The 71,405-nt window shown below is 39.4% G+C and overlaps 4 protein-coding genes and 1 pseudogene across 5 annotated transcripts; 4 read left to right on the forward strand and 1 right to left on the reverse strand.

Moving 5' to 3' along the window:
• The first annotated feature begins 20,175 nt into the window (after positions 1-20,175).
• LOC121982298 (WAT1-related protein At3g30340-like) lies at positions 20,176-22,325 on the forward strand. Its single transcript, XM_042535293.1, has 6 exons — positions 20,176-20,454; positions 20,590-20,652; positions 21,138-21,254; positions 21,345-21,738; positions 21,816-21,967; positions 22,048-22,325. The coding sequence occupies exons 1-6, from the start codon at positions 20,243-20,245 to the stop codon at positions 22,193-22,195; spliced, it is 1,086 nt and encodes a 361-aa protein (XP_042391227.1). The 5' UTR covers positions 20,176-20,242; the 3' UTR covers positions 22,196-22,325.
• Positions 22,326-22,414: 89 nt separating this feature from the next.
• Positions 22,415-24,834, forward strand: LOC121982299 (WAT1-related protein At5g64700-like). The gene is made up of 7 exons (XM_042535294.1): positions 22,415-22,794; positions 23,174-23,236; positions 23,336-23,452; positions 23,533-23,770; positions 23,884-24,042; positions 24,162-24,313; positions 24,423-24,834. The coding sequence occupies exons 1-7, from the start codon at positions 22,598-22,600 to the stop codon at positions 24,550-24,552; spliced, it is 1,056 nt and encodes a 351-aa protein (XP_042391228.1). The 5' UTR covers positions 22,415-22,597; the 3' UTR covers positions 24,553-24,834.
• Positions 24,835-48,127: 23,293 nt separating this feature from the next.
• LOC121983687 lies at positions 48,128-48,271 on the reverse strand (annotated as a pseudogene).
• Positions 48,272-49,112: 841 nt separating this feature from the next.
• Positions 49,113-57,678, forward strand: LOC121982300 (pumilio homolog 1-like). Of its 2 annotated transcripts, none has more exons than XM_042535295.1 (11): positions 49,113-49,429; positions 49,514-50,225; positions 53,293-53,794; positions 54,222-54,777; positions 54,856-54,997; positions 55,071-55,178; positions 56,214-56,426; positions 56,517-56,627; positions 56,781-56,975; positions 57,077-57,251; positions 57,319-57,678. In XM_042535295.1, the coding sequence occupies exons 2-11, from the start codon at positions 49,551-49,553 to the stop codon at positions 57,360-57,362; spliced, it is 2,721 nt and encodes a 906-aa protein (XP_042391229.1). In that variant the 5' UTR covers positions 49,113-49,429; positions 49,514-49,550; the 3' UTR covers positions 57,363-57,678. The 2 variants fall into 2 exon arrangements, with proteins under 2 accessions (XP_042391229.1, XP_042391231.1); XM_042535297.1 differs by lacking the exon at positions 49,113-49,429 and adding an exon at positions 52,420-52,504 and having other exon boundaries at positions 50,093-50,225.
• Positions 57,679-60,920: 3,242 nt separating this feature from the next.
• Positions 60,921-63,560, forward strand: LOC121982301 (protein DETOXIFICATION 34-like). Its single transcript, XM_042535298.1, has 7 exons — positions 60,921-61,274; positions 61,799-62,424; positions 62,490-62,546; positions 62,637-62,875; positions 62,975-63,093; positions 63,164-63,250; positions 63,339-63,560. The coding sequence occupies exons 1-7, from the start codon at positions 60,987-60,989 to the stop codon at positions 63,390-63,392; spliced, it is 1,470 nt and encodes a 489-aa protein (XP_042391232.1). The 5' UTR covers positions 60,921-60,986; the 3' UTR covers positions 63,393-63,560.
• Positions 63,561-71,405: the final 7,845 nt, after the last annotated feature.

A 71,405-nucleotide genomic window follows, 5' to 3' on the forward strand; every position in this document is an offset into this window, starting at 1 on the left:
CAAGATGGATCATGTATGTGGGCTGTGGTGTTTGGGCTTTTGGGCTTCTATTATACATGATAAAGCCCATGGCCTGATGGACAAGGGCCGCCGAGTTTAGCCTCTTCTTCTCCAGCGAGATCGTCTCAACCTCCCCGAGCGGCGGCGCAACTTTCAAGGTGGAGGAGACCCTCTGCTCGGCAATCAACATGGTGACCAGCTCCCTTTTGGCGTAAGCAACCTATCGAGGGGTTCTTTGGCGGCTGGGCATGGAAGAGGAGGAGGTTTGGGGCTGCTGCTAGTTGGAGTTAGAAACGGGATGGATCAAGAAGCCGGCCAACTCAGATCTGATCGCCACTGTCACTGAGTCGTCCACCACTTGCTGCCGGAGAATGTGGTGGTTTAAAGGAGCTACTGGATGATCGGAGCTTCGGCGACCTATCGGAATTCTGTTGATTTTCACCGTAAGGTTGAGAGGGCTGAGGATGGGGGCTGAATGGATATCCTTGATCGATATTGGGATGATGTCGGGATGCCATGCCAAAATGGTGGAGAAGTTGTGGGTAGATGGAATCGACAATAACGAATGTGTCAGTGGAGATTTATTGTGACAAAAGGTGGGGTCTGTCATCCCAGCGGTCAGATTCCACGACCATATGTGAGGAATCGGTGGAGATTGATACATGCTATGATTGTGTGTGTGTTTGCGTTTGCGATTGAGTTCTACGGTGATGTAGGTCGGTGGCCTGCATACATCGACCCATAGACGGTGCCATGAGTATCCTCTACATATGTTCGGACATGAGTAGTAGGAACTAGTTGTCTCATTGGTTCTTATATGTTTTTGATAATATATATTTATTCTTTCATACAAAAAAAATACACTAAGTACTGGTGCAATCGATCTCAGGTCAACGTTAACCAAGTTAACTAAGTTAAGATTAAGTTAAGTTTGAGTTTCGATATTTGATCAATATATTAGTAAGATGTCAAGTAGGTCAAAGTTTATTCGGATACTTGACGATGTCAGAAGTTACCCCGTGAGCACCTAATTTTTTTTGTACTTAATATTATAACTCAACTCATAAATCATAAAGGCAAAACTCTAAATGTCTTAATCGCAAACAAAAAAACAAAAAAAAAAAATTGTGCATTGCTCAAATATAAATCATATATATATAGTCAATAGTTATCCCATCCAGCGATTGACTAGACATCTAAAATTTGAATCATAGGTGCATTGTAGGATATTTCTTCAAGAGGATGACAAACATAAGAATATTGGCCGTTTTAGATGAATAATAAGATTTGGATACCTACTATAAAAAAAATATAGAGCCAACAACTTTATGTTGGCATTTCAAGATTACAAATACAGTCTCACATTAAAAATATATGAGAAAGATCATAGGTTTATAAGCAAAAAATATCTTCATTAGTTGTGTCAACCATATTACATGTCACGTGGTGCATCAAATTAATTAATATTGGAACATTTCAAAACTAAAAATAAGAGATGTAGTATGAAGTCCCAAGTCGTATTTTTCCAAGGTTAACTAGTAAATGTGTGCTAATTTTAAAATTGATTCCAATCAAGTTATTACATCAACAAGGTCTACTATGCTTTTCCACTTGATTCACAAAACAAATTAAATTCTTCTATAATCAAAGATAAAATCAAAGAAGATTCATTCTCATCAAACTAATATCAGTGAAGTATCATTAAACACAATCACACTAAATCCAATCAATTGAACCAAAGAATTTGTAACTCTTTGAATTGAACCTAAGCACTAACTTATAAAAATCAAAGTATCATTCAATTCACATTTACAATCAAATGCAACATTTAAATTCAAAAACTCAATCACAATAACATCGAACAGAGGTACACAACTAATAATCTCCAATTAACCATTCACCAATTAAACTCAATCACAACTACAATTAATCTTAAGAGCTCAAATTAAACATCCAGCATTCAAGCAAGATTACAATCACAAGATCAATTCAATTGAGCAAGAAATTGCTGATTAAATAACCATCTACTAGTTAGCAGTTAACTCAACTACGAAATCAGAATTTCAATGAAGAAAACAGAAGCAGGATTGTAACAAAACTGAAACAACAATGAAATTGCAAGGGAAAGGAAATCAGATCTAAAGATCTGAGCAAGTTTGAGACAATTCAAAGACAACTAATGAAGAAAACCTAATCTATGGCATTCCACAAACCAAAATCTCGCCGCAAGCCTTCTTCATCTTGCTGTCAACAGAATTGCCTCAGAGAACGCCCATGTGGCAATCAGCAACAGATCTCGAACTTCCAACTAATTTAACCGATCGTTCATAGCCTCAGAGAACGCCCATACAGCTCACAATCAGCTGGAGTTTACAATGCACAAGGAAACAACGCTGTGTTCTGGAATTTGCGACACCAATCGATTGATCAGATCGATTCTGGAGTTGCTGATGGAATGAAGAAACGGAAGTGTCGTCGGAGCCTCAGAGAACGCCCTTCTAGCTCCGGTGATGATGGAAATCGCGGATCGGAGAACACCCCTGCATCCGGATCGCGAAAATGGGTAGAACATCAACTGCGCGGACTGGAGAACGCCCCTGCCACTTCTGTGACCTCGGACAATGATCGCCGTCAGCTCATAGATTGCCGCCGGTGAAGATCGCTGGCATCTGGATCTGGAATTGAGGAATGGGAACTCGGCGCTGCGACGGAGAAGATGAAGAACTGTAGACGAAAATCGCGACCGAGCCCGAGCACTGTAGCTTCTCGCGAGGTTTTTATATCCCTTTCAAATTTAATCCGACGGCTGAGAATCATCGGAGCTTGATCAACGGTGGGAAATAACCTAAAATCTGATCCAACAGTACTGATCTTCATCTACGGTCCAGATCTACTCCTCATTAGGTCGGATGGACCAGATGCTTGACGGATGGCCCAGATCTCTCCAATCTTCAACGAACGGTCCAAATTGATCCAGGTCTTGATCGCCTCATTTTGCCCTAGATTTGAGCCCAAGTGTGGTCCAATCTGATCGGGTCCATGACCCATTTGATGCCTATAAAATAATAAACAAATATTAGCACCAAAATACCATGAAAATAGGCTAATTTGCAATTAAGTCCAAGATTGATACAATGTATAAAAAAGTAATGTAAATATGGGCTCTATATATGAAAACTACATCAAACCATGATTATATGAATGAGAATAGTATAGTAAAATCATGATTATCAATTAGCATGAGATATTTTGGATAAAACCCCAAAACAATGTAATTGTAAAGATATCTAAATTCTTTTAGTCCTAATAATTGGTATCAAAGTCTGGACTACAAAAGGTTTAATCGCCGACTACACATAAAAGCTATGATCTAATTGAGTCATATGAGTAGAATATTAATCTCAAACATAGAAAGTGAGAGCTCCCATGTCTAGAACAAGAGAATCAAAAACCATGCAGAACACCAGACAAAAAGTCCTGGTGGACAGCTAGGAAAAGAAACTCTAGTTGGCTAGGCAAAGAAGACCTATTAAGTCAATTGGTCTGATGGACAAGGAAGTCGTAGTAGGTCGGGTAGACCCAGGGGCAAGAAAATCCAGTAGGTCAGTTGGACTGAGAGGCAGGAAGACCTGATGGGTCCAAGATCAAATATCAAACAGATAGACTTTCCGCTTGAGTGAGATCTTGTGGTCCTTCATTTGAGAAGGGGATTATTGAGATTGAAAAGTTGCAAACAAAGTTCTACATTGAAAACACATAGGAAAAATTATAGGTTTATAAGGGAAAGATATTTCTATTTGTATGAGATCTTTTAGGTAAAGCCCTAAAATAATACAATTGTGGATTATATCTAAATTCTTTCGTTCCTAATACTTTAAGCATACAACTTTAAGTTATGCTCAAAATTTATTTAGTAGGCGAATTAGAGGGAAAGGTTGTCTACCTTCAAATTAATTTGTGAAGCTTGAATACCTAGATTCACTATAGGAAACTAGTAAAATAGCGACGAATTATTAGTGATGAAATTTACTAATTTCGTCGCTAGTCGGTATGTTGAAGATGAATTACCCTAATTCATCACCAACATATGTAAATTAAAACCATACCTTTCCCCAACGTCGCCGCACTCTTCCCCTCCTCTGCTCCTCCTACACTACACTTCTCCTTGTTGGTGCAACATCCCTCAGGTCAAGGTTGACCTGGTTGACCAAGCTGAGTCTTGGTTTGGGTTTAGATGTTTGACAATAAGATATTGATTGAAGAAGAGTCAAGTAGGTCAAGGATGACCGGATACTTGACTGGGAAGTCCTAACTGAGATGTTAGGCAGGAGGAAAATCCTGGTGAGTGAAGCCAGGTGAAAGACCTAGTGAGTGAAGCTAGGCAATTGGGAAGTCCTAGTGAGTGAAGCTAGGCAGGAGAAAAATCCTGGTGAGTGAAGCCAGGTGAAAGACCTAGTGAGTGAATCTAGGCAATTGGGAAAGTCCTGGTGAGTGAAGCCAGGCAAGAGAAATTCAGATGGGTCAAGGTTGACCAGACATCTGGTGAGAGTCCAAGTAGGTCAAAGGGATTGACCGGATACTTGGCACGAGGAAGAAAAGTCCAAGTAGGTCTTAGGGAGTGACCGGATACTTGGCAAGAAGAGAAAAGTCCAAGTGGGTCAAAGGGATTGACCAGACACTTGGTGAGAGAGTCCTAGCTGGCCAAGGGTGACCGGATGCTAGGTCTTATGTACCAACAAGTCATGGTTGACTAGATGTTGGTTTAGGGGGCTTTGGGCTTGGTTTTGGGCAAAAACCAAGGTTTGGATTGATCCGTGGATTGATCCAGCAGGTTTGGATTAATCCGTGGATTGATCCAGCAAGTTTGGATTGATCCGTGGATTGATCCAGCAGGTTTGGATCGATCAGTGGATCGATCCAGAAGATCTGGATCGATCCGGTGAGTCCCCACGAACAGAACCTCTCTGGATCGATCCGTGGATCGATCCAGAGGTCCCAATCGATCAGTGGATCGATTGGGACGCTGCTGCTTCGCGCGATAAGTGCTGGATCGATCCGTGGATCGATCCAGAAGTTTTTCCAGAGCACAGAGGTGCTCTGAATCGATCCGTGGATCGATCCAAAGCCTCCCCAATCGATTGGGAGCAATCCAATCGATTGGGATTTGACCGTTGGCGTCGTTTATAGCTGTTGGCATGCGATTTCTTCAGACAACTTCACCGATTCATTCCAGATTCAACACAGCTCCTCCCTAGCACTCTCTAAGCTCCTCACCGCCAGTTCTTGAAGGTTCTTGGAGGTTCATCCAAGTCAAGAGGCGAGTTGCAACGAGAAGAAGAAGAAGCTAGGGTTTTTACTGCATTTCTTGTAAGCTTTTGCTTATTCTTTACTACCCTTTCTTCTTCTTGTACTGAGAGTCTTGTAGGGCTTCTCCGACCTCGGTAGTTACCGAAAAGGAGTGTTTTCATAGTGGAGGGTGCGTGCGTGGTGTGGATCCTTAGATTAGTCATCTCCGTTGGAGGTGGATACCAAGTAAACTCCTAGTGTTAGCGTGTTTGTGTTTGTTTATGTATTTTCCACTGCGCATTCTTGAAGAAACAAGCAACACCGAGCAACGAGCACGCGACGAGCTATTCACCCCCCCCTCTAGCTACTTTTGGTCCTAACAAGTGGTATCAGAGCGAGGCCGCTCTTCACCGGAATCATCGCCGGAAGGGTCAAGCATATCAAGAAAAGCTAGAGGGTGAAGAAGTTGGAGCAAATTCTTCAAGTTCAAGACTTTATCAAGCTCAACTTCAAGATGCAATTCCAAGATGGGCTTGGATTTGACACAAGGGTGGCTCCACCATACACTTCTACGAGTTTCGATTCTTGGAAATCAAGAATCGAAAATTTTCTTATGATGGAGATAGAGCAATGGTTTGCTCTAATGGAAGGCTTCAAGGCTCCAAGAAATTCAAAGGGCAAAGTTCTAAAGAAAAGCAAATGGAGCCCGGAGCAAGTCCAAAGGTGCGAGGCAAATGACAAAGTGACTAAGCTTTTGGTCAATTTATTGCCAAGCACCATCCTTTGCAAAATTGGAGAGTTTGAAGATGCAAAGGAGCTATGGAGCAAATTGGCCAAGCTTCATGAAGAGATCCCCTCCACTGTACAAGATCATGAAGAATCCAGAGAGGGTGACTCTTTGGAGCAAGACCAAGAGGAGGACTCCGAGGTTGAGAGATGCTCAACCTCCGAAGAAGAGGAAATCCAAGAAGCTTCATCCTCAAGGGAATGCAATGAAGGGAACAAGGAGGGAGCATACTCCTTGTTTCATGTTCAAGATGATGAAGCCTCCACCTCTAGGATTGAGGGGGAGCAATCCTTGGTGACGCCGGATCAAGAAGAAGGAGAAGCTTCTACATCCGGGTCAAGTGAAGAAGAAGAAGATGGTGCCACCTCCGAAATTCAAGAAATAGCAAATGGAGGAGCAAGTGCCATCCCTACACAAGAAGGTATAAATGTTTCAATTAAAAATAAAAATCATATAATATGTTTTGAGTGTAGGGAAAGTGGGCACTACAAGAGCAAGTGTCCTAACTTGGCCAAGAAGAAGGGTCAAGTGACGCAAAAGGGCAAGGAGAAGCCCGAGGAGACCATTCTCGGAACAAAGAAGAGCAAGGAGCATATCATATGCTTCTCTTGCAATCAAAAGGGGCATTACCGGAGTCAATGCCTCAAGGGGAAGAAGATGGTCAAGGCTCAAGGAGGCATTAGTCAAGGGGGAGCCTCCAAGGTAAAGAAGAAGGTAACATTTATTGAGCCTACTCCTTTACATTATGGTAAAAAGCATGATAGTTCTAATTTTTATCATTTTAATGCGATTTACCATAAGAATAGGAAGCATGAGGGCTTTAAGGAAAAGCATGTGGCCCTACATGCCAAAACTACTACACCTAAGGCTAGGAATGTAGGTAAAAGTCTAGGCAAGAACTCTAAGGATTGTAGCTACAAGCCTAGAAACAAAAATGCTCATGGACTTAATGGAAAACCAAAAACTAAGGACTTAGTGATGGAAAATCAAGTCTTGAGGTCAAGACTTGATAAAATGGAAAAGACCCTAAGAAGGATGGAAAATATCTTATTAGGCCAAAATGAGCATAGCCTAGGTCTAGGAGCACAAAGGTCATCCAATGGTCATAGAGGTTTGGGATACAAACCCAAAGCTAAAAAGGATGTGCCTAGTTATCATAGGGTTCCATATAGCTATGGAACAAACCCTAAGTCTAGAGGTCAAGTCCAAGATACAAGGGAAGATATCCCTAGAAGTATCTTTGCAACCAAAGTGACTAAGACTTCTAAGAAGTCTAAGAAAGTCACTAACAAGGTCACAAGAGAGGCTATCCCTAGAGTTGACCTAGAAAATGTGACCAAGGCTTCTAAGAAGCTCAACAAGGTTACTAGGAAGGTATCTAGGGAAGTTATCCCTAGTGAGTACCTAGAGCATCCAAGGAGCACCAATAGGTGTTGGGTTCCTAGGAGCATCTTCTCTACCCCATAGATGGGTTAGAGAGTGTCAACTCTGATTAGAAGGGTAGTTAACCCAACTTTGAGGAAATTGACACTCAAGGAGCATTTTCAAGGTTTTGTTAACCTTTGAAAATGAAATGGAATTATTATTTACTCCTTGAAAGAGTAAAATGTGCCTAATGGTGGAAGAATTGATTTTAATCTTAAAAGGAATAAATTGGGAAAACCTAGAGAAATCCCAAGTTGGGATTTTGGTATTCTCTTATAAATTTTAAGGCACTCCGGGCCTTGATTTATGTGATTACTCTTGAGGAAAAATGGAATATGCCAACATTTGAGGATAAGCTTAATTTCAATTGGCATAAATTAATCAAGAGAATTAGAAATGCCCATTTAGGTTTTGGCACTCTCTTGAAGCACTTTGGGCAATCTAGGGTTTAAGTTTTAGGATTAGCTAAGATTAACGATACTTAGATAGGTAATCTAGGTATATTTTATTTATGCTAAACCTTGCCATGATTGTTTGCTCATAATATGCCATGACATCATATTTTGTCTTATTTGTATTTTGCATTCATGACTTATCATGAAAAATATAAAAATACCATGTCATACCATACATACATCATGTAGTTATAGGAATCTTTCTTTTGAAAGCTATTTTATTTTGATGTATGCCATAACATTATCATACATTATGTTTATTTCCTTAAAAATTAAGGACATATGGCATTAGTTAAACAAGTGGCATTTGTTTACAAGTAAATCAACAAGTAACATCCTTTGTGGATGTCTACCTCTCAAAATGCCTAGATAGATATGCATGATCCCTAGAATAGGGCAAAACCAAAATCTTACATCTCACAAAGACCTATAAGATGACTTGTATGTGTTTCAGTGCACATTAGATACAAGTGAGATGTTAGGATGATGAACAAAACTCAAGATGTTGATTTAGTGCATTCTTTTGAGTTTTAAGTTCATCAAAACACATAGTTATGTGTTTTCCCATCATTGGGAAAGCTAATGTACAAGTCATGTGCATTATGCCCAAGGAACATGATGGGATATTGGTTTTGAAAATGTTTTTAAAATGTTTTTGGAAAACTTTGGTGAAGGCTATCTTTTGATAGTAATCACCATTGAATAGTTAGACACAAACTTGAAGAAAACGCTAAAGTTTTTGCAAGTTTTCAAGTTTGTGTCAATCTTTGAAAATATAAAGTATTTTCATAGAAAGCTATTTTTCCATGATTAAGTATGCCCTAAATAATGTCTACACGAAATTTCATGATTTTTGGATTTTTGTAGAATTTTCTAGGGGTTTCTGAAGTTGAAATGGAATTTCAGCAACTATCAGAACTCCGATCGATCCATGGATCGATTGGAGTTCCTGAATCGATCCGTGGATCGATTCAGAAGGTAAATCTCGCGAGCAGAAGCTCGCTGGATCGATCAGTGGATCGATCCACACATACTGAATCGATCAGTGGATCGATTCGGTTGGTTCAATCGATTGGATCCCAACTCCAATCGATCCAAGTTGCTGATTTTGGCTGGGAAGACTTCAGCATCTTTGAACCATGGTTAGTCTATGTAACCATTCCAAACCCTTAAAATACATTTGTATACATAAAAAGGGTGTTTTCGTGTTGAAAACAAGGATGGAATGGTTAAGGAAGACTTCATTGAAGTTTAGGTTGAGGTTTGTTTCAAATTTTGAACATTTGAACCTCAAAACTTCTAAATCTGGGTTTCCTAAAGGTTTAGGGATTCCAAGTCATTGTTGGTGCAATGACAGAAGTTACCACCATGTCTTTAGGGGGAGGGACTCTTTAAAGGCATGAAAATTATTTTTCATGAACCTTGGAAGGTGGTTAACCTTCTTTAAAGAAAATGCTCATGGACGAGCTTTTGAACTTGAAATGGGGAGTGGATATCCTCATTATTTCAAGTGGGAACTCAAGATGTTAGAAAATGCTCAAGGTTGGGTATTTGTCTACATTGAGGAAGAAGTTAAGGATAAATGAAGGGTATGAGACCTTCATTATCATGTTGGTTCAACGAGTGAAGTTGTAACCAATGATGAGCAACTCTTCAGGGGGAGAGTTTTCAATAAATGGATTTGTTGAAGTGTGCCCAAAGAGGGGGCATAGGTTGATGTGTGCCAATAGGGGGAGAATGAAAGGACGTATGAAAGGGAGTAAGTTAGGCTTTCATTATCTAAGAGGGAGTTTTCCCTCTTGGGGGAGAATGAAAAGCTTAACTTATGCTTTCATTACCTAGTGGCATGAAGAATGAGGCTATGGGATTAGCCTAACTTACATGTGGCATTGTAAGTGTTATTGTGGTATTGTCAAACATCAAAAAGGGGGAGATTGTTGGTGCAACATCCCTCAGGTCAAGGTTGACCTGGTTGACCAAGCTGAGTCTTGGTTTGGGTTTAGATGTTTGACAATAAGATATTGATTGAAGAAGAGTCAAGTAGGTCAAGGATGACCGGATACTTGACTGGGAAGTCCTAACTGGGATGTTAGGCAGGAGGAAAATCCTGGTGAGTGAAGCCAGGTGAAAGACCTAGTGAGTGAAGCTAGGCAATTGGGAAGTCCTAGTGAGTGAAGCTAGGCAGGAGAAAAATCCTGGTGAGTGAAGCCAGGTGAAAGACCTAGTGAGTGAATCTAGGCAATTGGGAAAGTCCTGGTGAGTGAAGCCAGGCAAGAGAAATCCAGATGGGTCAAGGTTGACCAGACATCTGGTGAGAGTCCAAGTAGGTCAAAGGGATTGACCGGATACTTGGCACGAGGAAGAAAAGTTCAAGTAGGTCTTAGGGAGTGACCGGATACTTGGCAAGAAGAGAAAAGTCCAAGTGGGTCAAAGGGATTGACCAGACACTTGGTGAGAGAGTCCTAGCTGGCCAAGGGTGACCGGATGCTAGGTCTTATGTACCAACAAGTCATGGTTGACTAGATGTTGGTTTAGGGGGCTTTGGGCTTGGTTTTGGGCAAAAACCAAGGTTTGGATTGATCCGTGGATTGATCCAGCAGGTTTGGATTGATCCGTGGATTGATCCAGCAGGTTTGGATTGATCCGTGGATTGATCCAGCAGGTTTGGATTGATCCGTGGATTGATCCAGCAGGTTTGGATCGATCGGTGGATCGATGCAGTAGCTCTGGATCGATCCGTGGATCGATCCAGACCTGTCCCAGCGAACAGAGAGCCTCTGGATCGATCCGTGGATCGATCCAGAGGTCCCAATCGATCAGTGGATCGATTGGGACGCGGCTGCTTCGCGCGATAAGCGCTGGATCGATCCGTGGATCGATCCAGGCGCGTTTCCAGAGCACAGAGGCGCTCTGGATCGATCCAAAGCCTCCCCGATCGATTGGGAGCAATCCAATCGATCGGGATTCGACCGTTAGCGTCGATTTAAGCCGCAGGCGTTCATTTCCTTCGGCAGCACTTCACCGATTCATTCCAGATTCAACACAGCTCCTCCCCAGCACTCTCTAAGCTCCTCACCGCCAGTTCTTGAAGGTTCTTGGAGGTTCATCCAAGTCAAGAGGTGAGTTGCAACGAGAAGAAGAAGAAGCTAGGGTTTTTACTGCATTTCTTGTAAGCTTTTGCTTATTCTTTACTACCCTTTCTTCTTCTTGTACTGAGAGTCTTGTAGGGATTCTCCGCCCTCGGTAGTTACCGAAAAGGAGTGTTTTCATAGTGGAGGGTGCGTGCGTGGTGTGGATCCTTAGATTAGTCATCTCCGTTGGAGGTGGATACCAAGTAAACTCCTAGTGTTAGCGTGTTTGTGTTTGTTTATGTATTTTCCGCTGCGCATTCTTGAAGAAACAAGCAACACCGAGCAACGAGCACGCGACGAGCTATTCACCCCCCCTCTAGCTACTTTTGGTCCTAACACTCCTCTGGCGACTTCGGCAACTCCGACGAATCTTCCTTCTCCTGCTCCCTACTCTAGTGACTACTCTTTCTTTTGCTTTTACCCAACGTGGCCAACCTATTCTGACCTTCCTCTGAATCTTTTCTCCCATGGGAGAAGCTTTTTATTTATTATTTTCAATATTATTAATCATTTATTTTTATACTTAGATGATAATTTTAGGGATATTTTGATATTTAGATGATGGTTTTAGGGTTATTTTGATACTTAGATGATAATTTTTTATTTATTTTGATCTTTAGATGATAATTTTATGATTATTCTTCATTTAGTATTTTTAATATTTTTAATCATAATTTTAGGGTTATTTTGATACTTAGATGATAATTTTAGAGATATTTTGATACTTAGATGATGACTTTATGGTTATTTTGATCTAATTTTTGAGTTATTTTGATACTTAGATAATAATTTTAGGGGTATTCTTCATCTAATATTTTTAGTATTTTAATCATAATGTTAGGGTTATTTTAATACTTAGAAGATAATTTTAAGGATATTCTGATATTTAGATGATGACTTTAAGGTTATTTTGATGTTTAGATGATAATCTTTGAGTTATTTTGTACTTAGATGATAATTTTAGGTATTCTTCATTTAGTATTTTTAATATTTTTAATAATAATTTTAGGATTATTTTGATACTTAGATGATAATTTTAGAAATATTTTGATATTTAGATGATGACTTTAGGGTTATTTTGATGATTATAAGAATTATTTATTAAATAATATAATTTTTTTATATGTTTAATTAGATTTTATAAATATAGATAAAAGTTAGATAATAATTGAGAATCAGATTATCCTTATATATACAAATGTGTTAAATCAGTTATATGATAAGTTTGAATTTATCCAAAATTCGTTGTTCATGTTAAAAGTGTGTCAATTTGTTTAAATATGAGTTGGATTATATTTAAAGACATCTTTATAAGTGGGGATTTGACAAATTATATAAAGTCTGGAACTTTCATGGTGAAATTATTATATCATCTATTATTATAAATATTATCAATGAAAAAGAACATGATTGTAATTTTGAATAAAATGATTTTCAAGACATGTTTACTGATTTAACAAATACATGAAATATCAACACCAGTGGGTTTCAATTAGATGATATTAATAAAAACATGAATGCAAATAATATTAAGGGAAGTTATACCTTAATGTTTGAGGAAGCACAAAAAGAGTTGTAACACATTTGTACTAATTTTTCTATATTCAATTTTTTTGTCAAGTTAATGCATGTGAAGGTGTTAAATGAATGGAGCAATAAATCTTTTGATATGTTACTTCAATTATTACAATAGACATTTCTTAAACCGAATATATTTCCAAATTCTCATTATGAAGCAAAAAAAATGTTAAAAGAGTTAGGATTGACATATGAGAAGAGAAGATACATGTATGTAAGAATGATTATATATTATTTTGGGATGAGCACAAGAATAAGGATACATATCCAATGTGCAAGGAGTCTAGATACAAGTATGATGGGATAGATAAAAAAGAGAACGCTCAAAAAACTCTTCGATATTTTCCTTTGAAGTCCAAACTTAAACGGTTATTTACGAAACATACATCAAAAATATGAAATGACATAAAGACAAATGGGTTGAAACAAATGATGTATTAAGGCACCCAGCAAATAATGAATCATGGAAATAATTTGACATGTCACATAAATATTTGCTAATGATCCATGAAATATTCACTTAGGGTTGGCTACTGACTATTTTAAGCCATTTGAAAATATGTCAAATACTTATAGTATATGACCTGTTATACTTGTGAATTATAATTTTCCACTATGAAAAATGATGAAATCATGATACTTGATTATGTCTCTTTTAATTCTTATGCCTAAATCACCTGGGAAACTCTCATATAATCATCGCGGAGGTTCTAAATCCTCCATTCAATATAGTTACGACGGTGTAAGTACTAATTTTATAGTTATCGTATATTATTTGTTGATTAAAATAGTAACACATTATTTTTTTCAGATCGATCAATCATAGAAAAAAGATTAGATTATTGTGTATAATGAAACTCATTATAACTCGTCAAAAGGATGGATTGGAAAAAATGCCGAAGCTGCATATGTATTCTATGATCTTATTTAGTGATTCTTAACTATGCATAATTATTTTTATGATATTTTTAAAATGCCTGTTATTTCTAGGATGATACGATGTGACTGAGTGATGATAATATTCAAACATAAAAAAATACAGAAAATGACATCAATGCAGTCCAAATTATGAATAAATTTTGTGATCAAGTTCGCGATACTCATTCTGTTGAATTGTTCCATCACATTCTTTTAAATATTTCTTCATCTTGCTTATATTTGGTTGTTCCATCTTGGTGATTTGAAATACTCAGATGAGCTAAACCTTATCTATATACTCAAGATATCATCATATTATATGTTTTATTATCTTTGAAATTTGTATTGTTTTGGTGACTTAGGTATTGAAACTCTAGGCCAACACATTTGTTCTACTTTTGTACTCTATTGTTTATGTTCTATATTCACAGGCATCTCATATGAAGCATTCAGTATAGTTTGCATTATCCTGGAATGTAAAAGCCTCAAATTCATCTGTTTTTTGCATGCATGAGTATATGCACAAGTGTCATTTACTTGTGAAGGAGAATGCCGTATAACTTGATTTTGTCACTACTTTTAGCAAGACTCTTGCATATCTCAGTATGTTTATCTGTGATCTTGAATTGAATTTTCATAAGTTGATATTTTTATGGTCAAGCTATATCATGTCCTCGGTACTCGTTTCGGATATATATTACACGACTTGGAAGTAGGCTAAAATTAGTTAGGTCCACGTCTTCAAACGCCACCTCATCTAGATCAATTAACATAGCATTGCATGAAAAGCTTGAATCCATCGTGAGCACGGACTAAAAGGAACAAAAGAAGAGTTAACAAACACCTGAGTTCAGTTAGCAAACACCCAAGATCAGTTGACATTAATGAGATCAAGACAAGATATATTTGAACAAATTTTTAATCAATTCGCACTTGAAGCATTATAATCCTTGATCCATAATTCTTCATCAGCTCCACCTCCTCCACGTTAGAATTTGACATTGTGAACTTATGCATTACAATCCTTGATCCATAATTTTTCATCAGCTCCACCTCCTCCACCTTAGAATTTGACATTGTGAACTTATTGTTAAAGTTATGAATTTGGATGTGAACTTTATTTTCTCGTGTCACTAGTTGTTAGAGTTGTGAACTCGATGATATTTTGTGAACGTTGTGAAGTATGAGTACAAATTTGTGAATATTGTGACTTTGTTGTGAGCTATAAATTTATAGTGATAGTGACCAATTCATCGAAATTCGCTAACATTTGTTCTGCGACGAATCAATGGGAATTCGTATCTAATCCCTTATATGGTTGGGTTTTTTTTTAAAGTGGCTAGCAACGAATTATTTGTTATTTGCCGTGGAACTAAACTAAGATTAGCAAAGAATTTTGTATAATTTGTCGCTAATCGAGGTGGATTTAGCGACGAAAATACGTCAATTCGTCGCTAACGGGATGGATTTAGCAGCAAAAAATGTGTCTGATTCATTGCTAACCTGGGTGAATATTAGTAGCGATTATAACCATCTTGACGATGTTTTATGTTATGTCGTTATCTTAGCGAGAAGAAATCTTGGCTTTCGTCTCTAAATATGGTTTACGATAAGTCTATAGCGACGATCGATGTTAGCGGTGAATATTTATTGTTGCTATATTCTTTTAGCGATGAAATTGTTTTGTTAGCGACGAAATAATTCACAGCTAAATCACATATTTCCTATAGTGATTAAAAAAAAAACGTGTGCATCAAACATGAAATTAAGTACTTAGCATCCCACCTATTACCCTAGATAATGACCGCCTCTAATAGTCAGCCTGACTAACTTAGCTCAATTATTTTGGGCACAATGCACACACAGAAGAAAAGTTAACAAACACCCGAGTTCAATCAGCAAGCATCCCAAGATCAGTTGACATTAATGAAATCAAGACGATCGAGATATGTTTGAATAAATTCTTAACCAGTTGGCACCTGGAGTATTACAATCCTTGATCCATAATTCCTCATCAGCTCCACCTCCTTCTTCATCTTAGAATTTGATGTTGTGAACTTATTGTTAAAGTTATGAATTTGTATGTGAACTTTATTTTCTAGTGTCACTGGTTGTTAGAGTGAACTTCCATTTCGTGAATGTTGTGATGTATGAGTATAAATTTGTGAATATTGTGACTGTTGTGAGTTATAAATTTATATACAGGATATTAATATAAATAAATATTTTAAAAAAAAATAACGTTAGTGACGAATTCGTCGAAATTCATCGCTAACACTCCTTAGTGATGAATCAATGGGAATTTGTCTCTAATCCCTTGTATGGTTGGATTTTTTTTAAATGGCTAGCAACGAATTATTTGTTATTTGCCGTGGAACTAAACTAGGATTAGCAAATAATTTTGTGTAATTTGTCGCTAATCAAGGTGGATTTAGTGAACCAATTCGTCACTAACAGGGATGGATATGCGCCAATTCATTGCTAACCTAACTAGGTGAATATTAGTAGCGATTATGACCATCTTGGTGATGTTTTATGTTATGTCGTTATCTTAGCAATGAAATCTTGGCTTTCATCGCTAAATATGATTTACGATAAGCCTATAGCGACGATGCTAGCGACAAATATTTATTGTCGCTATATTCTTTTAGGAGCGAAAATTATTTTGTTAGCGACGAAATAATTCACAGCTAAATCACATATTCCTGTAGTGATTTAAAAAAACAGTGTGCATCAAATATGAAATTAAGTACTTAGTATCATGATACCCTAGATAATGATCCCCTCTGACTTAGTAGTCAGCCTGTCTAACTCTAGCTCAATTATTTTGGGCACGATGCATGCGCACACAACTTCACCCTCAATAGGATTCTATATGAATCTTTTAGTATTTAACTTTAACCCTCAATTAATATAATTACCAAACCTTAATCTTTCTACCACTTTCTTCTTCTTCATTACTTTTTTATTTCTACGACACCATCATAACTTACCTAAACCCTAAACGCCCATGTACGTAGCTAGCTAGGTCTGATCACTCACCTAGAGGAAAGCTTTGTCATCATCCCCCTTTTCAGGTCTAAAGTGAACGATGACGCAGCCTAGCTATAATTAATATGTCGCCCATATTTATACAATTAATTTGTCCAGATGATATACACAGATATGGATGCCTCTGTGCATTTGCCATACAGATTTAGAAAGTTGATGTGGTGGAAGGAGGTCGACGCCGGCGCCCTTGTCAGCTGTCTCTAGCTCCCTCAACCTCAAGGAACTCATCTCGACCGACAGAACGGACGGCGACGACGACGACGCCGACTTTGTCGCCCTGTCTTTTGCCTTGCTCATTGGGCCAGTACTGCTAGCACATCCTCAGCACTGATCCAGAAAGAAAGAAAGAAAGAGGAGGAGTATCTCTTGTAACTTTCACTATGGACAGTTGGGTTGACTCAAGTGGGCGGTGGATGTGCAAGTGAATCAGCAATGAAGCAACAAGCATGGACATGACTCATGAGTCCTGTTCGTCGTGAACATGTTTGCCCATGATTGTGACTCAGGAACAGTTAGAGCTTTCCTTTTCCTAACTAAAGAAATGTCTGCAGCAGGGTCACACAGCTTTGCTTTACCCCCTTAGTAGCTTTAAAGGATTGGGAGTGAAGCCTTTACAGACGGATCGACGTTACACCACTCATGCGATATCTTCTACAGTTGGTCTCCGGGATCATGTTCCTCCTCCCTCCTCACCCTCAGCTCTATCTCCTCCATGCCATTTCCACTGCCCTGTGAGGCTGCAGTGACTGTGGGGAGGCATCGGATCCTCACTTCATTATCTTGATCCATCCATGAGAATGTTATATATATGATTTAATTAATTAGTGTGATATTTGTCCTACCTAATTAATCCAACTTGACAAATCCATTTGGCACGATCGCTAGCTCAACTTGACATTTTGACTTAGCTCGATCGACAAATAGGATCGATTCAACTTTAAGATGGTATTTCGTTGATAGATTTGGGAATAAGGGAATGAAATAATAGTAAAAGATAGTGTTTGGATTGTGAATTTAGGAATGATAATTTAAAAATGATTTTCAGATTTATGGGAATCAGTTAAACCTATATAACTAGATGAATTTTATTTTCATTCCACTTTACTATCAAATTCATACTCATAGTCATTCTAATCATTTAATCCAATGTCATCTTAATTTTCATAAGCTTGACCCACCAACTCATATCTAGCATTGTTAGTCTCATTCGACTTGACGGGCTAGCTCGCTAGCACCACAAAGAGTTGCACCTAGATTTGCAAAATATAACATCTACTTATGCTAATAAAATATGAAAGGATCCTTAATTTGCATGAAAGGATCCTTAATTTAGGACTAATCATTATTTCATAACTTTTGTTAATCCACAAGACAAAGGAGCAATGTGACCACATTGGAAAGCTTTAGCTTTACATGACTTTCCTTTGTGTAAAGCTTCCTTGTTCATTTATTTAATTGTTCATCTTTGCAAAAGTTGTTGCTCAATTGTTGGTTTGATCTCTTTGGCGATATTTTCTTTTAACAACGCTGTGGCATCCGTTGCTCCCTCGCCCACTATGCTTTGTTGGGGTTCCGATCCCTCGCCTTTTGTCTAAAAGAAGATCATATAATTAGTCATCGTTTTGCCAATAATTCACTTGTGAAAATGATGAAAGTGAGCAAGTGAAGTCGATGATATTTGATGTTGTTCCATGTTAATGCAACATTATGAGAAGAACAAGTGGGTCGCGAATTCGACCTTGCCTCTAAGGTGTCATTATTTGTAAGAAAACACACGCAAGGTTGGGCAATTTGTTGGTTGGATGAACGAGCCAAACGTGCTAACCCATCCAACACACACGACACTTCCCGACATGTAAAAAAAGGTTAACAATCCCCCATTCCACATCCTTGATAGGACCCTAACTTTTTTGGTGTTATATGTCTAGTTTGAGAATGCCATCTTCTTCTCAACTTTACTTGTAGTAAACATCTTTCCTTTTATAGGTCATATCCTCAAATGTGACTAACATATTCATGAATAATATTTGCGAATGAAGTTTATATGAAGTGCTAATATATCATACATGTAAATAAATAAATCAATTTAAAATGGATAAGGAAGCTTCTAATATTGAGTTCAATAATCAATCAAATAAGTTTTAAAATATAAATATTTTAAACAAGTAAATAATCTTGAAATAAGAACTTGATAACATCTAAACAAACTAATTAAACTTAAATCAAACTTAATCAAACTCAAACTCGTAAAAAAGGAATCAAGCCAAATTTAAATAACTTAATTTATTTTAGGCTTGATTTTATTTAATTGAGTTATTTTATCAAATAAAATTGAATAACATAAAACTTAACTTAATTAGGTTGTTTACCGCCATACTTGTTCAAATGTTACACATAGATCTTCACAAAATGTAACTATTCTACATGGAGGCTACCATAATTGAATTGTGGTTAATCTAAATTCTTTTTCTAGATGTTGTTCTTTAACTTGGATTTTTTGTAATATAATTTAAGGTAGGAATATTTTCTCTAAGATAAAAATTAATATATTAATCATTGTGTATAGTGACTAGATTGAGATATTTAACAATTATATATTTTCTTAATGAGGTTATTAATGAGGAAAGAATCAATAGACCGACTGACTAGAAGATCAATTTTTTCTCTTTCTCATTATGATATTTTCGCATCTAGTTTTAGGTTGTAGAGATTTATAAATTTCTCTCTGTGATCCTTTTTAGCTTTTTTTTTCCTTACCCTTGAGCATTAAGCTCTTCATTTTTTTTCTACATTTATTCTTCATCCAATCATCTAGGTTTCAATTCTTAGGACATTCTTTTTCCTCTTTGACGAGTCCTTTTTGTATTTTCTTTTACTTTATTCTAAAACTCTATTATATGTCAAAGTTTTCTCATCAACTGTTCAATTATAGTGATTACACTCACCTCATATATCTCCCATAATTTGTTCATAAATTCTGTGAAAGAAAATAAATCATACGATCAACTTATATATAGTTGATCACAAAGTTACTAAAAGGTGGGAGGAATTTTTTCGAAGGCATGCGCCCCGAAAAATTAATCCCTTATCAACCATTCAAGTTCAAATAGCTTGTTAATTCATTGGTACATGAGATGAAACCCTAGACTATTTGATCTCTTCTTCTCCTCTTTTTCTCTAGCCTTTGTGCCTAGCGTGGTTGATGTGGCCGTGACCGCAGGAGTGTGGCGAGCTTAGGACTCGGTCAACGCAAAGTGATGACAGAACTTGGATCAAACCATCCCGACTTAAGACCGAACTCAGATGATCAAGTCAGTAGACCGAAAGGTCACACAGTCATAGTCTGACCTGAGCTAAGCTCGATAAGAGACTCAGCTAAAGGAGGGGGGATGGCCCTGTTGGTCAATTGCGATCGTTGAAATTGTAACAATAATGTATTGACACGTCATTGCTTTTACTATATTATATTCCATGAATGTTTATATTATGCCATGGAAGCCCTAAATTATCTCCAAAAGCTAGCCATGACGTGACCTTGACCCAATCCCTGCCATGGCGAGCTTAAATACCCCTCCCTGCCATGGCGAAGCTTCCCACGACCCAACCACGCCATGGCTCCCGGGATGCTCCTCTGCGGCTGTCGAGGCTGGTGGCGCCGCGGCAGAGTGGTGGCGATGATGCTCGCCATAGACGCCGCCTTCGCCGTGATGAACATCATGATCAAGAAGGCGCTCGACGCCGGCACCGACCGGCTCGCCCTCATCACCTTTCGGCAACTCGTGGCCGCCGTCGTCCTGCTGCCCGTCGCCCACTTCCGCGAGAGGTTCGCATGCGTTCAAACCGCAAGGATTATTTCTAGTTTGAATTTAATTATACAAAAATAAAAATAAAAATTGAGGCAAAATTCTTAACTGCCAACGCAATGCATCATCTGATATCGTCGTCGTCGTCTGATCAGGAAGATGAGACCGAAGCTGACGAAGAGCATCTGCCTGCATCTCTTCTTCAGCGCAGCGCTCGGGCAAGTAGCGTGGACTCCCGCTGTTCTTACTTCTTCCAGAGAAATTTTATCTTTCCACCCCTCTTCTTTACCTATTGGTTGTTTTACCCTTATGCCTTGAAGAAAACACATGTATCTTTTATTTGTACGGGGTTTTGGCTAAAGAAAATTAACAAAATATAACTCATAATTTAATTATATTTTTAAAATTAGCAAAATACTACTCATAATTTAATATTATTTTCATTATTTCACTATAAAAATTTCCCATTTAGCTACTATCAATGAAATTTTAAACGAGCATTTTGAAAAATTATTAAACTTTTAAAAGTTCATTTTTTATTTTTATTTTATAAATTTTGGGTCAAATTATAATATTTAAAATTACAAGGGGGAAAATAGAAAAGCTGGTAAAGTTTTGGGGGCGATGGCAAAATGAAAATTTTCATCCGAAGCTTGCGCAGCGAAATCTGATTCGCGATATTGTCGTTGGATTTGTGTTGCAGAGCTGCCCTGACGCAGTACCTCTTCCTCGTCGGATTGCAGTACACGTCGGCAACCTTCGCCTGCGCCTTCGCCAACATCCTTCCCGTTCTCACCTTCCTCATGGCCTTGCTCTTCCGGCATGGATCCATCTCTCATTTCTGTTTTTGTCGCTGCTGCTGCTGCTGCTCTGTTTTTGGATCTTGTTGATTTGATTTGTGTTGTTGCAGGTTGGAGACTCTGAATCTGAAGCAGGCAGCGGGGATCTTGAAGGCGGTCGGAGCAGTCGTGTGCGTCGCCGGCGCGTTGGTCCTCTCGCTGTACAAAGGCGCGACCTTGACGGCCGCCGGGGGGGATAACGGCGGAGGCGGCGCCGGCGTGTCCTACAGCTCGAGGCAGCGCGCGACGGCGACCTGCACGCTGTTCGCCGCGTGCCTCTGCTACGCCTCGTGGTTCCTGGTCCAGTCCAAGGTGGGGCAGAAGTACCCCGCGATCTACTCCGGCGCCGCCCTCACCTTCCTCATCAGCTTCCTTCAGGCGGCGGCGCTGAGCCTAGCCCTCCAGCGCGGCTTCTCCATGTGGCTCCTCAAGTCCAAACTAGCCATCGCGACGGTGCTGTACTCAGTAAGCAACAGCCAGCTAGCTACCTCCACTGCAACTCCAATCGATCGCTATCTCCATTAATTTTCTACACATCGCAGGGGGTGGTGGGATCCGGCGTAGGGTTCCTGGCCATGTCCTGGTGCGTCGAGCAACGAGGCCCTCTCTTCGCCTCCGCCTTCACTCCTCTTACCCAGATCCTCGTCGCCGTCATAGACACATCGCTTCTCCACACGCAGCTTTACTTGGGAAGGTACGTATACTAATCAAACACATGCACCTCCAATCAAGCTTACTGATCCTTTCATCCTTTCATCTCTTTGGAAAATGAAGTGTTTTGGGATCTGCTCTGGTGATCGCCGGACTATATTTCCTCCTGTGGGGGAAGAGCAAGGACGGCGATCAGACGCACAAGTGTGAAGCCAATTCAAAGGAGAGCAATGAAGAGGAGAACAAACAGCAGCAGCAGCAAACAGTGTGATTCAGTGAGCAAATGTATCATTTGAGCTGCAATTTGTAGAGGCTCTTTGTTTAATGTAATGTTCTAGCCAATCACTTTGCATATTCTTTTGAATTGCAAAGGTTTAATTAGTTAACAAGTTCTTAGACAACATTTTAAGATTATATAAAGAAAAATAATAATTCTATTATGGAGAAATTTAGGTAAGTTGGTTTTTGGATGTTTGTCATTTGCAACTAAATAAAGTTTGAAAATTGTTATTAGTACTCAACTTCTATTATTTTGACAAATCTGGATGAGTGTACAAATAGCAATAGGAACTCCTACATATACATCAGTTCAAACACTCCAGGACTATCATTTACTTGAGGCCCAACTCCTTCATTCTTTCCTTTCCAACCTCTCTAAAAACCAAATTTAGTCATGGTGAGTGAGAATCGAGCTTTGGAGAACATAATGCTTCCGCTAGGCATGGTCGCGGTTCAACTCTTCACCATGGGCATGCTCTTGCTCTCCAAAGTCATCTTGACAAGCGGCACGACAACCGTTTTCAGTCTCCTTTGCTATCGCAACGCGGTAGGGGCTCTCTTCATGGCTCCTTTCGCTATCTTTCTCGAGAGGTTTGTGCATTGCTGAATGCTCTATCTACCATTCTCTTCTTTTTCTTTTTGGTAGGCTTTAACTAGAATGTGCTCATTAGGAAGAATATAGTAAAAGTAGCTTTATATGATGACAAATATTTTCAGGAAATAAAGTGCTGAAATCATGCTTCTGAAAACTAGCTTCATAGTCTTGCAAGCAACAAATTGACACACAAGAAAACAAAACAGCTTTTCAAACATCATAAGGGATTCATACACCTGTCTTGGATTTCAATTATTGCAGTAAATAATAGTCCACTGTTTGGATAAGACTGACATTAGCAAACAAGCAAGAACATCATCTCTATTCGATCATTACACTGTTCTTAGTGGGTTTTTTTTTTTTTCTTTCTTACAGGGAGATGAAGAACAAATTGGCCTGCTCAGCTCTCTTCTGGATTTTCATCAATGCATTGTTTGGGTATATACTGTTTACTTTATCCTCTCCGATCTAAAATTACTTTTAAAAAAAACAAAATATATCTGATGATTATTCTCAATTAATTGATGCTTAACTCAGGGTGGTGATGGCAATGGGGTTGTACTACTATGCTTTAGAATACACAAGTGCTTCATATGCAGTGAATTACTTGAACTTAATCCCAATTGTCACCTTCATCATAGCAGTCATCATTGGGTAATTGTTAAAATTGTCTAATTCTTGAGTTTTTAGATAGTTTTAATGACGTTTACTTACTCATTTGTTTTGTATTTCAGATTTGAGAGATTAGAGTTAAACAGTAAAGCAGGGAAAATGAAGGTTCTTGGCACTTTGTTATCAGTAGGTGGAGCTATGGTGGTTAGTTTATACAAAGGTAAAACTTTCCACATAGGGGCCTTTCACCTTCACAGAATTGAGAGCGAGGCAAAGGCAGTCGCGGAGCGAAACATTTTTCGCAGTAGTCTCTTGCTGATAGGGAGCAATTTTAGCTTCGCATTATGGTTCATCGTGCAGGTAGTGGCAGTTCTCTACGAACACATGATCAAACAACATTTATCAAATTCACAATTGAGCTAGGGGGATTAGTTTGGCCCCCCATCATCCATGATTCCATTCTCTTGGTGTAGGTTAAAGTCTTCAAAGTGTTTCCTTCAAAGTATTGGACTACAATGCTGACTTGCTTGTTTGGAAGCCTCATGGCAATGCTCATAGGAGTAGCTCTTGACAGAGATTTAAGGCCATGGAAGTTAGATTTCAACTTAAATTTATTAACCATCTTTTACTCAGTGAGTTTTCCCCCCTCTTTTCTCTCGTTTTTTTCAATTTTATTTTAAGAATATTCCGGTGCATGAAACTCCAATCAATACTGGTCATACAACAACAACTGATTGTTAATTTTTTGTAGGGTATTCTGAATTCTGGATGCACATATTGCTTGATCTCATGGGCAGTCTCAAGAAGAGGTCCAACATATCCATCAGTGTTCAATCCATTATCAGTCATTTTTACAGTCATTGCTGAATCAATGTTTATGGGTGAAGAAGTCACAGTTGGAAGGTATTGATTTACAGACTTAATTGTTTTTTTTAGTTAAGTTAATTAGGTGAAAATGTTTTCTATCTAAATGACATTTTTTTATTTTGTTTTTGTTTTTTGTATGTTGAAGTTTGGTGGGTGCAATTTTGATAATTGGAGGAGTTTATGCATTTCTTTGGGGTGGAACAGAAGGGCATTCTGCACTGAAGATCAGCAGTCTTCAAGATGAGCAACAGCTTGAAGATGGGCTTCCAACTTAGTCTTATTGATTGCTGCACTCACCCTTCAAATTAATTTGGAAAACCAACAACAACAATAAAAAAACAAAAAAGCACAAGTATTTTCCCACATGATCAGTGTGTTATAATGACTTTTGACTTTGTTTTAAGATTGTTTTTCTGGTTGTGTGTTTTTAATTTTGGGAGGTGATTTTAGTTTATGTTTTAGTAGTTCATTCATTAATAAGCTCTGTTTATCCCTTATTTGCCCGAGAAAGAGGGAAAGGAATGAATTGTGGAAAACATCTTTGAAAAGGAGAAACAGAAAGGAAGGAGATCCTTCGTTCGATATAAATAAGGTATTATGTTTCTATTTTTCTTTAACATTCATCACTAGATGTCACAATTTTCATATGGACGAAGATCTCAAAACGAGTCAGTACTCTTCAGGACCCAGATTTCTTTAAGATAGTACAACTAAGTAACTCAATCGATCGAAACTACGTTCCGATTAGACAAAAGGGGCATCCGATTTGATTGAACTCTTTTGTTGAAACCAATAAGCCAGGTCAAGGGTTAGTCCCCGATGACATTCTATATGCCCGATCGGCTAAGCGACTACCGACCAGATCATGGGAAAAACTTTTTCGGTTTGCCAAGTAAGCAGATTGCGAGTCTCTTGGCCCAACTGTCTCATATTCCTTTTTGGCGTTTTGTACTATGAATGACAACAAATATTTTATATGCAAGTTGTACATCAGAAGCTTCCTTTCTACTATACGTAGAGATTGCATGTCCATTTTAGGAAAGGTATCGAAGCATCTTTATAGTCTATCCTTTTCTGGAAACGCTTTGAGATTCATGTACAAGCAAACAATAACACTATAAAAAGGAAGTCTCTATCTACAAGCACAGATACACTCACATTACGCAAGACTAGGCAATTTCCACTGTTCATACTACAGTTCATCATCTTCTACCGATCACTAACTTGAGCGTCGAAGGGCCTATGTCGGAGACCCTTCCCTGATCTGGTCACTAACGCTCCTCTCGATGCGCAAGAGTGCTTCGAAGTTATCTTTGGGTAGCAAGGAGTCTTCATTTCATCAAACACTAATCCACATATCCAACCTTCTGTCTCCACCGATTTCAGACATGATTATATTTGGCGTCGTCTGCAGAAACTTCACCTACATCTGAAACATGAGGATGGATGAGACTAGACGACTCACCACCATAACACTGGAGGATTTAGAACTGTTGATAGCTGCTCGAGCCGCTAAAATGGTGCAGCAGCAGCAAGCAATGACCGAAGGCCATCTTCCGAACAAACCGGTTGTGTCTGCAATCTGCCATCAGGCCAAGCGAGGTATTTGAGTCGAAGGTCTGACCAGGTCCCAACTGATCCAGCCTCCCCCAGCTACCTTATCCAAGTACCTGTGCATCTGACCAGCCTCCCGGTAGTGCCTCAATCACCGATAGCATATCATCGGGCGTTCTCTTGCACGCCCCTTGATGATATGGGCCAAGCAGAGTGGCCCCAAGGATTGTCCTTTGAAAATGCATTCGCTCGGGACTACTGCAAAGGAAAAGTCCCAGTGACCAGTAGCTCCCTCGAGTGGGCGAGCATGTCGTTCTCCCATAAAATCTTGGAGGATAAACTGCTGGCTCATTTTCGGCCACTGTTGGTCGAAGAATATGGAGGGACAACCAACCTGGAAGATCACTTACTAAAATTTAAAAATGCGGCTATTCTCTATCAGTACATAGGTGAGGTCAAGTGCCAAGTGTTCCTCACGACTCTGTCTGGATAGCTCAACGCGGAGGTGGTTTAACTGACTCCTGACCGAGTCTATATGTTATTTCAAAGATTTTTGTAAAACTTTTCTACATCACTTTGACAGTAGTCATCGTTATCATAAGGCAACATTAAGCCTTTTTTCTAGGGATGTAAATGAACCAAACGGTTCGCGAGCTATTCGGAGCTCGATTCGGTAAAAAGCTCGTTTGAGTTCATTCGTTTATCTTATCAAGCCAAGCTCGAGCTCGATTTCGAGCTCGACAGTTATATCGAGCCGAGCACGAGCTTAAGGATATTCGGCTCGTGAGCTCGTGAACATATTCGTTTATAGACTCGCGAGCCAAAAAAACGAGTCTTAAACCGAGCCAAAAAAATGAGTTCTAAAACGAGCCAAAAAATGAGCTCTAAAACGAGCCTTAAAATGAGCTTTAAAATGAGCCAAAAAATGAGCTCTAAAATGAGCTAAAAATGAGCTCTAAACGAGCCCGAAAATGAGCCCGAACTCGCTTAACGAGTTAGGCTCGTTAACTTTGATAATCGAGCTAATAACAAGCTGAGCTCGAACTGTTCATGAACTTGATAATTCTAAAACGAGTCGAGCTCGAGCCTTATGATAAAAGCTCGAGCAACTTAAATGAGCCGAGCTTGAGCCTAATACTGTTTGACTCGGTTCGGCTCGTTTACATCCCTACTTTTTTCTCTCAAGCAAAGGCTCAGGAGCCGCTGAGGGCATACATCAAGAAATTTAACCAAGTGGTCATGGACGTCCTCTCAGCCACCCCAGAGATTTTAGTAAGTGCCTCTTCTCAAAGACTCACAGATGGCGAGTTCTTCCAATCCCTCGTTAAGAAACCTTCGAGAGATTTCGGTTAGCTGCTCGGACGAGCAATTAAATACATCAAAGTCGAAGAAACTCAATCTGATCAGAAGAAGGTGGCTCCTTCTGCTCCCACCATCGCTCCTAAATACAGAGTGCCTCCCTCGACTTTACTGCTTAAGGGTCCCTGACCGAGCCATCAACCACAACTCTGTAAGCCAAGACTGCAGGCGGTTCAACATCTAGAAATTGAGCGGACATGCTTCCCCGAATTTCGGCAATGAGCTCCTATGTTTTGTACTATCATCGCTCAGGAACTTATAATATAGAAGATTACTACCATTTTAATCAAGAGCAATGCCGACCAGCTAATTATGAGTTTCACCAACGATCCCCTTCTCCCAATCATCAATGTCATCGCCGACCAAACGAACCCCCAGGTCAGAGCCCTGCGAGGCTGATTAGAACCAACAAAGGCCTCAACAAAGAAATAACCGAGTGTCAGCTCAAGCTACTATGAACAGCCATGCTGACCCACTCGGGAGGAAGAAAATCATAGCAATACCATTCAAGACAATATTGGTATGATAGAGGATGACTCAACTGATGGTGATTCCAATAGGGTCAGAAAACTATATGCACATCGACTGGAAATTCATATGGTCAGGTGTAGTGAAGAGAAAGCCCAAGAACCATGAGATCGGTTTTGGTCCCAAATGTTGGTGCGGGAAGCATCCGACGATCGAACCCAAGTTTTGATAATGGCAAAGGATTCAAAGTTAAGGTGTGTTGTGATTTAACATGCTGAATGAGTATTTCAGGAAAAGTCCTAACTGCGGTTAGGCAGGTGAAAAACCCTAGGGGGTGGTAACCTTAGGTCCTAGGGGTGGTAACCCTAGGTGGAGAAAAGTCCTAGCTGCGGTTAGGCAAAGGGAAAAACCCTAGGGGGTGGTAACCCTAGGTCATAGGGGGTGGTAACCCTATGCGGAAAGTCTTGGCAAGTTGATGACTTCAGGCAAAAGTCCTAGGGGGTGGTAACCCTAGGTGAAAAATCCTGGTGTCGCGAACCAGGTGAAAGACTGGACTAGCCGGGAAGCGGATGTCCAGCAGAAAGTTCGGAAGTATCGAGTGCTGAGCAAAAGTCCAGTCGATCTGGAGGATCGCACTGGCAGCAGGTAAATCTCCTGAGTGGAGTAGAGGGAACAGTAGGCGTCGGGTCGACCTAGGGTTTCCGGTCGGAAATTCGAAGTCAGACCCGGACAGTCCGGAGACTGTCATAATTTCATATTCACACTATTATTTTGTGTTAACTTTGTGTTGCAGGTATGTTTGGATTAACATAGTTGCAGGTACCAAAAACACAAAGAAGAACTCGGATGAACAGTGTCCGAGGCGCCTCCATGAGGCTTGGAGGCGCCTCGGGTTCAAAATCCTGAGCTGGCGCGAGGAGGAGGCTTAAGGCGCCTTGGAGGGGTTTAAGGCGCCTTAGACAGCTTGGAGGCGCCTTGAATGGGTTTAAGGCGCCTTCAGGTCGCGGCAGTCAAAGAATTATCCCAGCGAGCAGAACGGGATAAGATTCAGGCTTAAGGCGCCTTGAACACTGTTTATAAAGGGGGTTCGACCAGCAGCTCAGTACAACAAGTTCCAAGCCTTCTTTACTCAACGTGCTGCTCCGAAAGACTCCCGGAAGTGCTGCTACACGTCTACGACGACCCAGAGCTCCAAGATTCCTCTTTTTCGTCGTTGGTATAGATTTCTTTTATCGCATCTCTTGTAATACTTAGTCTGTAATAATCGAGCTTATAGTTGTTGCCCACCGGAAGCGATCAAGGATCGCGGGCCTTCGAGTAGGAGTCGCCTTAGGCTCCGAACGAAGTAAATTCCTCTGTGTTTGTGTGTTTGCCTTTTTATTCCGCTGCGTCTTAATTACTCGAGTGTTTTACAAATCGAACGATTTAGCCACGAGTGCTATTCACCCCCCCCCCCTCCTCTAGCACGTCTCGATCCAACACCAAAGACTTAGAGGGGGTGGAAATACCCCATGATGATGCATTAATTATTAAAGTTGTGATCGTCAATTACAATATTCATTATACTTTTGTTGACACAAATAGTTGGGTCAACATCATTTTCAAGAAGGTATTCGAGCAGCTTCAGATGGATAAAAGTGAGCTCCAGCCAATGACAACTCCTCTCTATGGGTTTATCAAAAATGAAGTATAGCTGATTGGACAAGTCTGGTTGACTACCTCTCTCGGGGAGGAGCCACTCATGAGGACCCTCCACTCAAACTTTATTATGGTGGGCACACCTTCAGTTTATAATGTAATATTGGGCTAACCAGCGATGAATGAATTTCGAGCAATCATTTTTATATTCTACTAGAAGATTAAATTCCTAGTAGACAACTCGGTCGGTGAGGTCAAAGAAGATCAGCTAGTAACTCGGAAGTGCTATGTAAAAATGGTGAAAACTAAAGCTCACACCGCTTAGAAAACTCAGCGGGTAGAGGTTAACACCATTCAGGAAGCTCCTCCGACCCTAGTTTAAGAAGAAAAAGAAAAAGTGCACATCCATTCCAGCAGATCAGAGGCTATCACTCAATTAGCGGTCGATCTGAGCCTAGAGAATTAATCATGTCCGAAAGTCAAAGAGATGGATGCTGGGTATGTGGCGCTTCCCCTGACCTCCTGTGGACTTCACTCCGGTCCTGCAACACAAGTAGCATCAATGCCGAGCTAGAGAAGGGGTCCCCGACGATGGCCCTTCGATGCTCAAGTCAGACTCCGGCGAAGAAGCAAGTAGCGGAGCAAGAAGAAAATTGTAGTGCAATAGTAGAAATCGTAGGTAACGCATACCTTCGCTGATATTTGGACCCCCTTTATATAGAGATTTGGAAGGATGCATGCATGCTTCTCAAGGTGAGCACGCATCTCAAAGTTTTTTCTGAAAAGACGTGTTAGTAAAGTATCCTTGACACAATACCTTAACGGACCAAGCATATCTTTGAAGTGATAGTGGAAGCTTCCACCGTACGATCCTCTGTCTGACCATGCCGTTTGTCAGCGGCACAAGCTCCCAAAAGGATGTCAAAAGATATCTTATTGTGTATGTTTCTTGGCTGAGCGGAATAGTCGCTCGGCTGAAACTCCACTGTTCGCGTGTTGTCTATTGTCGGGCTGAGCAGGATAGTCACTCGGTTAAAAATCCACTGCATGTTACTGTCTTCTATCAGGCCGAGCAGGATAGTCGCTCAGTCGAAAACCCTTTGTCCTCATGATCTGTCATTGGGCCGAGTGGGATGGCCGCTCGGCCGGAAGCTCACTATCTACATGCTCGGTTGATATTGAGTTTGTTGCTCAGCCGAGCGGGGTAGCCGTTAGGCTTGGCTTCTATACATCATTCTCCCTTGAGCGTCGGGTGTTTGAATGCTCCCCGTGTTGAGGGCGACGGTGGATTTGATCCTTTCTCCTGGTCGGGGAATGCTCTGGCCGACCAGCCGATGCCCTATACGCATTGACCGTCTTGATGATATTGGGCTAACCAGCGATTAATGAATTTTGAGCAATCATTTTCATATTCTGCTAGAAGATTAAATTCCTAGTAGACAACTTGGTCGGTGAGGTCAAAGGAGATCGGCTAGTAACTCAGAAGTGCTACGTGGAAATGGTAAAAATTAAAGCTCACACAGCTTAGAAAACTCAATGGGTAGAGGTTAACACTATTCAAGAAGCTCCCCCGACCCTAGTTTAAGAAGAAAAAGAAAAAGTACACATCCATTCCAGCAGATCGGAGGCTATCACTCAAGTAGCGATCGATCTGAGCCTGGAGAATAAAGTAGAGTTAGTCGATTGTTTGACGTGCAACAACAATGTCTTCACTTGGACACCCTAGCAACTCACAGGTATCTCACCGACAATGATAGAGTAAGCGCTTCACGTCTGCCCGGATGCTTAACCGGTTAAGCAAAAGAAAAGAGACTTCGGAGCAGAGCAGAATCAAATTATCTGAGGGGAGGTGGATAAGCTGCTAGAAGTAAGGCATATTCATGAAATTCAATTCCTGAGCTGACTAACAAATGTGGTGCTAATGTCAAAGCCCTGTAATAAATGGCGGGTTTATGTAGACTTTAAAGATTTAAACAAGGTGTGCCCAAAAGATTATTATCCTTGGTCGCACATCGATCAGGTGGTCGACTCAATAGTTTGCTGCAAGGTGATATGCATGTTGGATGCATATCAAGGCTATCATCCGATCCTTCTGGCAAGAAAATATCAAGAAAAGGTTAGTTTTATCATGGCTAAAGAAACATACTGTTATAACATCATGTCGTTAGGATTGAAGAATGCGGGAGCAACATACCAACCGCTTATGAACAAGATGTTCCAAAAGTAGATTAGCAGAAACATGAAGGTATATGTAGATGATATACTAATTAACTCTCTTTGAGCTATTAATTTGTGTGTAGATATAGAGGAGACGTGCAAACTCTGAGAAAGTATAGGCTCAAGCTCAACCCTAATAAATATTTATTTGAGACTAAGAGTGGACGCTTTTTCGGCTATATCATAATCGAGCAGGGAATTGAAGTCAACCTAAGCAAGGTGAAGACTCTCTAAGATATGCCTCCACCACCTAATCTGAAGGAAGCACAACACTCGATCAAAATCATGGCTTTATTCTGATTCATCTCAAGTTTGTCCGATCGGAGTCTACCATTTTTCAAGATTATTCATCGATCTACTAAATTCCAGTGGGACAGCAAGTGTGACAAGGCACTGGAGGATCTTAAAAATTATTTGTCTTCTTTACCTGTGCTTGTTAAGCTCATTGTTTGTGAGACACTGTGGATATATTTATCTTCCACTAAAAGGGTTATCAGGTCGACGTTGGTATGATAGGATGATAGTGAGCAACAACCTGTGTATTTTTTTAAGTCATTTATTAAAAGACGCTAAATGTCACTACATCGCTCTCGAGAAGTTAGCGTACGGGCTGGTCCTATCCTCTCAGAGGTTACACCCTTCCTTTCTTTCTCATCCCATAATTATTTTGACTAAACGTACACGGAATCGAGTACTCATTAACCCAGAAGCGTCCGGAAGATTGATCAAGTGGACCACAGAACTAAGCGAGTACGACATACCATATCAATCACAATCGGTCATCAAAGCTTAAGTCTTAGCCGATTTTGTGATAGAGATATAAATGCCTAAATTAGAAGAAACTTGGAAGATTTATATGGACAGATCATACACTCAGCAGGGAAGTGGAGTTGGAATTCTTATGATATCACCATGTGAAGATAGAATGTAATTGCCCGTTTGGCTGGAGTATTGGGCTACTAACAACGAAGCGAAATATAAACCATTAATAGTCGATCTGTAGGCGGCTAAACATGTGGGAGCCACCCAGGTTTTGACTTGGTCAGACTCCCAACTACAGTTCAGTAACTATTAGACAATTTTGAAATAAATAATGATTGGTTGAAGTTGTATGTAGAGATGTTTGAAAAACTAAAGGCGGGATTCCATGAGGTGGTGCTATAGAAAATTTCTATCTTGGAAAATCAATATGCAAACGAGTTGGCCAGTTCCCTAAGCCCATGGAAACTTGACAAGCCGGTTGAGTAAACATTATTGATAGCCCATATTGAGCGACAAGTTGAAGAAGAAATACAAAGTGATAGGTGGGCTCCTTTGATTTTGTTCATCCAACAAGGAATTTTACCGGCTGACCAAGAATAGGCTCACAAGATAAAGAAGCGGGTAGCTTGGTTTAACATTAGTAGGAGATGATTTGTACAAGAGAGTCTTTTCTCATCCACTGCTCAAGTGTGTTGGGTCGAATGATATATAGTACATTCTCCAAGAAATACATCAACGATCATGTGGAAGTCATTTGGGCGGTTGGTCACTCTCTCAGAAGATTTTATTAGTCGAGTATTTTTGGCTCACTCTACAATTGGGCTTAACTCGACTTGTATCTGTTGGAACTCCATGGTAGTTTTGATGTGATCAACCAAGTTAAGTTAGGTCTTGTTGAGTTTGATTCTTGTGTTAAGTGTGCGGAAGCTTAGGAATACAAGAAGTCGAGCAAAAGATGCAGTTAGCAAGAAGGATGACACGGGAAGGGAGTCGACGGGCTCGGTGCATCCGAGGGACGAGGTGCTGCAGAAGAGTACATCGGTGGACGAGAAGGGCGTGCACAACATTCCGAGGGATGAGAAGCCGGAGTGAAAGCTTGCTCGAGGAAAAGGCTGGAAAATGAGTTCAGGTGATCCCAATCCCAGATGGTCGCGATCACCTAGGCGATCAGAGCAGTAGAAGAGCAAAAGGAAGGATGGAAATACTGCTAGAGGTGCCTTCAAAGGGAGTTGAAGGCGCCTCCGAGGTGCCTCCGCACCTTCACTGTGGAAGGCGCTTTTGATGAACAGTATGAAGGCACCTTCCAGTTCTATGGAAGGCGCCTTTAACCAGGTTGATTTTACCGTTGCCAAAGGATAAAATTTTATCTTTTTGCGTCTCGCTAGAGGCACCTTCCAGCCTGTTGGAGGCGCTTCAACCTCTAGATAAAGTTTTTCAGGAGCTATAAAAAGACCCCTGAGCTAGGAAATGTAAAACAACTTCTATATTCTTTTTCTAGCAATAGTCTGAGTAATTAACGAGTGTAAGAGGCTTCCCCGCCTTCACCAAATAAGAGTTTTGGAGCTTTCTTTGTCTTTGGATTAACAACCACTTAGGTTGTAACCAAGTAAACCCTGCGTCTCTTTCTTTATTTTCTTTTTATTTATTTTAATTATACTATTACTCTGATATGAGTTAAACGGACGAGAAAGGTGTTTGTTTTACTTTTTGGCAGATAAACTCACCCCCCCCTCTTGCCAGCTCTAATTGGTTCAACAGAATCCACTTATTTATCATGCCAGAAATGTCAAAATATTCTACACTGACCCACGAAATTATTGAAAACCTCAATTGTTTCCCGCACGTTCAACCAATGGAGAATGGATATAGTGGGGGCATTTCCAATGGCGTTCGGTCAGAGAAAATTCCTCTTAGTAGCTATGGATTATTTTTTCAAATGGGTGGAAGCCGAACCGCTAGCCAAGATAACCGAATAGATGATCATTAAATTATTGTGGCAAAATATAGTGTGCCAGTTCGACTTACAAACTTGTCTTGGATAATGGAAGACAATTCTAAGGGCGAAAGATTCAAGAGTAGTGCTCAAGTTATGACATAATACAAGCCTTTACTTTAGTGGTTGACCCCCAAAGCAATGGTCAGGCGGAGGTCACTAACAGGGAAATTACTAGAGGACTCAAAACTCGGCTTGACCATATTGGAGGAAGTTGGGTCGATGAATTGTCAAGTGTGTCGTGGGCATACCGCACAACATCCGAGTGGCCACACGGATAACCCCTTTCCACTTGGTGTATAGAGGAGAAGTTGTCGTGCTTATAGAAGTTAGAGTAGAGTTTGATCGGAGATAGTTCTATGATGAAGATAATTTCGATCGGTGTCTCATAGAACTCGATCTTATAAAAAAAGTAAGGGATAAGGCAGACACTCGGCTGATAATGTATTGATAGAGAATGAAACAGAACTATAATCGAATGGTTATCCTTAGATTTTTCTAGGTCGGCGGTCTAGTCTGGAAACAGATTAAGCCGACCGACAAGGTTAGTAAATTGGAGCCATAGTGAGGTGGACAATATAAAGTAGTGCAAAAACTTAGCTCAGACTCTTATTATCTACAAGACTCGGAAGGAAAGGACCTGAATCAGCTATGAAGTGTGAATCATCTACAACCCTATAGGATCTGAGAATATGTTTGTATTAATTAATGTAGCTTTTGAAAATTCGTACTCAATAATACAGGCAAATTAAAGGTAAAAGGCTAAGTCCCAGACTCTCATGTCGTTTGGCTGAGTTGTAAGTGAGCTTGTTCTCATCACCAAGTTTCAGACTCTCATGTCGTTCGGTCAGATTATAAGTAAGGTTGCTCTCATGAGTAAGTCCTAGACTTTTGCGTCATTCAGCTGGGTTATAAGTGAGTTTGCTCTCACGACTAAGTACCAAGCTCTTGTGCCGTTCAGTAGGGTTATAAGTGAGTTTACTCTCATGGAAAAATCCCAGACTCTCGCACCGTTGACCGAGTTATAAGTGAGCTTGCTTTCACAACCATGTCCCAGACTCTTGCGCTGTTCGACCGGGTTATAAGTAAGTTTGCTCTCATGTTTAAGTCATAGACTCTCACGTCGTTTGACCGAGTTATAAGTGAGTTTGCTTTCACGACCAAGTTCTAGACTCTCGTACAGTTCGATCGAGTTATAAGTGAGTTTGCTTTCACAACCAAATCCCAGACTCTTGTGCCCTTCGGTCGAATTATAAATGTGCTTGTTTTTATGACTAAGCCCCAGATTCTCAGGTCATTCAGTTGGATTATAAGTGAGCTTGCTCTCACAACCAAGTTCCATACTTTCATATCATTCGATTAGGTTATAAATAAGCTTGCTTTCACGACCAAGTCCCAGACTCTCATGTAGTTTGGCCAGGTTGTAAGTGAGCTTGCTCTCACGCCAAGTCCCAGACTCTCGCACCGTTCGACCGGGTTATAAGTGATCGAGCTTGCTCTCATGACTAAGTCACAGACTCTCGCGTTGTTCGGTCGGGTTATAAGTGAGCTTGCTCTCATGACTAAGTTACCAACTCTCACGCTATTTGGCTGAGTTCTAAGTGAGCTTACTCTTACGATTGAGTCCCAGACTCTCATTCTGACTGGACAAGTTATAAGTGAGTTTGCTCTCGTGTCTAAGTATAGAACATGAATAATGATGACTGATTAATGACTTCTCCTAGGCGCTTTAACTGTTAAACTATTTATGCAAAGCTTTCTAAAAAACCTAAGTGATTCACAACCTAGTGGGCAATTAGTCGAACGCCACTTACCAAGTTAGAGTAAATAAAGCTGGGAGGCTAAATAAAACAAAAGGCATGGTAAAATAGAGAGAAATCGAGAATGCCTAAGGCATGAAAGCTTTTTTACTTCAAGAAGGAAATATATATACAACGACGCAATTAGGATTTTTTTGATAAGCTGCTCAAAGCCTAGGTGATCAGACCTCAAAAAGAAAAGGTCACTAAATATATCAAGCAAAGTCGAGGAAGGCGTCTGTAGGAATATCCTTGAAGATATTCTAACACCGAATGAAGTTTCTGAGAAGACTCACGGTTAGATGACTGACCTCCCTCAACTGTTTGATTGCCCCCTCTGTGCTGTAACTGAACATCTTGGTAGCTCCCTGCCCTTGTAGCTGAGTAGCTTCGCGCGTGAAGCTTTTAACCCAACTTTTAAAGCGTCCAACTCGGTGTCCTTAGCATCGAGAGCTTGTTGTTTCTCCTCGAGCTAAATCGTATGGATCACATGTTTCATAGTTCGGCTAGCATGTTTGGAGAGAAGAGCCACCTCTACTTCTTCCAGTTTCTTTGTCAGGGCATGAGCCTCCTTGTTTTTGATATCTAAGTTTTCTATGACCCTAAGCTTCCTAGTGTTGGCAGACTGGAGTCATCAATCATATGTTTGGGCTTGTTTCTAGAGCCTTTCAAGTTGGATGGCCTAGTCATGATTGTTGTCCTTTTCTATGGAGAGGGTCTGCTTGGCCGTCAATAGTATCTCTGTCTGACTCTCTAACTCCTCCTTCAATTGGACCACCTCTTCTAATAGTTACTCAGCTAAGCCCTGAGAAGTGCCTGCTTCCCTGACCAAGCCCCGTAGCATTTTATACTCATGACTCAGTTGGGACAATTTTTGGCACAGAGCCAAGCGCTCCACCCAAACTATTAAAGTAAAAAGAAGGTAAAGTGAAACATGTGATAAAAACAAATGTACGAGGTAAAATAAGCTTATCCTAGTAGCTCATTGTGAAAAGCGGTCCACCAGCTCCTCAGGAGAGCTTGAGGTTGCACGGGCTCATGAATCAGTCCAAGTTTGGGCCAACGTTCCTTTAATCTTTATTATATATTCTAGGGCCAGGGACTCAACAAATAATGTGGAAAGTGGGTAGCCTGAGGACCACCCTGATCCGTCCCTGTTTGCCTGGCTCACTTGTTTCTGTATAGCTGGATTTTGACTTACTTTTGGATTTTGAAAGGGGAGTAGAGTGTATAATAGAGAGAGGTCACACCGATTTGGTCAGAGGCGACATGCAAAGGCAACCAGCTCTACTTGGATAGCTTCGATCGACAACTCGGAAAGAGAAGGAGTTCACTCAGATGAGGCTGGAGTGAGCCGACCAACAACGGTTTCAGGAGCGGTGGAGCTAGAGCTCTCTCCACGCTCGAATTGGGGTTGCACGATTGAAGATGCTGCAGATGTTTATGGAGCGGGGTGCACTGACTGGATGGGTGTCACTGATCGACGCCTCTTATGACGTTGACGGTGGATCAGGGGTTTGGCGGAGGTTGTGAACTCGGAGGGAACAATAATCGGAAGCAGTCAGGCCGAGGGTGGCATTTCTTCAGTGTCGGTGACCACATCACTCCCAGCGACTTGGTTGGTCTCCTCTTCGCCGGTTGGCTCCTTAGAGTGGTTGATCGATGGTATCCCACGACTTACCAATTCAGCCTCCCCCTGTGTCCATCTCTTCGTCTGCTAACTTGATGGAATCACCTAATAAAACCTTCCACATTATTTTAGCTGCAAAATGAAGAAAAATCAGTTAGATCTAACAGAAATGAGAGGATGAATGTCTCACCAAAACTGTTGGCCAGTCGGGTTCGGATGGGACTCAAGCTGAATATATACAACACTCCCTTAGTCAGCAGCTTGTGAAATGGAATTTCAGACCAGCTAGCTGAGTGGAGACCTTGAGATAGATGACTCCCATTTGTACTTTCTCAACTCGGGAGGGTTGGGCAACTCCATTTGCCTCCCGGTCGAGAAAGCTACGAGAAATGCCGATTGGAGAAAGAAGAAGTGAGATTTTCAACCTTTATTGGAGAAAGACATTTTATCAAAAAATATTGCACCCACTTGGGCGTGGAAAATGAAAATGGTTGGTTCAAATTTCTTGGATAATAAAAGTAATGGAAAATCCGGAGGTGCAGAGGGACTTGATACAAGGGAAATAACACTATAACTCCACACAGTAACCTAATAGAATTAGGTGCTAACTACTGTAGAGGAATGTGAAAGTAAGAATAGATTTTAGAAAGAAAAGAATGCAGGGAAAGCAAAGGGCGACCCTAAATTGATCCTTAAAGAAAGTAATAAAACCGATTGAAGGAAGATGAGGACAGTAGTATCTAAAGGGGATGATGATGCGATAGTCGTGGGGAATATGGTAAGTGAGGTGCATCTCATTCACCTCTTTGCCTTTGTAATCAGAAGCGATGGAGGTATACTAGAGCCCATGAACGATGACGAGTGGAGTAGAAGCCATGAAAAAAGAAACAAAGGAGATCGAAATGGGTGGAGAGGTGAAACTTACTAAAGGAGCAAGGAGTTGGGACGATCGCCGGTGATGGCAAGCAGAGAGCAAAGAAGAAGAAGATGGAAGGAAAATGCAAAAACGATGAAGTGTTTTGGAAGTACAAACCTTAAAAACCCTAACGAGGATTCTTGAGAATTGTTCGATTAAGGGCATCGAAAAGAGATTTAATCCATATTGTCGAATTTGAACTGGCAGCAGTCACACTAAAATCTCAACAAACTCTTGTCACATTAGATATTCTTTTAACCTAAGTTTGACACGTGGCAAATGACTACAGGTATCAGAGTGACGACAGTTCAAGTAGATCGGCAGTATAATGACGAAGCGTTTGATCGGGAAACAAGATACCCCAGAAGCGTTAGCAATTAAGTATAACTTCGATGTGAACCGAGTGACAACAAAGGAGAATGAACACTCAATCGGACAACCAGGATCATATTTGGTACATCCGTCCAGTCAGTTAGACTTACAACCTCTTTCAACTAGACTTGATAGGGATGCTTGCCATACAGCGATTACGGTAGGGCTCCCGTTAGCTCAAAGTCTAGAAGGCTGACTGACAAAGCGGTAAAAGTTAAGGAAGGGTTAGCCCTTAAGGCTAGCGCAGTTAATCTTCACACCCGAGAGATTATCCGACCGACCCAATAGGTCGATCAGACCATTCGCCCAAGAGGTTATCTGACTGGACCAGCAGTCCGATCAAATGCCAAGCCTCTCAATATGGATGAAGATCTCAAAATGAGTCAGTACTCTCTAGGGCTCGGATTTCTTTAAGATAGTACAACTACATAACTCGGTCAAGAAGCTCAGCTGATCGAAACTACAGTCTGATCAGACTGAAGAGACACCCAATTTGATTGAACTTTTTTGTTGAAACTAATAAGTCAGGTTAAGGATGAGTCCCCAATGACATTCTATATGCCCGATCAGCTAAGCGACTACTGATCGGATCATGGGAAAAACTAGTGGCGGCAATTCGGATCAGATTCGGGTTGACGGGTTGGAACATCAAAACCTAAACTTGACCCGATTAATATTTCGAGTCAAATTGTTCGACCTAAACCTGGCCCGTTTATCTATATTTGACTTGAACCCGACCTAAAATGGCCTATAACCCGAATCCAATCTGAACCAGACCTGCCTCGAAATTATCCATTTATAAAAACATGTTCGTCTTAATCCGAACTCAACCCGAACTTGACCCGAAAAGACCCATTTTATAAAAATATACTTTTTTTTAACTCGAATTCAACTAGAATCCGACTCCAACCTAACACGATAATATTTATAAATGGGTTCACGGGTTATAATCGGGTCATTTCTGTTAGGGTTCAATCAAAGTTCCACATTAGAAAGATTTGATAAAGATCATGGGTTTAAAAGGATATAAGATATCTCCATTGACATGAAGCCTCATGCCAATGGAGATATCATACATCCTTTTAAACCCATGATCTTTACCAAATCTTTCCAATGTGGGACTTTGATTGAACCCCAACCATCCTCCCCTCAAACGAAGGACCACAATTACTCTCATGGTATAAGCCTCCCCGTGAACATCCGGACACCCTGATATGCTCTAGGCCTCCCCGCAAGCATTCGCATCCGGTCATCCTAACCTACTCCGGGCCTCCCTGTGAGCATTCGGTCATCTTGACCTACTTCAGGCTTCCCTACAAGCATCCGGTCACCCTGACCTGCTCGCCTCCTCGCAAGTATTCGTCATCCTGACCTGCTTCAGACCTCCCTGCAAGCATCCAATCATCCTGATCTGCTCCGGGCCTCCCCACTAGCATTCAGTCACTCATGTCCAACTCCGGGTCTACCCTCAACTTTGTTCAAGGTCACGTCACATTGCATCTGGTCTGGATTATGGCTCTGATACCAGGATTGCTGGGGTTGTAAGGTTGCAAACATAGTTCCACATTGAAAACACTTGGGAAAAATTATGAGTTTATAAGAAAAAGATATTTCCATTGGCATGAAATCTTTTGGGTAGAGCTTAAGAGCAAAACCATAAGGATGTGTTTGGTTCAAGTTATTATGGGGAATATTTTTTTTTTATTTTTCACATTTTCTTTATTTTTATGTTTTTTATTTATTTTCATTTTTTTTATTTTTTCGCTTTTTTATTTTTTAAAAAATCTTTTAAAGTTTTTAAATTTTTTTACGTTTTTAAATTTTTTTATGTTTTTAAATTTTTTTGTTTTTTCTATTTTTATTTTTTATAATTTTTTTATATTTTTTACGTTTTTATTTTTTAATTTTTTTTTACATTTTTTCTATTTTTAATTTTTCCCCATTTTTTATTATTTTTAATTTTTTTACATTTTATATATATTTCAATGTGTTTTTACATTTTTTTTATTTTTTTAAGTTTTTTATTTTATTTTTTATATTTTTTCTTTACATTTTTCTTTTTTATCATATTTTCTTTTATTTGAGGATATTTTGGATAAAAAAATTTGTTAACCCCGGAATTAAGAAAAATTTTAGTTTTCCGAGAATTTTCGATTCCAGGTTTTTTGCAAATTGATCATTGGAGCTAACGAAATATTTAGAGATTAATAGATTACACCGTCTCATAGAATAACCATAAATCTCTAAGATAACTCCCAACCAAATACACCCTAAGGGTGCATTTGGTTGGGGGTTATCCTTGATAACCTTGGTTATCCATCCAAAGTTATCAACGAAAACTTTGTTTGGTTTAGGTAATCGATGATTCTCGAGTAATGTTTCATGCTCGATACGTCAGCAAAAGGGGCATGCAACTTGGAATCGAAAAACTGAGATTTTTCTTGATTCCGGGGTTAACAAAATTTGTTTACCTAAAATACCCTCGAATAAAAGAAAAATATGATAAAAAATAAAAATGTAAAGAAATATAAAATATAAAAATAAATTTAAAAACTTTTTAAAAAATAAAAAAATGAAAAAAAACACAATTTTTTAATAAAATTTAAAAATAGAAAAAATGTAAAAAAAATAAAAAAGGGAAAAAAATAGAAAAACGTAAAAAACAGAAAAATATAAAAACGTAAAAAATTTTTAAAAACCATAAAATTAATAAAAATGTAAAAAAATTAAAAATAAAAAAAAAATAGGAAAAAAATTTAAAAACATAAAAAAAATAAAAATAAAAAATAAAAGAACGTAAACTTTTTTAAAAAAAATTAAAAAACTTTTAAAAAATAAAAAATAAAAAAATAAAAAAAACACATAAAAATTAAGAAAAAATGTGAAAAAGAAAAAAAATAAAAAAACGTAGAGTTTAAAAGATATATATGATTGATTTTGTAACTAAGGGTAATATAGTAAAATATTAAATTAGGTTATTCATTAAAACCTTCAAACTAAGAAATTTTTGTTGCATTACCTAAGTTGAACCAAACAACATTTGGTTATGTTTTATTCCCTATAACCTTGGTTATGTGATTACCAAGTAATCACATAACCAAGGTTATACATGATAACTTGAACCAAACACACCCTAAGATTTTAAGCCCAAAGTGGACAATATTATACTATTGTGGAGATATCTAAATTCTTTTCGATCCTAACAATTTCAAGTTGACCTAAACCTGACCCATTTATTAATTGTGTCAATCAGGTTGACCGGAACCCGACTCGAACCTAATAAAACCTTACTCTAATCTAATTTTTTTGTGTTCAGTTTAGGTCATGTTTTCGTATCAAGTCAAAAATTACTACCCCTAGGAAAAACTTTGTTCGTTTCCTAGGTAAGCAGATTATGGGTCCCCTAGCCTAATGAGCTCATATTCCTTTTTGATATTTTGTGTCATGAATGACAACAAATATTCTATATGCGAGCTATACATCAAAAGCTTCCTCTCCGCCACACAGAGATTGCAGTCCATTTTAGAAAAGGTATCGTAGCATCTCTATGGTTTGTCCATTTTTAGAAATATTGAGATTTATGTATAAGCAATAGTTACACTATAAAAAGGGTCTATATCTATAGCATAGATACGCCACATTACGCGAGACTGCAATGTCCACTAATCCGGTGATAAGGGGAGTCAAATTATTCAACCTGAACTTGGCTCGTTTATCTATATTTGACTCGAACCCGACCTAAAATGGCCTATAACCCGAATCCAATCTGAACCAGACCTGCCTCGAAATTATCCATTTATAAAAACATGTTCATCTTAATCCGAACTCAACTCGAACTTGACCCGAAAAGACCCATTTTATAAAAATATACTTTTTAAATCCGAATTCAACTAGAATCCGACTCGAACCTAGCATGATAATATTTATAAACGGGTTCACGAGTTATAATTGGGTCATTTCTGTTAGGGTTCAATCAAAGTCTCACATTAGAAAGATTTGATAAAGATCATGGGTTTAAAAAGATATAATATATCTCCATTAGCATGAGGCTTCATGCCAATGGAGATATCTTACATCCTTTTAAACCCATGTTCTTTACCAAATCTTTCCAATATGAGACTTTGATTAAACCCCAACGATCCTCCCCTCAAACGAAGGATCACAATTACTCTCATGGTATAAGCCTCCCCGTGAGCATTCGGTCACCTTGATCTACTCTAGGCCTCCCTGCAAGCATTCGCATCCGGTCATCTTAACCTACTCCGTGCCTCCCTGTGAGCATTCGGTCACCTTGACATACTTCAGGCTTCCCTGTAAGCATCTGGTCACCCTGACCTACTCGCTTCCTCACAAGTATCCGTCATCCTGACCTGCTTCAGGCCTCCCCGCAAGCATCCAATCATCCTGATCTGCTCCGGGCCTCCCCACTAGCATTCAGTCACTCATGTCCAACTTAGGATCTACCCTCAACTTTGTTCAAGGTCACGTCACATTGCATCTGGTCTGGATTATGGCTCTGATACCAGGATTGCTGGGGTTGTAAGGTTGCAAATATAGTCTCACATTGAAAACACTTGGGAAAAATTATGAGTTTATAAGAAAAAGATATTTCCATTGGCATGAAGTCTTTTGGGTAGAGCCCAAGAGCAAAATCATAAGGATGTGTTTTGTTCAAGTTATTATGGGGAATATTTTTTTTATTTTTCACGTTTTTCTTTATTTTTATGTTTTTTTTTTATTTCTTTTCATTTTTTATTGTTTTAAATTTTTTAAAGTTTTTATATTTTTTTACGTTTTTAAATTTTTTTATGTTTTTAAATTTTTTTGTTTTTTCTATTTTTATTTTTTATAATTTTTTTATATTTTTTACGTTTTTATTTTTTAATTTTTTTTTACAGTTTTTCTATTCTTTTAATTTTTTTTATTTCCCCCATTTTTTATTATTTTTAAATTTATTTACATTTTTTATATTTTTTTTATGTGTTTTTACATTTTTTTTATTTTTTAAAGTTTTTTATTTTATTTTTTATATTTTTTCCTTTACATTTTTCTTTTTTATCATATTTTTCTTCTATTTGAGGATATTTTTGATAAAAAAATTTGTTAACCCCGGAATCAAGAAAAATCTCAGTTTTTCGAGAATTTTCGATTCTAGGTTATATGCCCCTTTTGCTGACGTGTTGGGCATGGAACATTATTCGAGAATCATCGATTACCTAAATCAAATAGGGTTTTCGTTGATAATCTTGGATGGATAACCAAAGTTATCAAAGATAACTCCTAACCAAATACACCCTAAGGATGTGTTTGGTTGGGAGTTATCTTTGATAACATTGGTTATCCATCCAAGGTTATCAACGAAAACTCTGTTTGGTTTAGGTAATCGATGATTCCCGAGTAATATTCCATGCTCGACACATCAGCAAAAGGGCATGCAACCTGGAATCGAAAAACTGAGATTTTTCTTGATTCCAGGGTTAACAAATTTTTTTTATCTAAAATACCCTCGAATAAAAGAAAAATATGATAAAAAGGAAAAATGTAAAGAAAAATAAAAAATAAAAAAAATAAAATAAAAAACTTTTTAAAAAATAAAAGAAAATGTAAAAAACATATTTTTATATAAAATTAAAAAATAGGAAAAATAATAAAAATAATAAAAAAGCAAAAAAAAAATAATAGAAAAACGTAAAAAATTTTTTTTTTAAAACCATAAAATTAATAAAAATGTAATAAAAATAAAAATATAGAAAAAATAGGGAAAAATTTAAAAACATAAAAAATAAAAAATAGGAAAAAAATAAAAAAATGGAAAAAAAAAAAAATAAAAAAACACATAAAAATAAAGAAAAAATGTGAAAAAGAAAAAAAATAAAAAAGAACGTAGAGTTTAAAAGATATATATGGTTGATTTTATAACTAAGGGTAATATAGTAAAATATTAAATTAGGTTATTCATTAAAACATTCAAACTAACAAGTTTTTGTTGCATTACCTACGTTGAACCAAACAACATTTGGTTATGTGTTTATTCCCTATAACCTTGGTTATGTGATTACTTGGTAATCACATAACCAAGATTATACATGATAACTTGAACCAAACGCACACTAAGGTTTTAGGCCTAAAGTGGACAATATTATACTATTGTGGAGATATCTAAATTCTTTTCAATCCTAACAATTTTAAGTTGACCTAAACCTGACCCATTTATTAATTGTGTCAATCAGGTTGGCCGGAACCGACTCAAACCTAATAAAACCTTACTCTAATCTAATTTTTTTGTGTTCGGTTCAGGTCATGTTTTCGTATCAGGTCAAAAATTGCTACCCCTAGGAAAAACTTTGTTCGTTTCCTAGGTAAGTAGATTATGGGTCCCCTAGCCTAATGACATCATATTCCTTTTTGGCATTTTGTGTCATGAATGACAACAAATATTCTATATGCGAGCTATACATCAAAAGCTTCCTCTCCGTCACACATAGAGATTGCAGGTCCATTTTAGAAAAGGTATCAGAGCATCTCTATGGTTTGTCCATTTTTAGAAATACTTTGAGATTTATGTATAAGCAAATAGTTACACTATAAAAAAGGGTCTATATCTATAGGCATAGATACGCTCACATTATGCGAGACTATGCAATGTCCACTAATCCGGTGATAAGGGTCCACCCCTCATAGGGTCGTGGACATAGTGGAAGTCAAAATCTAGGCGGTCAACGCCCCTGTATCGCTGGCCCGCTCAGACAACCCACTTGCCCGACCAGGGTGAAGGATAGTCAGGCTGATATCAACCCAATGTTACCACAGCTTGGTCGCATACCGAGCTTCCGGCGCTCAGGAAGCCACGGAAGTGAAGGCCCCACGGAAGTGAGGCATACATCGAGCGGCTAGCTCGCTCAGACTTATATCGAACCGCAGAACCGGCGAAACGGGAGCACAGCCGAGCAGTCACACTCAAATATAGCCCGACACAACAATGGAGCTCGGACAGTGGAATGTTGGCCGAGCGACCACTCCACTGAGCCCAAGGGCCAGACACCCGGACGGCTAAGGGCTGGTTGAGCAGTCATCCCGCTCGGCCCACTAATAAACAAAAGGAGGATCAGTTGATATCCTTGTGGGAACTCATGCCACCAGCAGACGACATGGTTAGCGGTATGGTCGGACAGAGGATCGTACTACGGGAGCTTCCACTGTTATGTTAGAGATATGCTCGGGTCATTGAGGTATAGTGTCAGAGACGCTTTCCTGACATGCCTTTTCATGAAAAGTTTTGAGAAGCGTGCACGCCTCAAAAAGTATGCACGCGCACTCCTGGTAACCCCAAGCTTCAACGGAGGTATGCAAAGATTACTGTAGCTACTGTTACTCTGCTTCTTTTGATTCGCTTCTTTCCTTGCTTCCACATCGTCAGTGACTGACTTGAGCGTCGGAGGGCCATCGTCAGGGAACCCCTCCTTGGCTCGGCACTGACACTGCTGTAGTTGCAGGTCCATCTAGCTCTGAGCCCACGCATGATCAATAGGAGTGCCACGTCCCCCAGCATCCATCGCCTCTACTCTCAGACAAGATCATCCACTATTCATATTACGATTCATAATTTTCTATTGATCACTAACTTGAGCATTGGAGGACCTACTGTTGGTGCAATTAACACTAATGGTCACACTCAAGTTTTGATGAATGATAAATAGATTACAGTTAGATGTTATATTTGTCTAACCTTTTTACCGAGTGTGCAGGAATTGACGAGTCTAGAGGATCTGACATCATGCTGAAGTCCAGATGTATAATTCTGGCAGGAAGTCTAGATGGATTTGTGGGACATAATAGTTAACTGAAGTCTAGTCGGAACGTTCGATTCCAAACGATTAGCTGAAGTCCATATGTGCGATTCCGAAAGGAAGACCTGGTGGGTCAAGAGGCAAGTCAAGAGATTGCAACTGGTAAGTGAAGGTGAGTCATTGGAGGAGAGCGATCTAATGAGGACGAGCCCCGATGGGACTATAGGCGCGGTCTAGCTTAGAACCATTTTAGAAGTTAAAGTTGAGACCATGACTAGATCTTGGTCTTGGTAAGACATAATTTAAGTCATAAATTTATTGTATTTTAAATGTGCTAACTCTGTTTTGCAGGACAATTTTTGTTGCTTAGACTAATATATTTTACAGAGAATCAAAGCTGCAAAGTAGTTGAAAAAGGGGCTCTAGGTGCCCGGACATAGTCTAGGAACCTAGTGGTGGTCCAGGTGCCCGAACAAGGAAGCGAAGCAGTGGGTGACTAGCTGAGGTGGCATATACTTGTTGGCTAGCACATGTCAGGTCTAGGTCTAGGTCTAGGTCTAGGCACCCGGAGATGAATGAAATTTTAGAGATTGAGTTTTATCGAGGTGCATCCACGTCGTCAGCATTCCAGGCGCTGGGGGTGGTCCGGGTGCTCGGAAAGAGCCTATAAAAAGGACTTTGACTAGAGCCTTCATGACAACATTTGCTCCGACTTTCGTTCTAGCACGCTGCTCTGAGAAAGTTCCTACGACACCAAAAGGCTAGTCTAATAACCAACAATCAAGTTTCTTTTCCTTCCGTTGTTGGTATTCTTTTATTATTCTTGTATTGTACTTAACTTTTTGTAATCTTTTCAAACTTATAGTGATTGCTCAACGAAAGCACTCAACAAGTGTGAGCCTTAAAGTAGGAGTCGTCAAATACTCCGAACCAAGTAAAGCAAACTTGTGTTGATGATTTTTCTTTTAGTCTCACTTTCTTCTCTTATATTTCCGCTGCACACTTGATTTCAAAAAGAAAAGAAAGATTTTTAAAATCACGTGATCCACCCTCTCTCTCTCTCACATGCTCACGGTCCTACACCTATATCGGGGACCCCAATTCCTTGGTCTGGTCACTAACGCTCTTCTTAATACACAGGAGTTCTTCGAAGTTATCTTTGGGCAGCGAGGAGTCTTCATTTCGTCAACATTTAAGCCATGTATTCACCTTCCATTTTCACCGATTTCGGACATGATCATGTTAACATTTTATAGTTATACATTCATTATTAAAAATAGTCATCCACGTTACATGTGTAATATAATATATGAATATACATAAATTAAAACATCAAACCCATAAATTGGACTTGGTAAAAGTGTGTCAGACCCATACAGTAGTGCAACGTAAGGGCAATTCTCAAGAACCCCAACAACAAGTTACTGTAACGAACTCTCCCTTATAAAAAATTAATTTAATATCACACTTGATTTTAGCCAAAAAGCCGAGAAAGATATATTTTCTAACGCCGGAGACCCAAGATATTTATAAAAATTTCTTCACTTGCGGTGTTGCCAATTTTAAGATATGAGATTAGACCGTGTATATTTTTTTTATATAAAATAACTAGAAAAAAATTACTAATAAAATTTTTAAAAAATGTGAAAAGAAAAAATATATTATTATAATTTAATTTTAGATTTTATCAAAATTAGTTATTAAAAATCTAGATACTAAATAAAATAGTACGATGTAAGATGCAAAACAGATTAGTTTGGTTTTTTTACCATATAGTAAGTAGTAAGATGTAAAAGGGATTAGTTGGGTTTTTTACCATCTTAATTTTAATGAGTCGAACTTAACTTAAACTTTTTTCTTATATAATTTATCTGTTTTTCAATAGTTTTAATTTTAACTTTAATTATCTTGAGTCATTAAGCTAAGTAGCTAACTTAATTGCCCAAATCCCAGTAATAGGATAAACTATCGGAGTGAAAATTCAAATATCATATTGGACATTTTCGAGACTTGTGAGTTCGAACCGGTAATGTTGGATCGTCATCCTTTTAGACTTTCTGGATTTATTCAATTGCAACATTAATAGTTAAAAGCATGATTATACAAAAAAACACATAAAAAAAAATTAAAACTAAACTTCCCAAAATCTTTCGAGCTTCTCCTAACTCCACCGGATCAAGAATCTTATTGCCGACTGGACGGCTGAGATTGCACCATTAGCATAATGGCGAGGAGAGAGGGCTGCTGTACCCATCGCATACCGTGCGAGCTCGATCGGACGGTTACAATGGTCCATTTATAATGCCTCGTCCAACCCCATTCTCCTCTTTTTCCCTCCCTGTTCTTCCCTTCTTCGCCTTTGCGCCGCCTTCCTTTCCCTAGCAGTTCTCTCTAATCCAAATTCTCTTGAATTTCTAAGAATTAGTATTGTTTTTCTCCTGTTATACTTCTTGGATTTGATCCTTCGGCTGCGGCGATTAGGAAAGGGAATAACTTTGAACATTGTTTTTTCCCCTTGATTGTGTTCGGAATCAGCTCTCCGTTTTTATTTTACGATTCAATATGGAATAATTGTTTTAATCAATTTCGTGTTTTGGCAAGAAAAAATTGCGATCGACTCTGCTTAAGATCGATCCAATGAGGTGAATCTCATAAAGGTGGGATTTTTTGTGTCGGATTTAACGATTCTTGCTTATTTTGAGGGTCCTGTATCGACCTTTTTTGCACCTTTGACGATCCAGCACTTTCTGTGGAATTCTTGGAGCTGGGTTTTTGGAGATGGCAACTTGGAGCCCTGTGAAGATGGCGCCTGTAGCTCCTTCGAGTGGGAGCTTGGACGACGATTACGAGAGGGACATCGAGGCTTTGCGTTGGGAACAGCAACAGAGTAGAAACTTGTTTGATATCAATCCGGATGAGCTCAATATTTGCCGGAGCGGTAGTGCGCCGCCCACCATCAATGAATCAGTAAACGCCCTCAGGAGCCTTTACGGGCCTTCTGGCCTTACCGAGCCTCCTGGTTTCCATCGTCGGGACACTGCGACTACGCCCTCGGAAGAGGAGATGAGGTCACACCCTGCCTACTTGGCTTACTACTATTCCTATGCGAAATCAAATCCGAGATTGCCTCCCCCAGCGATATCAAAGGAGGATTGGCGTGCAAGACAGAGGCTTCATTCAAGGTCATCCTTGTTTGGAGGAATTGGCGATCATCGTGGTAGAAAAGAATTTGCAGAGACTGAAATTGGCGGTAACTCCCCCTTTTCACCACAGCCAGGCTTTCCAAAGCACGATGGACAAGTGGAGATGCCGAGGCCCAATGGATTCTTGCAGCCAAAGAATCACTACAATAGGGAGTCGGGAGAGTGGCTCGATCTGAATACTGATGGTCTTATAGGTTTGCAGGATGTTGGACTTGGTGCAAGAAAGAAAAGTTTTGCAGGTGTGATACAGGTAACTAGACTTCTCTGAACCCATTCTTCCCCTGTTAATTTCATATTTGTTCAATTTGTCGTCCATCTGACATATTCAGCAAGAACATGTTCTATAATTGCCACTATTATAAGTAGTTGATTGGATACCTGTAGGCATCCATGGTCATGTTTCAGTGACATTGTTAGTTTGTTTGTATTTGTATTGCTTAGACTATTCTCAGTTGTATTTGTAACTTGATAATTGCCGTAAATCTGAGAAGCTATCACAATTTTTTTAAGAAGAGCTTCACATAATAATACAATACACAGTAATACGGGACTTAGTTTTCTGGATAATCAATAACGCACAAGTATTATAGTTTGTGGCATGCTCTAGCTCAGGCCACTTTTGTAGCATGGGCTTCAAGTTCTGGTCTGCAATTATTCAAGATGCATGACCAATCTGCCAGTTTTGTTGTTGTGTCTATAGCAAGGACTATAAATTTTATATGATTAATGACTACCGAAAGAAATGAGTATAAGATTGAGGGAGAAATATAAGAAACCCATGGCAGTAATCTCTTGAAGTTTTACTTCGCAAGAAGAAACCAGAGAAAAAAGAGGTTTTAATAAAACTAAGGATGAGCAATAGCAACAACCAATGCTCATCCCACTAAAACTAAGGATGACAATATTATACAATTTCATAGAGAACCATTAGTAAAGTAATCCGTGCCAATTGAAGTTTGAATACCAAAAATTCAACTTTTCTTGGTTAAAAAAGACAAATGCATTAAAGAGAGTAAAAATGATCATAACACAATCAGATCATAAGAACAAATTCAACTTGTTAAAGTTTAAAATAGATTCTTTTAACAAATTCTTCACAAGTGGTAAAGATTTACAAGTAATATGCCATTGTTGTTCTTTTTTTATTTCCTTTCTTTTTTGCAATTTTCAAGTGTCTATGCAAAGCGTAAAGTGTCTGTGAAGTATGAGCTTTTGTCTGGGAATACAAGAGTCCATACAAAACAATATGTTAATGAACCAAATGTTGGACCCTGAAAAGGTAGTATTGAGAGCTAAACTTGACAATTTATAAATGGCATATATGTGAGTTAAATCTCTAATTGTATCTCACTAAATATATTTTCTTTTATAATATAATGTGTTCTATTCTATAGATTAAACTTCGAACTCATGAATTAGGATCTGCCAATTATACTCGAACAGATGAACTGTAACTCTTCTGATATGACAGTTTTTTTACTTGAAAGACATAGATTTTTTTTTAAAAAAAGTGTACTAGTCAATTATCCCAGCGGTTCATTATTCTGTACTTGAAATCTGCAAATAAATAAATAAACAAAACAATCAGAGGATAAGATACTTTAAACAATTAGGTGACTGCTAAAATTGTACTTTAAATCTTCTGTCTACCACTGTCCTATGAGGTGGAAGAATCCAAAAGAATTGTATATATGGTTTCTCCAAGGCACACTGTTTTCATTTTCACATTCAAACTTCCCATAACTTCAACAAAGTGGACGGATCTTCATCACTATTGATAGGATTGTGATTGTAGACTACCTCCTCAGAAATTTGTACATAATATGTGCATTCCTACATATCTGTGATTTTGCAAGCGTCATTGACTATGTTTGACATACCAAACAAGGCAACATATGGCCATCCCTGATTAAATGACAAGTAATTCTACCATCCTATATCCTAAACTATTATGATACATACCTGTATTGAAAACACTGCTATGAACAAAGATGTGTGAAAGTCATCAAAGAAGATGAAACAAGAAAAACTGTTTGCCTCATTTTCAAACTTGTGACATTCCTTTGGCATCATCCTTAATTTATAAATCACATTAACACTCTATGGCATACCAAACTGTGGGTGTTATTGAGTTAACCTTGATTGAATCACTATCCTAAATCAAGATACAATTTTATCAGATGAAATAGACGCTAAAGTCATTAAATAAATTAGATAAACTGTGAAAATATTCACATGTTCAAGCATGTACATCCCTGTGACATTGTTTCATACAAAACAAGAGTGAAAAAGAACTTCTTTCTAGCCTATTTTTTTGCTCATTCATGCATCATCCTAGAAATTTCGCTGTTAGCTGTTTGTGGTTCCATATTGTGGAATGTTTTGCTGAACCTTTTGTGAAGATTTTTTTTAATGACCAAGAATTTGTTCTTTTGACTTGGAAGGGAAATTATTAGACTGTTACTTGCATATCTAGAGCTTTATTGGTGCATTTCCCCTATGAGTTCGGCACATCTATTTGACTGCCAGGTACTTCATGGTGTTTTTTTCTTGATTTTTCTTTAATTGATGTATTGTGGAGTTTTACATGGAAGCTACCTTGTACTGTGAATCATGTCACATAGGCTATTGATGTAGTAAGAACTTAGCTAAGCAGCAGAGTTATTTTTAAGTAATCAAATATTTACCAGTGTCTTTATTCAGTGGCCGCAGTGGATTTATTAGTAATGTCTGTGCCATGTAGTGGAGTTAGTGGCCTCGTAATGTACTACTTTCTGTTAAAAGGTACCTCATCTAGTTTACGAATTAGCTTTTATGGATTTATTTTGATAGTTCTTTGTCTCTCCTCTCTTCCCTTTATTAACTCCATCAACCTCTTTTGCATCAGCCATTAGTCTCCTTCCACAACTATCTTGCTGTAATTATGCTGTTGTCATTCTTTCATAATTTTAATCTTATGCCCTTCCTCCATTTCACTACATGCCTAGATCTGTTAATCTACTGCTGTAGTTCCTGTATGAGTCGACCACTCTTCTCCCCATTCAGCACCAATTATCTTCTAGGTTATGTTGAAAATTCCACTTGTGAACTTTTTTTATTTTTTGTCTAAGATTCAATAATCAAAATTACAAACAAGTGCTTGAATAGGCACCTAAATTTTCATCTTATTAGTTATTCCTTTTTTTTTTTAATTCAATAAACTTCCAGTTATGATTTTTCTTCCTTGTAGCACTTTCATTTTACCTATGCTATGGTTGTATGATATTATTTGATGCAGGAATTTAATTCCTTAACTTTCCATACTCCTTTTTGTCCAGGAAGAACTCATTCATCCAACTCCTGTTGCTGGACATATTTCACACCCAGTCAGTTGCAATGCATATGAAAATGCTGATTCTGGAAGACTCTTTGATGCCATGCTGACAAATCTTGATGAATCAGAAGCTTTAAATGGTCTGCAATTCAGGGCATCTTCACCCAGCCTTGTTAGGGTGAGAAGTGTTGGTTCCTCTGGTGAAGCAGCAGAGGAACCTCCTCTTGGTAGAAATACAAATGCTAATCCTTTATTGATTCAAAGGTTGCCAAGCCCCTCCCTCCCACCTGTCGGAGTGAGAAATGAGGACGGTGATATACACAATGGCATTAGATCAAGTCACATACGTGGCTTTTCATCTACAATTGGCAATTCCGATGATATTGCTGCAGCTATTTTGAATTTGAACCTGTCTACGGACAACCAAGCAGTTTCTGGTCACCGGCTATACAAATCAGATTCCACCACATCAATAAATCCACTAGATCGACTTATTGGACAAAATGGTATGTCTAATTCATCTGGTACAACTGCAGTTTTGAATTGGCCAGAGTTAACATCCAATGATATATATGTCGGTCAATTTATCAGTGATTTCCCATTGCTAAGACCAGTTAATTTGATTAATAGTCAACATAGTTTTCAATAAGCTCTTGATTTTGTCAAATTGAAGTCAATAACATGCTGGAAATCATGGAGTACCTGACTTTAATTCGTTTGACATCTTCTCCCTATTATTTATTCATTTTTACCCACTCAAACAGTATATTTACTCTGTTCTTAACCATATGTATATAACAAATATGCAAATAATTTATAAGATATTACATTCACATTCATATGCGTGCATCAAATAGTTTCATAGTTCCCCTTCTTCCTCCCCCTTGCTCCTATGGGTTATCCTAATGCATTGGCATTACTGATATGGTGCAGAAGGGCAACCTACTACAATCCATAACCAGTTGAAATCTGGTTATCATCAACAATCCATGGAGTCAGTGGGAGGGCACTATACATTGGACAATGCAGATCCGGTACATGCTGCTGGCTACTTGAGCCCTTCTTTGGGAGGAAATTTTCTTGGTCTATCACACGTGGATTTGCCTGAGTATCAGAATGCATATCTGGGAAGTGTGCTTACGAATCAGAATGGCAGATATGGTGTACCTCACCTCGGCAAGTTTAATGGTTTAGATAATGGTTTATATGGAAATCATGGTTTTGGTATGGACATGTCATATCCAGCAAATAAAATATCATCTGCCACCCACACTCTCTTGAACTCTGTAAGTCCAATTAGACAAAATGGGCGCTATTGCCAAATGCTGTCCACAGCTCGAAGTCAAACAGGAGCATCCCACGTTTCATGGTTCCCAGAGAACAGTGCAGTTGGAGAAGGTTATTCTTCGTCTTCGTTACTAGAATTCAAGAGCAACAAAACCAGATTATTTGAACTTTCAGATATAGTTGGTCATGCTGTGGAGTTCAGGTGTTCTTTCCTAGTTTCTGTATGTTCTTTGATGAACTTAGTTATGATTTGATTACTAACATTTTTTTGTGTTTCTAGTAAGGATCACCTTGGAAGTCGTTTCATTCAGCAGAAACTTGAAACTGCCTCAATTGAAGACAAGAACTTGATCTTTCCTGAAATAATCTCTAGCGCGCATACTTTGATGACTGATGTTTTTGGCAATTATGTCATTCAAAAAGTATGTTTTTCTTTATTCCTATTAACTGTTAATGATGTGGTTCTCACTTCTATAATTGATTCTCACATGGCAGTTCTTTGAGCATGGTACCGAAATTCAGAGAAAGCAACTTGCAATTCAACTGATCGGTTATGTTTTGCGTTTCAGTCTTCAAATGTATGGTTGTAGAGTAATTCAAAAGGTTCGTCTGTACCTTTTTTTCCGTGTTTGGTTTTTTTGGTTTGATAGTGCTTAGCAATTGGATGACCAAGTTGAATTTCCCATTGGTGGATGTTCTCCATTGCTTATGTTCCGATACATAACATAAATATTTCACCTCAGTCAATGCTATGCCATCTGTAACAAATATTTCTGTACAAAGAGTTATAATGAAAGTCTCTAATTATTAGGATATGTTGGGGACACCTTAAATAAAACTTTTGAATTGACAACATTGGCGATAATATAAACTTGCTTGATTCAATTAATTGACCATTCAGTATCTATACTCCTGATAATATGGACATTGTTGAAGTGCCAAATTTGAACAGACCCATGATTGAAGGTGCAAGATTCAATCACAAACATAGCAAAGTCTACACATGATCCAAGATTGAATCATAAACTGGAGACTGAATGATATGATAGGCAACTGAAATAAATCTCCTCTAGATTTTGTCAGGTATCCATATTCAATGTTCATATAAGTTTAATCGAGGAGTGTAGAATTTTTCCACCGTGTTTGCAGTGAATGGATAAGAGATGGGTCAAATAATGTGCATAACCATATTTCTGGTTGTGAGGATATCAATAATCAGGTTTTTCCAAATCTTAACAATTACTCTTAATTGCTATCTGATTCATCAATAATTAAGGGAAGGTTTGAGTTAATAATATGGTTCCACTCTTGTGCATCTGTAATAACCTAGGAAGTTTTGCTTATAGTATTTGATTCAAAGTAGAATGCTTAATAATAATAAAAAAAATTTGTTTGCCGTAGTAACCTGACCTCTATCATCCTTAATATCCAGAATGATTTATCCATTTAATGTGTTAGTTATTATGAACCAAGTCATACAGGCAGCAAGTTATATATATACCAGGTCATGGATGTCCTTAAATCATCATGAGCCAGCTGGCTAGCTGCTTGTCAATTGTACAAGCTAAAACTGGGAAGAAATATGGTTTGTTGTCTCCTTTGCTTGAATTGTTCTCATACATTTGTGTTATTTTGCAGGCTCTGGAAGTAGTTGATATAGAGCAGAAGGTTCAAATGGTGCTAGAGCTTAATGGACATGTTATGAAATGTGTTCGTGATCAGAATGGAAACCATGTAATCCAGAAATGCATCGAATGCATTCCTCAAGAAAATATTCAATTTATCATAGAAGCCTTCTTCGGTCATGTTGTGGCCCTTTCCACTCACCCATATGGTTGTCGGGTAATTCAGGTATGAACGCCTCAGACAACGGCATCTGGAATCAATTGCCCAAACTGCAATCTAGCACGCCAATTTATGACTTCATTTTGATGCTTGCAGAGGGTATTAGAACACTGCAATGATCAAGAAGTTCAGAGTATTATGATGGAGGAGATCATGGAATCTGTCTGTAATTTGGCACAAGACCAGTATGGCAATTATGTTATTCAAGTAGGTTATCATACGTTTCTAGCATTATTAACTCTTATTCTTGTGTTTTTCTTGATGTGCTCTCTGGCATAAACTAGATATCCTAATTTCGAACGGCACGCTAGCATATGCATTTGCCATGACTACTGACCTTATTGATTTATTTGTTCATAGCATGTTCTGCAATATGGTAAACCAGAAGAGCGAACGGATATAATCAGCAAGCTTGCTGGACAGATAGTTAAGATGAGCCAGCAAAAATACGCTTCCAATGTCGTCGAAAAGTGTCTGACATTTGGCACCCCCAAGGAACGTCAAATCTTAATAAATGAGATTCTTGGTTCCACCGACGAAAATGAACCTCTGCAGGTACTCACTGATGCATTTTCTACATTCAACTACTCGAAGAAGTCATACCGCAAGTATATAATTGTGTAAAGACTAAACCCTGTTGCAATTCTCATTGTCAGGCTATGATGAAGGATCAATTCGGTAACTATGTCGTACAAAAGGTTCTTGAGACATGTGATGATAAAAATCGCGAACTTATACTCCAACGCATCAAAGTTCACCAGAATGGTTTGAAGAGGTATACATACGGCAAGCACATCGTTGCACGGGTCGAGAAGCTAGTGGCAACAGGAGGTAATTGCTCATGCAATACATTCAACATCTTGATTCTCTATGACTGAGCTGATCATTCTATTTACAGAAAAGCACATTGGAGCACTGTCTTCGTCATCCTACGCTGCTTAGGAGAGATTTCAGTCGAATGGAATCGATGAAATTCTGTACAGTTAACGAGAGTAGTTTCACCAGCTTTCTAATTTTTCTTTTTTCACTCCAAATAAAAAAAAAAAAACAAGTTGAGCTTGAGGCTTTGTTTGAATGCCAAATTTTCCATACTTAAAAACGTGTATATTTGGTACTGTAGGAGTTCAAAACATGGTGACAGGCTCTGTCTACTAGGGTTTAGATGATGAGGCCATCAAATGTAAAAAAAGAAAAAAAAGGGCTTTAGAACTCTTGTAATTTTAATTCAGCTATAGCTGTTGAAGCATTGTCAAGTTTATTCTTCCTTGTCAAGTTTAATTCAGCTATTCCTGCTCTTCTAAACCCGGATGGCCGGATCGATCTCAACAATGCTAATTAAGAAACATATCATAAGCACGAAGAGTTTGAACTAACTCCACTTGCACAAGGCCCTTGTTTCTCTTTTTCGTTTTTTTTTTCCATGGCACCGAAATTATTTCAGATTCCAAATGGTGTTTTAAACCTAATTAAGATAACTTAATATTTCTTCCTCAACTGCTGGTCCCTCTGGTCCAGCCAGCGAGTAGAGGTGATCGGTGCATTCAACGGCCGACCGCCGCCGGCGAAGCTTTCGCTCCGACGGCTTCGAACACATTAATTCTTCATCTGCCGAAGTAGTCAAGTAGATGCCACGTGCTGACGTAATAATTAGTGCAGAACTGCAGATCCAATCGACGGATCTGCAGCCATAGGATCCCAACCCACGGCTCCGAACTCATTAATTCTTTGTCTGCTGAAGTCGATGCCATGTGTTGGCGTAATGAATTATCTCCTGCGCACTCACATGCGCGACTGTACGCGCGCAGGGATCACTCAGTTTTTATTTTTTTATTTTTTACTTTTTTAATATTTTAAATTTAAAAATCAATTTAAAAATTAACATTTCCATATATAAATTTTTAATACATTAATATATCTCTTCAACATATTACAATATTCAATAAATACTTAAATTTATTTTATTTTAATTTTTTTAAACCAAACATTATAATCTAATTGGGAAGCTTAGAAGTAAAATCTAAAAAAAAAAATTTAAAAATTATAATCCAAAACTTGAATTCTAAAAATAAATTTTTTAAAAAATATTTTAATTATTTTTTTTAATTCAAAACTTTTTAAAAAATAAATAAATAAATAAAAAGACTGATATCTTATGCGCGCATAATCAGGTACTGTGCGAACGCAGAATATTAAAATTTTATATATATATATATATATATATATATATAGTAAAATCATATACCATATATTGTATAAAAAAATTGGATATAATAAAATTTATATTGATACGAATTTTAGTATGATATAAATTTTATATTATTTATATTTTAATATCGATTCAGTGTATACCATATAAATTTTAATATGTTTCCCAACCCTTATCCATATCAGTAAAATAATACTCTATCTATATATTAAAAATAATTTTCATCCGACCGCATAAGAAAACGTTGTAGTTTTTTTTTAATTATAAAATGTAAATATATATATATGATAAAAAAAAATAGACATAAAATCAAAGATTCCTATCGCAAACTATAAGGGGATTTATGGTATGGTGCCCAAGTACTCACATAATTATTATTTTCATGCATATCAGTAGATCTCTCATCAAGTGTATTCAATTCATGTTTCCGTCTCCGAGGAATGATCTAGTGGTTAGCATATGAAGTATTATCATCATAAGATCTAAGTTTGAATCTCAGTAAAATTGAAGTAAATACCTTCCTTATGTGCTAGTCACTATTCGAAAGATTAATAGTCGTTCGTAATTTACCTCCTCCGTGTTGATCCTGAGACGGATTAACAGGAGCACTAAGGACGAGCATATTCACCTTTTGCCGTCAAGTATATCCGATCCATAACTTATCTTCCGCACAAATTATGAGAGAGAGAGCAAGATTCAATTAATCTCTAAGTCTCTATCATCCATCACAGGTAGTCTTATTATTTTATTTTCCATCCAAAAGTAATGTGTCATGTCACATGTCATGGCTCCATATGGTATGTTACACTATCATGTTGCATGTCATCTAATATCAATCCTTATATGGCACGTGTGCCATCTAGCATCATTGTTCATCTTCCTCTCGTGGATTGGCTCATCTGATATGAGTGTTGTTCGTATTCTCAACCTTCTTTGTCATCACTATCATCATCCCCACACACTTTTAGAAGTAGTCAGCTATCAATGAATTTGTAATGTCTTTACCGTGAGTTATTTACTGTGGACTAAATAGATCATTCTGATAGATCTATTTATCCTCATAAGTTTTTTAGCAAAGTCGTAACTATAAACAGATCTAGGTCGTTTTTACCATAAGCGTTTTGCTACAGATTAGATAGATCATTAAAGATGGATCTATTCACCTATATCCACACCCCCTCATCAAGATATGTATGCTCTCATGCTCTCATGCTAAAGAAGTGCACTCTCATGAAAATCCTCTCATCCCTCGCTCACATAAATCATCTCTCTCATTCATCCACTAAAGATGTATTCAAAGTGTAGATAGTCTTATCTCTCCCTCTTCAAAACAAGATGCATATACCCTCTAAGGCACCATGAGGTCTAGCAGTCAGATTCTAGCTAGTAACCAGGTGTCTGTTCTCCCTATGCACTATTTAAATGTCTAATGCTAATAGTCATCCGTGATTTATCTTTTCTATTTTGACCTGAGGATGAATTGTCAGAAACACTGAGATGAATGAATCATCTTTTACCACCATCTAAGACACCATGTTACTATAAAACTCTTAGGTCTCCTAGGGATAGTGCGGTGGTTAAAACATAAAATATTATCACATGAGATTTTAGAATCAAAATTCAATGTATCCGAATATATCTCCTCCTCATATCTTACCATCTACACTAATAATTAATAATTATTTATAATTTATTTTTTTATATCAACTTAAAATTAATAAAGATATTAAAGACAAACGAATCGTCTTTTATCACGTATTACTACAAAACTATCACTATCGTCTTTTATCACGTATTACTGCAAAACTCTTACTTAGGCTCCATGCGACCCAATATCCAACACAAATAATGCTTCTCGTATCTCGATGTAGCTCTATCCCAAAAACTCCATGTGTCCACGTGACTTAGATCCGCACGGCGGGAAAGCTCCCTATAACCTTCCAGTTTTTTGGTTTCACAGCCTCGTTGGTGATGGCAGATATTGTCAGGCAGCGTTAGTCGTCGGGGTCATTAATTGGGATCTTTTCTTAAAATATATTTTTTATTATTATTTAAATGTGAAAACTGATAAATTATTTTCTATTCGAGATAAAATAATAATTATTAATAAATTTATATTTTGCATTATGTATTTTCAAATTTTGATTTTGACCAGCCCCTCCGGCGAACGTGGAGCAGGCTGTTTCCTCTAATTCGTGTAATTCGATGCGGTAGTCCGCATAAAAATATATCGACAGTCAACACTCATACGCTTCATCCATAGCGAAGCAGCGTAACGTGTGTGGCGTGACGCCTATAAATGGACTCCACCGCTCTCTCTCCTCCTCTCCCCATTCCGATTTCGTCTGAAAGAGAGAAGGATGGGGACGGAGAAGGGGATCTCGGACCGCTCTCTCCTTCTCGACGACGCGGAGGCGGGAGCTCCGGCGGACTACCCCGCGGTGCGGACCGCGAGGGAGGCGTGGGCGGTGTTCGCGGAGGAGTCCAGGAAGCTGTGGGCGATCGGCGCCCCCATCGCGCTCAACATCCTCTGTCTCTACGGCTACAACTCCTCCACCCAGATCTTCGTCGGCCACCTCAGCAACCTCGAGCTCTCCGCCGTCGCCATCACCCTCAACGTCCTCTCCTCCTTCGCCTTCGGATTCCTTGTACGTTCCCTTCCTCCTTTTCTCCTCTCTTCCATCCGGTGAAGAAAACCCTAATTTCTTCCCCCGCCGCACCTTCTTCCTTTCCGCCCTCCGCTTCGGCGAGAGAGCGAGATCGGCGCGTCTGAAGGATTCGCCGCCCGAGGCAGGACGGGCAACTCCTATACCCGGGACCCACAGCCGACGTGGCAATAGCTCCATAATAATAACATTTATTATGCTCTATAAAATGAATATTTAGGAATTTACTATTTTTTTTTGTTATTTATCTACGAAGTCGTAGATTCTGTACCTAGTTTCTTTTTATTACACCTCAAGAATTTAATTTTTTTTACAATATAAATATTTCTTCTTTATCGACGGGACAAAATTATAATTTTAGCCGAAGAAATTTGTTAAAAATATTTTGGTAACATTTATTATTTTTTATTTAAAGTTATTTTTTAAAATAAATAAATAAATAGCTATTTTATTGTTAAAAGTGTTCGACGAAATGCGTTGCCGATGAAGATGCACTTCTTTGGTAGCTCGGCATGGGGAGTGCACTGGAGACGCTGTGCGGGCAGGCGTTCGGCGCCGGGCAGGTGGAGATGCTCGGCGTCTACTTGCAGCGCTCCTGGATCATCCTCCTCGTCTCTTCCGTCATCATGTCGCCCGTCTTCTTCTTCGCCTCCCCGGTGCTGCGCCTCATCGGCCAGGACGCGACCATCGCCTCCATGGCCGGCGATTTCGCGATCGCCGTCATCCCCCAGATGTTCGCCTCCGCCATCATCTTCCCCTCTCAGAAGTTTCTCCAGGCGCAGAGCAAGGTGGTTGTCCTCGCCGCCATCGGCCTCGTCGGCCTCGCCCTCCACGTCGCCATGCTCGCCCTCTTCGTCTACGTCCTCGATTGGCGCATCGCCGGCGCCGCCGCCGCCTTCGACATCTCCGCCTGGGCCGTCGCGCTGGCCCAGGTCGCATACATCGTCGGCTGGTGCAGGGACAGCTGGACTGGCCTGTCATGGGCCGCCTTCAAGGACCTCTGGTCCTTCGTCCGACTCTCGGTGGCGTCGGCCTTGATGCTCTGCCTCGAGATATGGTACATGGCCATCCTCAACGTCCTCACCGGCCACCTCGACGACGCCGAGATCGCCATCGGCTCCCTTTCCATTTGGTAAATACCGATCAATCTTTGCAACTAAATTCACAACATCAATTAAATCCTCACTTCCTCCACAGCCTGAACATAAATGGTTGGCAGGGCATGATCTTCATCGGTATCAATGCCGCCATAAGGTACAGTGCTCACGATACAAAAATTCCGCCATGTTCATGAATGATTATCGCTGAAACTACTGTCAAATTGTTTCTTCTTCTTCTTCATAGCGTTAGAGTGTCGAACGAGTTGGGAGCAGGTCGGGCGAGGGCAACCAAGTTCTCGGTGGTGGTGGTGATCATCCAGTCTTTGGCCATCGGCCTCTTCTTCATGGTTCTCATCCTCGCAACCCGCAACTATTTCAGCGTAATCTTCACGAGCGACAAGGACCTGCAACGAGCCGTCGCCAAGATTGCCTACCTTCTCGCCGTCACCATGGTCCTCAACAGCATCCAACGAGTCGTTTCAGGCAGGCATCATAACCGTTAATTAATTGCTACAACTCTTTCTCCACGCCATAATTCTAGCTAGCTCCATAATTAAACAATCGATTCGATTCCTTTGACAGGGGTTGCAATTGGAGGAGGGTGGCAGGGACTAGTGGCTTACATCAACTTAGCTTGCTACTACGTTTTCGGCCTTCCTTTGGGTTTCCTGCTTGGCTATGTCTTCCAACGAGGAGTAGAGGTATCGTTCATTTTCTTCTTGCTCCTTTTTCTTTCATGAATGGTGGTTAGAATCATCAATGTTTCTACAGGGAATTTGGGCAGGCATGCTCTGTGGAATCTTTGTGCAAACACTAGCTCTGTTGTTCATAGTTTGGAAGACAGATTGGAAGAAAGAGGTAAAGAAAATGACTGTAGAATTCAAGTTCTGGGCATGCATTTGAGAAAATGGTGATAACTTTCATCGAATTGTGAATAATTTTGCAGGCAAACCAAGCTGCAGAAAGAGTGAGGTTGTGGGGCGGGCGGTATGAGAATTGAAAGGTGGAAAGAACAAGAACAGTTTATTCAAGCTATTGCAGACGTTTATTTAGATTGGTATCTAGTTAATTAACTCATTTACTTGAGAGTGTTGTAGTTTATGTAGTTTTTCCTTTTTGTCTTTCCCAGCATTCAGCTTAATTTAACTACTGTCGTAGTGTTGTAGAATTTAGAAGTGCACGATTTTCGTCAAGTAATAAAATATTGATCACACAGAAAATATTAATTAAATAGTAATCTAGACAATCGAAAGGTGGTTCACGAACACTCGAGAAGATTGAGAGAAGAGGGAGAATGAAATAGAGAAAGCGAGAGGGAAAGAGGATAAGTGCAAGTGCACAATGAGAGAGAGAGAGAGAGAGAGTTGGTGGGGGGAATAATTCTAAGAATTCGGTTTTACTATGATCCTAATTAATATTTTTATGTATTGTTCATCTTCTTACCTCCATCCTTATGCGCATATAGGAAATCTAATTAAATACTGACACTACCCCTCGATGGACATGTTGGAGTGTTATCCCTATGAGTGTCTGATGCCACTAAGTAGAAGAGGTAACTTAGTAACTCTGGTTAAAGGGATATCCTTGTTACTAGGGCTCCTAGGTCGTACAATCGCTAGATTACACAAGACATTTATTAACATAGAATTAGAGATAACCCATTAAGCATAATAGGATGCTTCCTTGTGGAGAATTGTCCTCCCTTTCAAAGTAATACTCTAGATGTCCGGTTAAAAGGATATCATTGTCACTAGAGCCCCTGGTTATACAATATAAAGTATCTACTCTACGAGATGAACAATCAATACGCATCTACATGTTTACCTCATTAACACATTTCATCATACATATAGAAGACACAACACACACGGAACATGACATAAATACTTTATTGACAATGAAATGACATACACAGTTCATACATCAATCAAAACACCACAATTACTCCCTATATCCTAGAAAGGGGAGGATCTACTCTATTACAATAGAATACAACCAAAAGACAATGAAAGTAGTATCTTTGGAGGTGTTCCCTTGCTCTAGAGGTGGACGGATCGTGAAGAAGAAGAGCTCTAGGGTTTTTCCTAAGGGGAAAACCCTTCTCCAAGGAGAGGGACAAAGTCCCAAACTCCCAAAATGAGTGAAAAGGGAAGAAAGTCCCCTTTTATAACACCAGGCACGACTCCCTTATTTTCTCTACCGCAACCCTATCTTTTGGCATGGCCTAAGAGTGAATAGCCTCAGTTGGAGAGGCACGGTCGTGCCATGGCCAACCCCTGATTCACCTCTAAAAGGGGCACGACCTGATCTTGATTTAGCTCTGGAGAGGGGGGACGACTGTGTGGTTTCACACGGCCACCCTATTGGTGCAATTTGCATTAACGGAGTAACAGTTTAACTCATGTTTTGATAAATGACAAGTGAGTTAAGTTAGGTGTTATCGTAATCTAAGCTTGTTACCAAGTGTGCAAGGTTGACTAACTTGACGATTCAAGAGGACTTGACACTAGGCGGGAAGTCTAGTCGGGATGTTCGATTTTCTAGTGGCAAAGTTCGGATATGCGATTTCAACATTAGATCGGAATGTGCGATTCCCAAGTGGCGAAGTTCGAATATGCAATTCCAGTAGAAAAACTTGGTGGGTCAGATTGATGTCAAGGAGATAACTTGACACACAGTAAGTGGAGGTAAGTCATTAGAAGAGAGTGACTAAGTGAGGGCGCGCCCCGGTTGAGGGGGCAGTAGGCGTCAGTCCAATTTAGGTCCATTTTGAAAACTTAAATTGAGACTCTGACTATATTCTAGTCTGGAAGACAAGGTCTAAGTCATAAATTAATCTTATTATTAATATACTAACGTTGTTTTGCATGTTAGATATTGTTGTATTGGATTAACCTAACTTACAATACAAAAGAAGCAAAAAGATCTCAGGTGAACAGTACTCGAGACACTTTCAAACATTGGAAGGCACCTTCATACTATTTATGGAAGGCGCCTTCCAATGCTTGAAGGGGGCTTCCAAGTGATAAAATTCAGATTTCGTCGCAAATAAGGAGCAACGAGTTTGGGATCATATTTGACACGTTGGAAGCACCTACAAGGCTATGGAAAGTGCCTTCCACACCCTTTAAACGGGTGTCTCGACCAAGATTCAATATACAACTTCCATACGAGCTTCTATGCTTCTGATCGACTTTTTGACTGCTTGGCTTCTTGCTACTGCCCTGCTACAACTCTGCTATGTCCGACTGTAGTTGAGAAGCTAACCAAACACTGAGCTCAAGCCGATTGCCTACAAAACGTGTTTGGTAATAAAGTATTAATTCCTGTACTTAAATATTGCAAATGAAAAGAGTAGTTTGTTACACTTTTCGATACTTTTTCTACTCGATTTTCTCTTCTGGTGGTTCCTAAAAAGGTGTTTTAGTAGATTACTCATCGATAGGTTCACGAAACCTGGGACTTGGAGTAGAAGTTATCGAAGGCTCCGAACTAAGTAAAACTGAACTGTGTCTTTTACTTTTGTATTTTTATTTGTATTTCCGCTTCATATACTTTGATTTCAAAAACCGAAAAGATAAGATTTTTGAAAACTACATGATTCACCCCCCCCCCCCTTCTCACGTGCGTCTCAATCCAACACATCCCTTGTTGGCTGCTGATGGGAGGCACGGTCGTACCTTAAGGCACAGTCTTCCCCTGCTTTGCCATGGGAGAGGGCACATGGTCGTGCCATGGGACACAACCAAGTTGCTAAATTTTCATAAGTTGCTTCAATGTATGCATTTGTTTCATTTTCATTCCAAATGACGTCTTGTCAATCAAAACATACAAAGAATAGGATGACAATATGACATAATAATGAAATATGGTACAATAAACATAGATTATATTCATGAAATATAAATAGATGTGTGTTAAAGAATACCTAAAAATATAAATAACTTATGCACATCAACCTACTTTATTAGTGCAATATCTAAGGGTACAAAGCATGGTTTTGGATCATAACTAAAGTCACACTCTACTCATCGAATGATCCATGGAGTGTTGATTCAAACTTCTATCATTTATAAAGGTGACGTATGAACATTGATCCTGTCAGAAATCTGAGAAGACGGAACTGCCGGTGTGACGTGGTTGGAATTTGACCGCATCTCCATGACCCGGGGTGGAGCGAGGTGATGAGCTATCTTCTATGTTGACCTAGTCCGGTCAATGCTACCTGCAGCCAGCGATCGGGTTGCCCCGGTCTCTGGTACCCCGATGCTCGAGGTGGATCCCATGAATATATAAGCAGCCAAATAAAAGTAGAACAATGAAATAAATATAGGATGAGTACGGTGACGTACCCTGGCCCCAAGGGGGGCGCCCTCGGATAGATCGGTGAGCTGGTCGCGATGCTGATCGAGTTGTCGTGATCCGGAAGAGTAGATGAATGTGAGTCAGGTGAGGAGCCGGATCTAGGAACGACGACACGGAATCAGGTGCAGCATAGACCCAAAAGGCGACACGTAAGCCGAAATATGACAACGACACCTAGGCCGAAATACCACAACGACTCGCAGGCTGGAACACGGCATGCAGGTTGGATAATACCAGTAACTCACAATCATAATAATGGTGCGAAGAGCGAAACACATTGGCTTGATGGTCGGCACACAGCAGCTCGATGGCCGACACACAGCAATGGTCGGATCTACGCCGAAAATGGTGGAGACAGTGGTCATAAAGCCATCGGAGTCACCTGTAGGGACGTCGGAGTCGGTTGTAGGGACGTCGGAATCGGTTGTAGTGACATCGGAGTCGACTGTAGAGACATCAAAAGTTGTTATAGGGGTGTCGAAGAGGACAGACAGTGGAGACAGGAAGAGGGCAGTGGCAGTGGCAATATGAAGCCGGCAAAGGTCGTGGATCGGCTAATGGTTGCTGCGGGAGATGACCAAAATACAGGGGGTGTAGCCGGCGTAGAGCATCGTAGGGGATGAACGACGACAGCGGCCCGAAGGCTTACGACAGCGACGAGATCTAACCGTAACTGCTCAAAACGCTGGCAGCTCACGCACAGGAGGGGAGAGGGGAGCTGCGACGCGAGGAGAGGGAGAGAGGAGAAGGTGATCTTGCTGACCGGAGACGATGAGGTTGGCGTGGAGAAGGGGAAGATGACGGCTCCCTCGTGCGTGCCCTGGTGGCGGCGGCAGAAGACCCCCAAGCCCCCCCTCTCTCCCCTTCGTGATGAACTGTATCCCTCTTAAAGTCAAAACCCTACTAATGTCAAATGACCAAAATGCCCTTCCACATCTCATCTCATCACTGTATCATAAGTCTCCCCTTCAAGTCTAGTCGAAGAAGGCGCAAGTCCGACTGACTAGATAGTCTGTCGCCAATGCTGAATCGCTCTCGATATCAGAGTCAAATCGCTGAACTCATCGTATAATGCCTCACGAGCGGTCGCTATAGTAATGATGTCATACGAGAGATGGTAGCGATGTCGAGCGAACTACGAGAAATAATACCAAGTCAATAACCGAACTGATGCCGAGTGAACAACAAACGTCAAGTGAGCGACGGGTAAAATAATAATCGACCGAGCGACACGCGGGATGCCGAGTAGACCGAGCGAGCGATGCCGAGCAGGCGATCGAGAAAGTGTCAACCAGTCGATCGTAAAATGCTGACAAGACCATCTAGAGAATGTCGAGCGTTTGACCGAATAGTTCAAGCGTGTGGATGAGCGGATGACTGAACGATACCGGTCGGACGACTAGGCTCGATTAGCACTCTTGTAGTCGAATCCTCCTGTATTAGTAACCCTGGGTTGGAAAGAACTTGATCTCAAGTTCAAAGTAGTATTGAAGATCATTTAATTAGTATCAACTTGGCAATAGTTTATTGTGGACAGATGTGTGCTAGATATAACTAACATGTTTAACTACCGGAAAATATGTAGCAACACAATTGGATGATGTAATCGGTTCTTCAAGAGAAATTTCTGACGATATAGGAGATGCAATTTCCTTATCATTAAGGATAATTCATCAGTAGATAATTTCAGGAGAAATTGCTCTAAATCATCGACTGGGACAATCAGAAGTAATGACCCAGATATTTCCTCCTCCATCATGAGTGCATCGCAGGGAACATCTAACAAGATTACGAAAGCTATTTTAGATCCTTTTCATATCGCCGGCCTCCGTAGACCATTTCTCATGATACCTTTCAACTTCCAAAAGATTTCTCAATCAAGTGAAATTTCTGATATTCACAATGCGAGATAGATCAATCGATTGTAATGGACCCTTCCCATAAAATTTCAGCAAAGCTATTTTCAGAGCATCCACCAACTTTGCAGCAAAAGATTCGGTAGTAATGATATAATCAAGAGCAATGCAAGCTTGATCGCGGTTGAATCAACAATCAATAAGAGGGCATTTTCCTTCGAGCTCCATGATCACTGGTGGAAGTTGCTTTTACTGGTGGAAGTTCATCTCCGCAGTCGCTTGCGAATCGACCGAATTGGGGGATTCCACAAATGGGACCAAGATCACATCGAGAAACTCCCTGACCAAACGGATGGAATCGAGGTGGAAAAGCTGCGCCGTTGACATTTCATTCATCCGCATCCGTGCCTCGCTGGCGTAGATCCTTCCTTCAATTTCTACTGCCTCAAAAGCGACCAGGGATAGTAATTAGATGCTCTTGCGCACAAGGTGGCCTTGGAAGACTCTTTGGATGGCGATGATGGTGCCTGACTCAGAGGTTTCTGGGCAAATCGACCCAACAAGTTTGGCTGCGGCGTTAGTCCGGCCAAAGTGGACGAGTATGGAAACAACGCGAGGCCTTGTAGCAAGCAATGCAACATCAAGATCACCCCAACTCTTTGCATCCCAATCTTGGTCGTCTTCATCCTCAACCAAAGCTTTGACTTTGACATCTTCTGCTATCTGCTCTCCTTCCGTGGTATTCTCTGGGACCGTATCGATGTTGCATATGTCGATGACGGATTCGAGAACCCATCGTTGCTCAAGTTGTATGGCGCAACCCTTCTCCTTCGAATCCGGCCCAACCTGTTGTCTGCACTCTTCTTCCCTCCCATTCTCCTAATACTGCTTCGATCGGGTCACCGTCGGCGTTGTTCCTGAGAAGGTGCGATAAACCCTAGTTTTTTTTTGTTTGGGGTTTCTTATAATGGGAATCGATTCGTTGTGCCCTGCCTCGCCGCAATAGATAAAGTCGCTGGAATAGTATAATGGAAGGAAAGAATTGGAATGGAAATCTATTGTGGAATGGGAATAAGTATGAGCATGGATATCACTCTTAAAAGCAATATTTGGTTTGTTGTATATTTTCTATCGAAATAAATTAAAATTTCCTTTTTTACCCTTAAAGGAAAATAAGAGAAAAAATTAGATGTGAGAGAAAGATGAATGTGAGAGAAAAATATGATGAAAGAGAATGATGAGAGAGAAAGTATGATGAGAAAGAATGAAAAGAGAAAAAGTGTAATGAGAGAAAATGAGAAAAGAGTGTGATAGGAGAGAGCATGATGAGAGAAGATGAGAAAAAAAATATGATGTGAGAGAAAGTATGATGGGAGAGGATGAAGAGAGAGAAAATACAATGAGAAAAAAATGAAGAGAGAGGACGTGATGAGAGAAATTGAGGAGAGAGAGAGTATGTTGAGAGAGAAAGTGTGATGAGAGAAAAAGTGCCATGAGGAAAAAAGAGAACAGTGAGTGTGATGGGAGAGATTGAGGAGAGAGAAAGTATGATGAGGGAGAAAGTATGATGAGAGAGAAAGTATGTTGAGGAAAAAAAGGAGGGAGTGTTGTAAAAGGTGGAACCGCCACCTTAGCGGCCCCCTGGGTCCGGCCCCACAGATATCCAGAGAGGGTAAATCACGGTTAAGCTGGGCAGGAGGGGTGACTTGGGGTCGAGTGGAATTTAAATCGCAGCAGACCGAGGTTTTACGCCCATGTGCAACTGGCGACCCTCGACCCCTGAACCTCCGTTGTAAGCGTCAGGCACCCTTCCAGTTGATCCAGCCCGTGGGGGCAAAAAAAAAAAAAAAGGAGTGTGACAAGAGAGATTGAGGAGAAAGAAAGTGTGATAAGAGCGAAAGTGTGATGAGAAAAAAGAGAAAAGAGAGTGTGATGGGAGAGATTGAGGAGAGAGAAAGTATGATGAGAGAGAAAGTATGATGAGAAAAAAAAAGGAAGAGAGTGCAATGGAAGAGATTGAGGAGAGAGAAAGTATAATGAGAGAGAAAGTATGATGAGAAAAAAGAAGGAAGAGAGTGCGATAGAAGAGATTGAGGAGAAAAAATATAATGAGAGAGAAAGTATGATGAGAAAAAAGAAGGAAGAGAGTGCGATAGAAGAGATTGAGGAGAAAGAAAGTATGATGAGAGAGAAAGTGTAATGAGAAAAAAAGAGGAAAGAGAGCGTGATAGGAGACATTAAGGAGAGAGAAAGTGTGTGATAAAATGATGAGAGAGAAAATATGATGAGAGAGAACAAGGAGAGAGAAGTGATATGAAAGAAAAAAATAAATAAATATATTTTGATATTTGATATTAAGGGAGAAAATTTTAGTTTTAGGTCAAGGGTATTTTTGGAATAAGAGAATATTTTGATTGATGAAAATAGGATAATGACTCATTGAAGGAGAGGTACATGGAAATGAGTTATTATCCAATTTCAATGATTGATTTCCTTATTTGTATTCCTATTCCTATAATCCAAATATTAACAATGACAATCAATAATTTTTATTTTCATTCCCCACTCCTATTCCCCTAAACCAAACGCCCCCTGAATCTTCATTTTTTTTTAATTGTTGAACTTAGTCTTGTCTTCTCGATTTCGTAAGCATCGCAAATACTTCCACCAATCCGACTCTAGACCTGTGAATTTAAAATCAACCAATTTTAGTTTCACCATCAAGAACTTCCTCATAATAAAATAAAATCCTGATTAATGAAGCCCTTTGCTATTAATGTTCTAGAAAATAC

The sequence above is a fragment of the Zingiber officinale genome, chromosome 5A (assembly GCF_018446385.1).
Source record: "Zingiber officinale cultivar Zhangliang chromosome 5A, Zo_v1.1, whole genome shotgun sequence".
NCBI lineage: Eukaryota > Viridiplantae > Streptophyta > Magnoliopsida > Zingiberales > Zingiberaceae > Zingiber > Zingiber officinale.

Excerpts from the sequence above, each read along its gene's own strand:
- LOC121982300 (XM_042535295.1), top strand. The coding sequence starts at position 49,551 with ATGGCAACTTGGAGCCCTGTGAAGATGGCGCCTGTAGCTCCTTCGAGT. Across the intron at positions 53,795-54,221 it reads TCGACTTATTGGACAAAATG|AAGGGCAACCTACTACAATC; the intron begins GTATGTCTAATT and ends GATATGGTGCAG. Across the intron at positions 57,252-57,318 it reads GAAGCTAGTGGCAACAGGAG|AAAAGCACATTGGAGCACTG; the intron begins GTAATTGCTCAT and ends TTCTATTTACAG.
- LOC121982298 (XM_042535293.1), top strand. The coding sequence starts at position 20,243 with ATGGCTCCCGGGATGCTCCTCTGCGGCTGTCGAGGCTGGTGGCGCCGC. Across the intron at positions 21,255-21,344 it reads CTCATGGCCTTGCTCTTCCG|GTTGGAGACTCTGAATCTGA; the intron begins GCATGGATCCAT and ends GTGTTGTTGCAG. Across the intron at positions 21,739-21,815 it reads TCGCGACGGTGCTGTACTCA|GGGGTGGTGGGATCCGGCGT; the intron begins GTAAGCAACAGC and ends TACACATCGCAG.
- LOC121982301 (XM_042535298.1), top strand. The coding sequence starts at position 60,987 with ATGGGGACGGAGAAGGGGATCTCGGACCGCTCTCTCCTTCTCGACGAC. Across the intron at positions 61,275-61,798 it reads CCTTCGCCTTCGGATTCCTT|CTCGGCATGGGGAGTGCACT; the intron begins GTACGTTCCCTT and ends CTTCTTTGGTAG. Across the intron at positions 63,094-63,163 it reads TCTTCCAACGAGGAGTAGAG|GGAATTTGGGCAGGCATGCT; the intron begins GTATCGTTCATT and ends ATGTTTCTACAG.
- LOC121982299 (XM_042535294.1), top strand. The coding sequence starts at position 22,598 with ATGGTGAGTGAGAATCGAGCTTTGGAGAACATAATGCTTCCGCTAGGC. Across the intron at positions 23,771-23,883 it reads CATTATGGTTCATCGTGCAG|GTTAAAGTCTTCAAAGTGTT; the intron begins GTAGTGGCAGTT and ends CTCTTGGTGTAG. Across the intron at positions 24,043-24,161 it reads TATTAACCATCTTTTACTCA|GGTATTCTGAATTCTGGATG; the intron begins GTGAGTTTTCCC and ends AATTTTTTGTAG.